This window comes from Triticum aestivum, chromosome 5B (genome assembly GCF_018294505.1).
Source record: "Triticum aestivum cultivar Chinese Spring chromosome 5B, IWGSC CS RefSeq v2.1, whole genome shotgun sequence".
NCBI classification, from domain to species: Eukaryota; Viridiplantae; Streptophyta; class Magnoliopsida; order Poales; family Poaceae; genus Triticum; species Triticum aestivum.
The window spans coordinates 120,271,669-120,343,757 of NC_057807.1; the positions used below are offsets into that span (position 1 = coordinate 120,271,669).

At 46.6% G+C, this 72,089-nt stretch overlaps 1 protein-coding gene across 1 annotated transcript; it reads left to right on the forward strand.

Annotated features, from left to right (window-relative positions):
- Nucleotides 1–43,092: 43,092 nt before the first annotated feature.
- Nucleotides 43,093–47,575, forward strand: LOC123110733 (protein NPG1). Its single transcript, XM_044531328.1, has 5 exons — nucleotides 43,093–43,484; nucleotides 44,747–45,002; nucleotides 45,075–46,285; nucleotides 46,536–46,683; nucleotides 47,031–47,575. The coding sequence occupies exons 1-5, from the start codon at nucleotides 43,266–43,268 to the stop codon at nucleotides 47,345–47,347; spliced, it is 2,151 nt and encodes a 716-aa protein (XP_044387263.1). The 5' UTR covers nucleotides 43,093–43,265; the 3' UTR covers nucleotides 47,348–47,575.
- The last annotated feature ends 24,514 nt before the right edge of the window (nucleotides 47,576–72,089 follow it).

Genomic DNA, 72,089 nt, shown 5'->3' on the forward strand with positions numbered 1-72,089 from the left:
TTTGTGTGCTACCAAACGTCACAACGTAACTGGGTGATTATAAAGGAGCTCTATAGGTGTCTCCAAAGGTACATGTTGGATTGGCGTATTTTGAGATTAGGATTTGTCACTCCGATTGTTGAAGAGGTATCTCTGGGCCCACTCAGTAATGCACATCACTATAAACCTCGCAAGCATTGCAACTAATGAGTTAGTTGTGGGATGATGCATTACGCAACGAGTAAAGATACTTGCCGGTAACGAGATTAAACTAGGTATTGAGATACCGACGATCGAATCTCGGGCAAGTAACATACCGATAACAAAGGGAACAACGTATGTTGTTATGCGGTTTGACCGATAAAGATCTTCGTAGAATACGTGGGAGCCAATATGAGGATCTAGGTTCCACTATTGGTTATTGACCGGAGACGTGTCTCGGTCATGTCTACATAGTTCTCGAACCCGTAGGGTCCGCACACTTAAGGTTTCGTTGACAGTTTTATTATGAGTTTATGAGTTTTGATGTACCAAAGGAGTTCGGAGTCCCGGATGAGATCGTGGACATGACGAGGAGTCTCGAAATGGTCGAGATGTAAAGATCGATATATTGGACGACTATATTCGGACTTCGAAAAGGTTCCGAGTGATTCGGGTATTTATCGGAGTACCAGAGAGTTACGGGAATTCGCCGGGGAGAAGTATTGGGCCTTATTGGGCCATACGGGAATGAGAGAGGGGATGACTAGGGCAGGCCACGCCCCCCCCCCAAGGCCTAGTCCGAATTGGACTAGGGGGAGGGGCTGCGCCCCCTCCTTCCTTCCCTTCTTTCTTCCCTTTCCTTGACTCCTACTACTACTACATGGAAGGGGGGAATCCTACTCCTGGTGGGAGTAGGACTCCCCAGGGCACGCCATAGTTGAGGGCCGGCCCTCCCCCTCCTCTCCTCCTTTATATACGGAGGAGGGGGCACCCCATAGACACAACAATTGATCTCTTGATCTCTTAGCCGTGTGCGGTGCCCCCCTCCACCATAGTCCTCCTCGATAATATTGTAGCGGTGCTTAGGCGAAGCCCTGCAACGGTAGAAGATCAAGATCATCACCACGCCGTCGTGCTGACGGAACTCTTCCTCGACACTCGGCTGGATCAGAGTCCGAGGGACGTCATCGAGCTGAACGTGTGCTAGAACTCGGAGGTGTCGTAGTTTCGGTGCTTGATCGGTCGGGTCGTGATGACGTACGACTACATCAACCGCGTTGTTCTAACGCTTCCGCTTTCGATCTATGAGGGTACGTGGACACACTCTCCCCTCTCGTTGTTATGCATCACCATGATCCTGTGTGTGCGTAGGAAATTTTTGAAATTACTACGTTCCCCAACAGTGGCATCCGAGCCTGGTTTTATGTGTAGATGTTATATGCACGAGTAGAACACAAGTGAGTTGTGGGTGATACAAGTCATACTGCTTACCAGCATGTCATACTTTGGTTCGGCGGTATTGTTGGATGAAGCGGCCCGGACCGACATTACGCGTACGCTTATGCGAGACCGGTTCTACCGACGTGCTTTGCACATAGGTGGCTGGCGGGTGTCAGTTTCTCCAATTTTAGTTGAACCGAGTGTGGCTACACCCGGTCCTTGAGAAGGTGAAAACATCACTAACTTGACAAACTATCGTTGTGGTTTTGATGCGTAGGTAAGAACAATTCTTGCTAAAGCCTGTAGCAGCCACGTAAAACTTGCAACAAAAAAGTAGAGGACATCTAACTTGTTTTTGCAGGGCATGTTGTGATGTGATATGGTCAAGACGTGATGCTATATTTTATTGTATGAGATGATCATGTTTTGTAACCGAGTTATCGGCAACTGGCAGGAGCCATATGGTTGTCGCTTTATTGTATGAAATGCAAGCGCCCTGTAATTGCTTTACTTTATCACTAAGCGGTAGCGATAGTCGTAGAAGCAATAGATGGCAAAACGATAACGATGCTACGATGGTGGTCACGACGGTGCTTCGGAGATGGAGATCACAAGCACAAGATGATGATGGCCATATCATATCACTTATATTGATTGCATGTGATGTTTATCCTTTATGCATCTTATCTTGCTTTGATTGACGGTAGCATTTTAAGATGATCTCTCACTAATTATCAAGTTGTGTTCTCCCTGAGTATGCACCGTTGCGAAAGTTCTTCGTGCTGAGACACCACGTGATGATCGGGTGTGATAGGCTCTACATTCAAATACAACGGGTGCAAAACAGTTGCGCATGCGGAATACTCAGGTTAAACTTGACGAGCCTAGCATATACAGATATGGCCTCGGAACACGGAGACCGAAAGGTCGAACGTGAATCATATAGTAGATATGATCAACATAGTGATGTTCACCATTGAAAACTACTCCATCTCACGTGATGATCGGACATGGTTTAGTTGATTTGGATCACGTGATCACTTAGATGACTAGAGAGATGTCTGTCTAAGTGGGAGTTCTTTAGTAATATGATTAATTGAATTTTAATTTGTCATGAACTTAGTCCTGGTAGTATTTTGCAAATTATGTTGTAGATCAATAGCTCGCGTTGTTACTTCCCTATGTTTTTTGCTTCCCTATGTTTTTATATATGTTCCTAGAGAAAACTAAGTTGAAAGATGTTAGTAGCAATGATGCGGACTTGGTCCGTGATATGAGGTTTATCCTCATTGCTGCATAGAAGAATTATGTCCTTGATGCACCGCTAGGTGACGGACCTATTGCAGGAGCAGATGCAGATGTTATGAAGGTTTGGCTATCTCAATATGATGACTACTTGATAGTTTGTGCACCATGCTTTATGGCTTAGAACCGGGACTACAAAAAAGTTTTTAAACGTCACAGAACATATGATATGTTTCATGAGATGAAATTGATATTTCAGACTCATGCCCGTGTCAAGAGGTATCGGACCTTTGACAAATACTTCGCCTAAAAGATGGAGGAGAATTGCTCAACTAGTGAGCAAGTACTTAGATTGTCTGAGTACTACAATCGCTTGAATCAAGTGGGAGTTAATCTTCCAGATAAGATAGTGATTGGCAGAGTTCTCTAGTCACCATCACCAAGTTACTAGAACTTCGTGATGAACTATAATGCAAGGGATGACGAAAGCGATTCCCGAGATCTTCGTGATGCTGAAATCGACGAAGGTAGAAATCAAGAAAGAGCATCAAGTGTTGATGATTGACAAGACCGCTAGTTTCAAGAAAAGGGCAAAGGGAAAGAAAGGGAACTTCAAGTAGAATTACAAGCAAGTTGTCACTCCCGCGAAGAAGCCCAAAGCTGGACCAAAGCCTGAAACTGAGTGCTTACACTGCAAAGGAAATGGTCACTGGAATCAGAAATACCCTGAATATTTGGTAGATAAGAAGGATGGCAAAGTGAACAAGGGTATATTTGATATACAGGTTATTGATGTGTACCTTACTAGTGTTTATAGTAGCCCCTGAGTATTTGATACTTGTTCGATTGCTAAAAAGTTAGTAACTCAAAACAGGAGTTACAGAATAAACAGAGACTAGTTGAGGGTGAAGTGACGATGAGTGTTGGAAGCAGTTCCAAGGTTGATATGATCATCATCGCACACTCCCTATACTTTTGGGATTAGTGTTAAACCTAAATAAATGTTATTTGGCATTTGCGTTGAGCATAAATATGATTTGATCATGTTTATTGCAATAAGGTTATTCATTTAAAGTCAGAGAATAATTGTTGTTCTGTTATATGAATAAAACCTTCGATGGTCATACACCCAATGAAAATAGTTTATTGGGTCTCGATCGTAGTGATACACATATTCATAATATTGATGCCAAAAGATGCAAAGTTTATAATGATAGTGCAACTTATTGGTGGCACTGCCGTTTGGGTCATATCGGTGTAAAGCGCATGAAAAAACTCCATAAAGATGGATTTTTGGAATCACTTGGTTATGAATCATTTGATGCTTGCGAACCGTGGCTTTTGGGCAAGATGACTAAAACTCTGTTCTCCAGAACAATGGAACGAGCTAGTGACTTATTTGTCAGGGATATACCCCGCGGTATGACCCGGCCGGGACTTGGTAAACCGGCGGATGGTAAACCGGCAGACAGTTAAGACATATGGCTAAGTCAGACGGTAAACCGACAAGTGTTAAACCGGCAGAGTTAAGACAGATGGCTAAGTCAGATGGTAGCACCGGCAGGTGTTGTTAAATCGGCAGACAATGTTAAACCGGCACACATTGTTAAACCGGCAGGTGTTGTTAAACCGGCAGACAATGTTAAACCGGCACACAATGTTAAACCGGCAGGTGTTGTTAAACCGGCAGACAATGTTAAACCGGCAGACGTTGAGAATCCCAGGAAAGGAAGTCAAAATAGTTTAAGTTAAATTCCGAGTTGGACTCCACATGTAACCCGCCCCTTCAACATATATAAGGAGGGGCAGGGCTCCCCAAAGAGGGACAAGCAAGAAACAATCTCTAGGGCTAGACACAACTAGAGGAGAGCCGGTTTACGGCGACTCCCTCGTGATGATAATGAGATCTAGCGTCAAACAACATGTAGGGTTTTTACCGGATGATGTTTCCCGGGGCCCGAAGCTGTCTAAATCCTTGTCTTGTGTTGCGTCTCTTGATTCCGCTCAACCCCTCTCAAGCTACCACATAGATGCGTTGGCCTCGCGACTAAGTCCTCACACTAAGGACATCTGACGTGTTAATTCCACGACAGTTAGCGCCCACCGTGGGGCGAACGCACGGTGGTGATGAGTTCTTGGAGGGATCTCTCCTAGGGTTCGAGAAGCTCGCGATTTCGTCGGATGAGGAAAAGCCCACAAGTTCGTTGTTTTATGATCCAAAACGTGATTGACTTTGGAGCCGGCGTGTAAAAAATTGAGATCAAAGAAATTAGGGTTGCGTTTGCACACCCGCCACCGCGGTTTGCAATACATCGAGACAAAGAGAAAATTGATCTTCACTGCTGCGCCGATCCATCAATTCGCTGGGTTACCAATGCCACAAACATGGACGCATAGTCATCCGGGCGTCCGTACGTATAGTCATACACACGTGCATCAAGTCCCGAGGCATATCAGTATATGTTGTTCCTGCTACTTCCACAAGCATGGAGTACTTCAAGGAGTAGTTCACGTGATCAAATCTCAAAGCAATCTCATCTGACTAGTAGTACTAATCCTAGTACGGTTTGGGTTCTTTATCCCATCCATGGACGGAAGCCAGCGGCCGGTTGCAAATTTGTTTAAACCGAGGGGAAAAAATCACAGAAGAGACCACGACCCAGAGAAGGATTCAGACTCCAGTCGGACCGCCTCCTCTGGTTTCCGCCGGGTCAATGGCCGCTTCACGCCGATCTGAGTTATGACTAGGGGCCATGTTTTCACTTTCCATCACGGCAACCCGCCTTCAGTTTCTGCCGCAAGTCACCGTACACCTCCGTCGCCCCTTGCCGGGTCAACCGCTCGCTGGCGTGCCTCTGTCCACCGGCCTAGAGCCACCCCGGTCTCGACTCTGACCTCAAGTCACCTCCCCCACAACCCGGACTCCTCCATGAAGGCTGGCTGTCTCGCGCCAGACTACTATAGCCACGGCCGCGCCGTATTAAACCGTCGTCTGTGACAACCATGGCGTCCAACCGGCCTGCTACCATCACCACATTATTAAACCGCCAGACCTGTTTTTTGCTTCTGAGCTGACTCCGATCCATCATCCCTGCTACTTGCTGAAGTTGCCGCTGCCCTGGCCGCTTCGCCGGCTTCAAGCCATCCACTTCTCCGGTCCACCTTGTCGGATTAAACACCACGCGGCTGGAGCGTGGTTCAACCCGCCGCCCGCCTCGTGCCCGGGTTAACACCATGCCACTGAAGATCGCCGACCCCGCGCCCGTGGACTCGCTGGCCTGCCATGCCGCCAGGTTACCATGCCTCGTCCCGGCAACCTGCCCTGGCCGCTTCACCGGCTGCGCCCGAGCCATGCCGCTGTGAATTGCTCCGCCTTGAGCCACTGCCGGATCGTCACTAACCTACGGCCGAGCTGCCGGATCAGCACTAACCTCGGGCCCGCTTGAACCGTCCCGTTGAGCCGCTGACTCGGCCGTGGCCGGACTCGCGCCCCGCGCCCGGCGTCAACCGGCCCTGCCCTTCAAGTGCCCTCGTGCGGCCATGCCTGCGACTCTCCGTCGACCCATCACGCCTACCGGAGCTGTCGCCAGCCAGTCAGCCGTCCACCTTGGCTTCTGCTGCATTCTGAGCAGCCAAGCCGCTCGCGGCCTTTGTCGCCTCATAAACCGCCATGGCCTTGCGTCGCACCTGCCGTCAACGCCACCTGGCCGAACCGCCGCGCCTCCAAACCGCAGCTCCGGGCTGCCGTCTCCACCTCGAACTACCGCAAGGCCGCAGCTTTGTCCTGGTCTTGAGCTGCCGATCTTGCAAGCTTGCCTGGACGATGCCTCTCCATCAGAGTAGGACTACCTCAACTCATCTCTGCCGTGCGTAGATTCAAAAACGCCAAGGCGTCTGTTTATGCTAACTGCTGGGCATACTTCTGCGGCTCACTTCAAGTTTCGAAAATTTTCCACCATTGCGCATCAAATATGCAAACCAGCAGATGTCAGTCATGGAGTGTTCATCTGGGATTAATTGAGCAAAGCGAATTCAGTTACAGAGCAGTACTAGAAGCATTGTTTACTTGGGTTGATTGCTTCAAGACTAGAGAAGATTCCTCCTGACGACCTGGTGCAATCAAAGCAAAGATGAGCATGCAATATTAAAATAATGATGGAGAGTTAAGGCTGAAACTTCTTTGGTTGAATAAGCAGGACACCCAAGTGCTGCTCCTGGTGGTCAACGAAAAGAGATAGTGCCAGATGATATACGTGACTTCTAAGGCAGTCGTTTCATCCAAAAAATATAGGAAAATGTTTCCAGCCGGTGCGCCGGTCGAACGTTGCGCCGGACTCGCGCAAGCCGTGGGATCGACCCAAATCGTATGACGCCTAACTAACCCCTTGCGATGCACACGCTTGTCAGGCCACCTCTTCTTTTTTCTGAGAATCAACCAGGCCACGTCAAGGACCCACCCACTCACCGGTCACCGCATCGCTCGCTTTCATTCCTGGATAACCACCGAATTATTGTAGATTCCCTGACCGACGACCAGAACATACTGGAACCAGCTGATTGATTTTTGCTGGAAGAACCATGGCCATGTTGTTGCATAGATGAACCACGCAGGCAAAATAAATGATGCAACCGACGAAACAGAACTTTTTGCTGGAACCAACTAAGTTTTTTTTCTGCAACCGTCGATGTTTTTGCTATGACTGGTATCGACGATTGCGACAACTATTGATGACGAAACGAGACCCATGGTGGCGGCGGCGGCCTTTTGCTGCAACCGGTGTCGTTTTTTGCTACTACCATGTTGAGGATTGCTACAACCGTTCACGAGGACACCGACGACGGTGACGACCATTTTTGCTGCAAAGGGTGTCGTATTTTTGCTACTACCATGTTGACGATTGCTACAACCATTCACAAGGGCACTGACGGTGGCGACGACCATTTTTTTCTGCAAACGGTGTCATGTTTTGCTACTTTTGGTGTTGACATTCGCTAGAACCGTTCACAAGGACACCAACGGCGGCGGCGGCGTCCTTTTTTGCTACTACCGGTGTTGACGTGTTGCATCCGGCATGACATCGAGCTACAACCGGCGAGTCGTTTTGCTGAAACCAGTGTAAAGTTTTGCTACGACCTGTGATGGTGGGGCATTTTTGCTACAACCAGCGAGTCGTTTTACTAGGACCGGCGTGAACTTTTGCTGTGACCTGTGATGGCGGTGCATTTTTGCTACAACCAGCGAGTCGTTTTACTCAGACCGGCGTGAATTTTTCCCTGGGACCGGTGCATTTTTGCTGCAACCAGCGAGTAGTTTTGCTGAAACCAGTGTAAAGTTTTGCTGCGACCTATGATGGCGGTGCATTTTTGCTACAACCAGCGAGTCGTTTTACTCGGACCGGCGTGAACTTTTGCTGCGACCTGTGATGGCGATGCATTTTTGCTACAACCAGCGAGTCGTTTTACTCGGACCGGCGTGAATTTTTTGCTGCGACCTATGATGGCGGTGCATTTTTGCTACAACCAGCGAGTCGTTTTACTCGGACCGGCGTGAACTTTTGTTGCGACCTGTGATGGCGGTGCATTTTTGCTACAACCAGCGAGTCATTTTACTCAGGCCGGCGTGAATTTTTTGCGCGACCGGTGCATTTTTGGTACAACCAGCGAGTTGTTTTTGCTGGGACCCTTGTGTATTTTTTATGCTCCTGGCGACAACAAACTTGTTTTTGCTACAACCGGCAAATTGTTTGTTGTGACCAGCGTGATTTTTTGCTACGACCGACGAAGGCGAACTTATTTTGCTACAAATGATGAGTTGTCTTGCTTGGACCGGTGAAATTTTTTGCTACATCGCTGGAATGAGCGATCATTTCTGCTGGAACCAGCGAGAATATTTATTGTGACCAGCGACAGGTGAGATTTTTTGCTGCGTCCCAAAGATGGTAAGCCATTTTTTGCTGGACGATCATTTTTGGTGGGACCGACGACATTTTTGCTGCAACTGGCGTGATTTTTTGTCAATGAGAATTTCTGGTGATTATTTGCTGGGATTGGGGACATGATTTATTGGGACTGGCGAGACGGCAAGCTGTGACTGGCAAGACAATTTGCGTGAGGCGATAACGGCGAGTTGCGATAGTGATGCATGGTGGTGACGGCAAGTTGCGACGGTGGACGGGGCATTCACGGGAGCTGGGGCATCGTGAGTCGACGAGCAAAGCATCGACGCCACGCATGGCGCCGGCAGCGCATTGCCGGATGATGGAGTGCTCGCGAGGCGATGACGACAAGTTTCCACGGGGATGCAAGGCAGCCACGACAAAACTGCGATGGTCGACAGGCATTCACGGAAGCTGGAGGTCGCAAGTCAAGGAGCAAAGCTATGACGCATGGCAATGACATCCCGTTCCATGCGGGCAGAGGACGTGGGTTCAGTTTTTGCACGCGTTCAGCGGGTTCAGTTTTGCATGACTGCGTGGGCCAAATACAATGTTTAGGGGGGGGCCGGCGGACTGACTCGGCCGGTCGACCGGCGCAGAGTAGCGCCCAAAAATATATCAGGTGCTATTGTTTCTATCTACTTTTAGTATATATTTTTTAATCAAAGAACAATTACTTTGGTATGTATATTTTTATGTGCAGGACAATATTTATTATAAAGGTGGTGTTATGCCGTGCCTATGAAATATGCGTTAGCATCATCATGCACGGGCATCCGCGCCCGCTTGCTGTTGAACGCGTGCGCGCAAGCTGCCACCCGTACAGTTTAATCTACATCAACCCGTCGGAACCACGTTGAGCCGCCCCTGCTGCTTAGAGCCGCCGGGTTTATATTAAGTCGCCGGTCTGCCTGAGCCGCCGAAACTATATTGAGTCGTTGGTCTGCCTGAGCCACCTCTGTCGCGATAAACGGATCATCCGTCGTCCGAACAAATCAGGTGATATCCATCCAAGTTTGTTTCATTAGCACATGTTGTTTTTGTCAAAGAATAAGTTTATCTTTGTCTTGGTCTGCAATATTGTTTATGCAGGGCAATTATTTATGACAAAAAGTGATATTACTCAACGGACTCCCGCACCGGCTTACAACGTCGTGGTCGTTTCTCGCAACCACGCCGGCTTATAACAAGGAGGATAACTTGCCGTCCGTACAGGCTTACAACGCCACTGCCGGTTCATCTGTTTATGCCGCCTCTGATGTTACGGTCGTCTTTACCGTTCGTCTCTCGCGGCCTGGTCTACATCGACACACCGGAACGCACTTGTCTGGATGAGCTGTTTATTGAGTATGAGCAAGTCACTACTTGGGAAGCCCGGTTTTTCTTCCAACAAACTGGAGGCAAATTATCATGTATTATCAGTCTTCGTTTGCACCGGACGGCTCAATGGGCAGTTGCACGAGTCGCCGCCACTACAGTTTGGTTAACTTCAAACAGCCAGTTGGAAGGAACCATTGGCCGAGTTGCTGACATGGCTCATACGGGATCATTTATACCCCGCCGCAGTCACCTCAATCTTCTGTGGATTCACATCATGTTATCAACACCGACGATATAAACCTTCTGCTATGGTCAAGTACGGAAGAATCTCAAGACAACTCCTTAAGTCATCTTAAGACTCGGGGGCTACGATGATATATACCTTCTGTTATGATCAAGTCTTGCCAGTTTCAGCAAATTCAAGTACCCCAGGATATTGAAGGGAAAAATAACCCGGTCCCGGAGGCTACTGCTATATTGATGAAAATTTAAAGGCCGTCAGAGAATTTCCGGCTCAAAAAAGTATATGACAAAATCCCGATTCAATGAAGTTCCGGATTATCAGAAAGGATTCCGGTTCAATATCCGGTTTAAGAGACATCTCTCTCTCATAAAGCGTTGAAGCTCTTCAAATATCCGGTTTACAATCCGGTTCACGGGGAAATCTATCTCCCACAAATCCACTAGTAGAAAAAGGGCCTATTGTCCCGGTTGGTAAGGGCCTTTAGTCCCGGTTGGTGAACCGGGACTAAAGGGTCGGTACTAATGCCTCCCCCCTTTAGTCCCGGTTCAATCCAGAACCGGGACTAAAGGCCGCGGCCACGTGGAGCCTTTAACAATCCACCTTTAGTCCCGGTTTGTAACACCAACCGGGACTAATGGAAATTTTATGATTTTTTTTTGAAATTTTTTTTGAATTTTTTTTTTCAAATTTCTGAATTATTTTAACCCCTCATTAGTGAATCTCTAATCAGCACCCCTCATCACTGCTCAATTTATCCTCTTCTCTAATCACCCTCATCATTCCAAATCACCTAACTTCCCGAACGGTCACCCATCCTCCCACTCACCCAGCCTGAGCACGCTTAACTTCCGGGTTCTATTCTCCCTCGTTTCCAAGTCTGCACTTGTTGTTTTCCTGACAATAGTAAGATGTTAATCCTATTAACCCTCAGGAATTTTGCTTGAGCATGAATTGACACATTTCACTGTTTGAGTTTCAAACTATTGTTTTCAAAAACAATAATTATTTAGAAAACAATAGTTATTTTGAATAATTAGTTTGACTAGGGTTTGACCACAGTTTGACTACAGTTTGACCAGATTTGACCAAAATTCAAAATAACTGAACAAATTAGTTATTAACACTAATATTCTAGAATAATTAGTTTGACCATGGTTTGACCACAGTTTGTCATTTTTCCGATTTTTTCCACTCTAGATATTAAAAGCCCCGTAACTTTTTTTCTGTTAGGTTTTTGAGGATTTTGAAAATGTTTAACGGGGTTCCCCCGGTTAAATTTGGATGTAACTTTTCGAGTAGATGATTTTTCATATAAAAAACTTTTTCATCCGAGTTAGTATGCAAAAGTTATGCCCATATTTACAAATTCCAGAGAGATTTTGCAAATAAAGTCGAAATTCACATTTGCAAATTTCCCCAACAACTAGACCACATATCACATGGGAAACTTATTTTCTTTTATTTTTTTGACATTTCCATCATTTTCTTTTATTTTTTTTAAAATTGAAAAGGCGATCCACGGGGGGGGGAGAGTTTGAAAATGGGACCTTTAGTACCGGTTCGTGGCACGAACCGGGACTAAAGGTCTCAACCCCATTAGTCCCGGTTCGTGCCTCAAACCGGGACTAAAGGTATACTCTTTAGTCCCGGTTTGAGGCATGAACCGGGACTAATGGGCATCGCACCCTTTAGCCCCGGTTTGAGGCACAAACCGGGACTAAAGGGCACAGATGAACCGGGACTAATGCCTTAGCCGCACGAACCGGGATAAATGCTCGCATTAGTCCCGGTTCTGGATTGAACCGGGACTAATGGGCTAAACAGGCCTGGACGAAAGCCCTGTTTTCTACTAGTGATCTCTGAAGCTGTCAATATCCGGTTCAAAATTCTAGTTCAAAAAAAGAATTCATCTCTCGCAAGTTCGAGTTCTCAGAAAAGCTAAAGGTTACCAAAGAGGACTTGTTGCCATGACGCGCGGTTCAAACATGGGTATCCTGCCTTATTGGCTTATCATATTATTGGTTACATGGGGGCTTCAACTTACAAAGCGGAGTTATGTCCATTATTCCGGCTATCACGCCACAACATAGCTTGGGAGCTTCACACCCAAAGGGCCAAAGAGAGTTTCGATGCTATGCACAACTCAAACATAGGCACCTAATGAGCACAGCTCATCACGTTACTTGGGGGCTCTTTGGTCAAATACCAAGGAGTTTGAATGGACCATTGTAGCTGGGTATCGACCCACGGCTTGGAAGCCTGGTATATTTACCTAAAACCCCGGGTTAACCTGCCTTCATCAAGTAAGACACTCCTATCCAGGTCATCCTGGCACGGCCCTCCGAACGTTTGACAGTTACTCTCCTTGAGACCCTGCACTTGTCAAAGTTAAAACAGTGATTGGTTAGTTGGAGGTCCATCTTAAAAGGCTTTGTTAAATGGTTCAACTCAGTGGCCTGGCAGCCCATGAAAAGCCTCGAATTTGGGCCTGGCAGCCTTCAAAAAGCCTCGACTACACGGTTTTATTTGCGTTTGTCACTTTTCTATTGATAAATTTTATGTTGAACCGGCATGACTATCAGTCATCAAATTAACCTGGTGTTCGTTAACCCGGCTCGACTTCCAACTACAAGTTGTCAGTACATAATCACTTATAATCCGATGTTTATTGACCCGGCCTGGCTTTGGACTATAAGTCGCTAGCATATATTTGGATTGCGCCATTGGAATTATGCGCTTATAAATCATTGGGTATATTATTCAAATAGCCAACATGGCTGGATTTCTATTATGGTTATCAATAACCAGTATTATGATTAAGGTTTTCAAAGTCGCTTTAGCGCAATGGATATCATATTATCAATGGATATGATTTTTATTCTACAATTGAAGGAATAGTCCCGAGTTGCTGCAAGCTTACAACCCGACACTTGGGGGCTACATTACTTAAGTTGAGATTACATCAAATATGCAAGTCTCATGTCGCTGCAAGCATGCACCATGACACTTGGGGGCTAATGCAAAGTCATTCTTTGTTCATCTTATTGAAGACCCGACTCATCACATTATAATGAGCCGGCCCTTGGGGGCTACCAATTGCTCCTGTCAAACAATTCAAGGTACAAAGCTTTTTATTCATTATATTGAAGGGTCCACTGCTCAGTTGGTAAAGCACAAGGCTCTTAACCTTGTGGACGTGAATTCAAGCCCCATGATGGGGGTTACATCATATGATGTTATTTTCATTGAAGTATATATCAAAGTCCCAGCTCAATATTATCTTACTGAGCCGGCCCTTGGGGGCTACACATCATTGCTCAAATCTACATGATTATATTTACAAAGTCCCTGCTCATTATTGCATAAATGACCCGGCACTTGGGGGCTACATATGTGGAATACTTAGTTCTGACTAGCGATTGAGATGAACAAAACTGGATTTCTTCAAGATTGTGATATTTATATTGAAGCAAGTCTTAAGCTGTTGCTATGCTACCTTCTTAAGACTTGGGGGCTACAAGTGATAGGCATATAAGAGGTATATTTTCAAAGCTGATGTTAACTACAAGTATGACCCGGTGCTATCAATATTTATAAACCGGCAAGTTCTACATTCTTAAAACTGGCTGAAGATCATATGAGGATTTCAAGGACCATTATTTTTGTTAAGTCATTGGGAGTTGAGTCAAAGAAGTTATTCTTCACAATATTTCTCTGTGACAAACTAATGTCAGTAAATTGATTATGAAGCTGGCCTGTTAAACCCGATTTTCTATAAGAAGGAAGGGACAAGGACATAAGGATGATCAGGATCAGTTTAACATGGATAAATCCAAATTAAACTGGGGGCTAATGTCGGGGATATACCCCGCGGTATGACCCAGCCGGGACTTGGTAAACTAGCGGATGGTAAACTGGCAGACAGTTAAGATAGATGGCTAAGTCAGACGGTAAACCGACAAGTGTTAAACCGGCAGAGTTAAGACAGATGGCTAAGTCAGATGGTAGCACCGGCAGGTGTTGTTAAACCGGCAGACAATGTTAAACCGGCACACATTGTTAAACCGGCAGGTGTTGTTAAACCGGCAGACAATGTTAAACTGGCACACAATGTTAAACCGGCAGGTGTTGTTAAACCGGCAGACAATGTTAAACCGGCAGACGTTGAGAAGCCCAGGAAAGGAAGTCAAAATAGTTTAAGTTAAATTCCGAGTTGGACTCCACATGTAACCCGCCCCTTCAACATATATAAGGAGGGGCAGGGCTCCCCAAAGAGGGACAAGCAAGAAACAATCTCTAGGGCTAGACACAACTAGAGGAGAGCCGGTTTACGATGACTCCCTCGTGATGATAATGAGATCTAGCCTCAAACAGCATGTAGGGTTTTTACCGGATGATGTTTCCCGGGGCCCGAAGCTGTCTAAATCCTTGTCTTGTGTTGCGTCTCTCGATTCCGCTCAACCCCTCTCAAGCTACCACATAGATGCGTTGGCCTCGCGACTAAGTCCTCACACTAAGGACATCTGACGTGTTAATTCCACGACATTATTGGAAATAATACATACTGTTGTATGCGGTCCAATGAGTATTGATGCTCGTGGCGGGTATCGTTATTTTCAGACCATCACAGGATGATTTGAGCAAGATATGAGTATATCTACTTAATAAAACACAAGTCTGAAACATTTAAACAGTTCAAAGAATTTCAGAGTGAAGTGGAGAATCATCGTAACAAGAAAATAAAGTTTCTACAATCTGATCGTGGAGGAGAATATTTGAGTTACGAGTTTGGCTTTCATATAAAAACAATGTGGAATAGTTTCACAATTCACGCCACCTGGAACACCACAGCGTAGTGGTGCGTTCGAACGTCGTAACCGCACTCTATTGGATATGGTGCGATCTATGATGTCTCTTACCGATTTACCAATATTGTTTTGGGGCTATGCATTAGAGACAGCTGCATTCACGTTAAAATAGGGCACCATCTAAATCCGTTGAGACGACACTATACGAACTATGGTTTAGCAATAAACCTAAGCTGTCGTTTCTTAAAGTTTGGGGTTGCGATGCTTATGAGAAAAAGTTTCAACCTGATGAGCTCGAACCCAAATCGGAGAAGTGCGTCTTCATAGAATACCCAAAGGAAATTGTTGGGTACACCTTCCATCACAGATCCGAAGGCAAAATATTCGGTGCTAAGATGGATCCTTTCTAGAGAAGGAGTTTCTCTCGAAAGAAGTGAGTGGGAGGAAAGTAGAGCTTGATAAGGTAATTGTACCTTCTCCTGAATTGGAAAGTAGTTCATCACAGAAATCATTTCCAGTGATTCCTACACTAGTTAGTGAGGAAGCTAATGATGATGATCATGAAACTTCAGATTAAGTTACTACAGAACCTCGTAGGTCTGTGTTGGGGAATCGATGATCATGAACCTTCAGAGTAAGATCCGCACCAGAGTGGTCCGGTAATCCTATTATGTATTGGGGAACGTTGCAGAAAATAAAAAAATTATGCTTCACCAAGATGAATCTATGGAGTCATCTAGCAACAAGAGAGAGGAGTGCATCTACATACCCTTGTAGATCGCGAGCGGAAGCATTCAAGAGAACGGGGTTGATGGAGTCGTACTCATCGTGATCCAAATCACCGAAGATCCTAGTGCCGAACGGATGACACCTCCGCGTTCAACACATGTACGGTTGGGAGAGACGTCTTCTCCTTCTTGATCCAGCAAGGGGGAAGGAGAGGTTGATGGAGATCCAGCAGCACGACGGCGTGGTGGTGGAAGTAGCGGGGATCTCGGCAGGGCTTCGCCAAGCTCAGCGAGAGGGGGAGGTGTTATGGGGGGAGAGGGAGGCGCCAGGGGCTTGGGTGTGCAGCCCTCCGTCCCCCCTCTTTATATAGGGGCCCTGGGGGGTGCAGGCCCCCTAGAGATCCAATCTCAAGGGGGGGCGGCCAAAGGGGGGAACTTTCCCCCCAAGTCAGGTGGGGCGCCCCCCACCCCAAGGTTTCCAACCCTAAGCGTAGGGGAGGCCCAAGGGGGGCGCACCAGCCCACCATGGGCTGGTTCCCTTCCCACTTCAGCCCATGGGGCCCTCCGGAATAGGTGGCCCCACCCGGTGGACCCCCGGGACCCTTCCGGTGGTCCCGGTACAATACCGGTGACCCCCGAAACTTTCCCGGTGGCCGAAACTGGACTTCCTATATACAAATCTTTACCACCGGACCATTCCGGAACTCCTAGTGACATTCGGGATCTCATCCGGGACTCTGAACAACTTTCGGGTTACCGCATACTAATATCTCTACAACCCTAGCGTCACCGAACCTTAAGTGTGTAGACCCTACGGGTTCGGGAATCACGCAGACATGACCGAGACAGCTCTCCGGCCAATAACCAACAGCCGGATCTGGATACCCATGTTGGCTCCCACATGTTCCATGATGATATCATCGAATGAACCACGATGTCGAGGATTCAAGTAATCCTGTATACAATTCCCTTTGTCAATCGGTACGTTACTTGCCCGAAATTCGATCATCGGTATCCCAATACCTCGCTCAATCTCGTTACCGGCAAGTCACTTTACTCGTACCATAATGCATGATCCTGTGACCAACCACTTGGTCACATTGAGCTCATTTATGATGATGCATTACCGAGTGGGCCCAGAGACACCTCTCCGTCATACGGAGTGACAAATCCAAGTCTCGATCCGTGTCAACCCAACATACACTTTTGGAGATACCTGTAGTATACCTTTATAGCCACCCAGTTACGTTGTGACGTTTGGTACACCCAAAGCACTCCTACGGTATCCGGGAGTTACACGATCTCATGGTCTAAGGAAATGATACTTGACATTAGAAAAGCTCTAGCAAACGAACTACACGATCTTGTGCTATGCTTAGGATTGGGTCTTGTCCATCACATCATTCACCTAATGATGTGATCCCGTTATCAATGACATCCAATGTCCATAGTCAGGAAACCATGACTATCTGTTGATCAATGAGCTAGTCAACTAGAGGCTCACTAGGGACATGTTGTGGTCTATGTATTCACACATGTATTACGATTTACAGATAACACAATTAAAGCATGAATAATAGACAATTATCATGAACAAGGAAATATAATAATAATCATTTTATTATTGCCTCTAAGGCATATTTCCAACAGTCTCCCACTTGCACTAGAGTCAATAATCTAGTTACATTGTGATGAATCGAACATCCATAGAGTTCTGGTGTTGATCATATTTTGCTCGCGGAAGAGGTTTAGTCAACGGATGTGTGACATTCAGATCTGTATGCACTTTGCAAATATCTATGTCTCCATCTTGAACATTTTCTCAAATGGAGTTGAAGCGACGCTTGATGTGCCTGGTCTTCTTGTGAAACCTGGGCAACTTGGCAAGGGCAATAGCTCCAATGTTGTCACAGAAGAGAGTGATCGGCCCCGACGCATTGGGTATGACTCCTAGGTCGGTGATGAACTCCTTCATCCAGATTGCTTCATGCGCTGCCTCCGAGGCTGCCATGTACTCCGCTTCACATGTAGATCCCGCCACGACGCTTTGCTTGCAACTGCACCAGCTTACTGCCCCACCATTCAAAATATACATGTATCCGGTTTGTGACTTAGAGTCATCCAGATCTGTGTCGAAGCTAGCATCGACGTAACCCTTTACGACGAGCTCTTCGTCACCTCCATAAACGAGAAACATATCCTTAGTCCTTTTCAGGTACTTCAGGATATTCTTGACCGTTGTCCAGTGTTCCATGCCGGGATTACTTTGGTACCTTCCTACCAAACTTACGGCAAGGTTTACATCAGGTCTGGTACACAGCATGGCATACATAATAGACCCTATAGCCAAGGCATAGGGGATGACACTCATCTTTTCTCTATCTTCTGTCGTGGTCGGGCATTGAGCCGAGCTCAATTTCACACCTTGCAACACAGGCAAGAACCCCTTCTTGGACTGATCCATATTGAACTTCTTCAATATCTTATCAAGTTATGTGCTTTGTGAAAGACCTATGAGGCGTCTCGATCTATCTCTATAGATCTTGATGCCTAATATGTAAGCAGCTTCTCCAAGGTCCTTCATTGAAAAACACTTATTCAAGTAGGCCTTAACACTGTCCAAAAGTTCTATATCATTTCCCATCAAAAGTATGTCATCTACATATAATATGAGAAATGCTACAGAGCTCCCACTCACTTTCTTGTAAACGCAGGCTTCTCCATAAGTCTGCATAAACCCAAACGCTTTGATCATCTCATCAAAGCTAATGTTCCAACTCCGAGATGCTTGCACCAGCCCATAAATGGATCGCTGGAGCTTGCATACCTTGTTAGCATTCTTAGGATCGACAAAACCTTCCGACTGCATCTTATACAATTCTTGCTTAAGATAGCCGTTAAGGAATGCCGTTTTGACGTCCATTTGCCATATCTCATAATCATAGTATGCGGTAATTGCTAACATAATTCGGACGGACTTCAGCTTCACTACGGGAGACAAAGTCTCATCATAGTCAACTCCTTGAACTTGCCGATAACCCTTAGCAACAAGTCGAGCTTTATAGATGGTAACATTACCATCCGCGTCCGTCTTCTTCTTAAAGATCCATTTGTTTACTATCGCTCGCCGATCATCGGGCAAGTCTGTCAAAGTCCATACTTTGTTTTCATACATGGATCCTATCTCGGATTGCATGGCTTCTAGCCATTTGTTGGAATCTGGGCCCACCATCGCTTCTTCATAGTTCGAAGGTTCACCGTTGTCTAACAACATGATTTCTAGGACAGGGTTGCCATACCATTCTGGTGTGGAATGTGTTCTTGTGGACCTTCAAAGTTCAGTAGCAACTTGATCCGAAGTACCTTGATCACCATCATTAACTTCCTCTCTAGTCGGTGCAGGCACCACAGGAACATCTTCCTGAGCTGCGCTACTTTCGGTTCAAGAGGTAGTACTTCATCGAGTTCTACTTTCCTCCCACTTATTTCTTTCGAAAGAAACTCTTTCTCCAGAAAGGACCTGTTCTTGGCAACAAAGATCTTGCCTTCGGATCTAAGGTAGAAGGTATACCCAATGATTTCCTTAGGGTATCCTATGAAGACGCATTTTTCCGACTTGGGTTCAAGCTTTTCAGGTTGAAGTTTCTTGACATAAGCATCGCATCCCCAAACTTTTAGAAATGACAGCTTAGGTTTCTTTCCAAACCATAATTCATACGGTGTCGTCTCAACGGATTTAGATGGTGCCCTATTTAAAGTGAATGTAGTTGTCTCTAGAGCATATCCCCAAAATGATAGCGGTAAATCGGTGAGTGACATCATAGATCGCACCATATCCAATAGAGTGCGATTACGACGTTCGGACACACTGTTACGCTGAGGTGTTCCAGGCGGCATGAGTTGTGAAACGATTCCACATTTCCTTAAGTGCGTACCAAATTCGTGACTTAAATATTCTCCTCCACGATCTGATCATAAGAACTTTATTTTTCGGTCACGTTGATTATCTACCTCATTCTGAAATTCCTTGAACTTTTCAAAGGTCTCAGACTTGTGTTTCATCAAGTAAACATACCCATATCTACTCAAGTCATCAGTGAGGGTGAGAACATAGCGATAGCCTCCGCGAGCCTCAACGCTCATTGGACCGCACACATCAGTATGTATAATTTCCAATAAGCTGGTTGCTTGCTCCATTGTTCCGGAGAACGGAGTCTTGGTCATTTTACCCATGAGGCATGGTTCGCACATGTCAAATGATTCGAAATCAAGAGACTCCAAAAGTCCATCTGTATGGAGCTTCTTCATGCGTTTGACACCAATGTGACCAAGGCGGCAGTGCCACAGATATGTGGGACTACCATTATCTATCTTACATCTTTTGGTATTCACACTATGAATATGTGTAACATCACGCTTGAGATTCATTAAGAATAAACCATTGACCAGCAGGGCATGACCATAAAACATATCTCTCATATAAATAGAACAACCATTATTCTCGGATTTAAATGAGTAGCCATCTCGTATTAAACGAGATCCAGATACAATGTTCATGCTCAAAGCTGGCACTAAATAACAATCATTGAGGTTTAAAACTAATGCCGTAGGTAAATGTAGAGGTAGCGTGCCGACGGCGATCACATCGACCTTGGAACCATTCCCGACGCGCATCGTCACCTCATCCTTCGCCAGTCTCCGCTTATTCCGCAACTCCTGTTTTGAGTTACAAATATGAGCAACCGCACCGGTATCAAATACCCAGGAGCTACTACGAGTACTGGTAAGGTACACATCAATTACATGTATATCACATATACCTTTGGTGTTGCCGGCCTTCTTGTCCGCTAAGTACTTGGGGCAGTTTCGCTTCCAGTGTCTGCTTCCCTTGCAATAAAAGCACTCAGTCTCAAGTTGGGTCCATGCTTTGGCTTCTTCCCGGCAACTGGCTTACCGGGCGCGGCAACTCCCTTGCCGTCCTTCTTGAAGTTCTTCTTACCCTTGCCTTTCTTGAAACTAGTGGTTTTATTGACCATCAACACTTGATGTTCCTTTTTGATTTCTACTTCCGCTGATTTCAGCATTGAAAATACCTCAGGAATAGTTTTCACCATCCCCTGCATATTGTAGTTCATCACAAAGCTCTTGTAGCTAGGTGGGAGCGACTGAAGGATTCTGTCAATGACCGCCTCATCCAGGAGGTTAATGTCCAGCTGGGACAAGCGGTTGTGCAACCCAGACATTTTGAGTATGTGCTCACTGACAGAACTATTTTCCTCCATTTTACAACTGTAGAACTTGTCGGAGACTTCATATCTCTCAACCCGGGCATGAGCTTGGAAAACCATTTTCAGCTCTTCGAACATCTCATATGCTCCGTGTTGCTCAAAACGCTTTTGGAGCCCCGGTTCTAAGCTGTAAAGCATGCCGCACTGAACGAGGGAGTAGTCATCAACACGCGACTGCCAGGCGTTCATAACGTCTTGAGTTGCCGGGAAAACGGGTGCTTCACCTAGCGGTGCATCTAAGACATATGCTCTTTTGGCAGCTATGAGGATGATACTCAAGTTCCGGACCCAGTCCGTATAGTTGCTGCCATCGTCTTTCAGCTTGGTTTTCTCTAGGAACGCGTTGAAGTTGAGGGCAACATTAGCGTGGGCCAATTGATCTACAAGACATATTGCAAAGGTTTTAGACTAAGTTCATGATAATTAAGTTCATCTAATCAAATTATTTAATGAACTCCCACTCAGATAGACATCCCTCTAGTCATCTAAGTGGTCCATGATCCGAGTCAACTAGGTCGTGTCCAATCATCACGTGAGACGGACTAGTCATCATTGGTGAACATCTTCATGTTGATCGTATCTTCTATACAACTCATGTTCGACCTTTCGGTCTCTTGTGTTCCGAGGCCGTGTCTGTACATGCTAGGCTCGTCAAGTCAACCTAAGTGTTTTTGCATGTGTAAATCTATCTTACACCCGTTGTATGTGAACGTTAGAATCTATCACACCCGATCATCACGTGGTGCTTCGAAACAACGAACTTTCGCAACAATGCACAGTTAGGGGGAACACTTTCTTGAAATTATTATGAGGGATAATCTTATTTACTACCGTCGTTCTAAGCAAATAAGATGCAAAAACATGATAAACATCACATGCAATCAAATAGTGACATGATATGGCCAATATCATTTTGCTCCTTTTGATCTTCATCTTCGGGGCGCCATGATCATCATCATCACCGGCATGACACCATGATCTCCATCATCATGATCTCCATCATCGTGTCTTCATGAAGTTGTCACGCCAACGATTACTTCTTCTACTATGGCTAACGGTTTAGCAATAAAGTAAAGTAATTACATGGCGTTATTCAATGACACGTAGGTCATACAATAATTAAGACAACTCCTATGGCTCCTGCCGGTTGTCATACTCATCGACATGCAAGTCGTGATTCCTATTACAAGAACATGATCAATCTCATACATCACATATATATATATATCATTCATCACATCCTTTTGGCCATATCACATCACAAGGCATATGCTGCAAAAACAAGTTAGATGTCCTCTAATTGTTGTTGCATGTTTTTACTGGCTGCAATAGGGTTCTAGCAAGAACGTTTCTTACCTACATCAAAACAACAACGTGATATGCCAATTTCTATTTACCCTTCATAAGGACCCTTTTCATCGAATCCGATCCGACTAAAGTGGGAGAGACAGACACCTGCTAGCCACCTTATGCAACTAGTGCATGTCAGTCGGTGGAACCTGTCTCACGTAAGCGTACGTGTAAGGTTGGTCCGGTCCACTTCATCCCACGATGCCGCCGAAACAAGATAAGACTAGTAGTGGCAAGTAAATTGACAACATCTACGCCCACAACAAAATTGTGTTCTACTCGTGCATAGAAACTACGCATAGACCTAGCTCATGATGCCACTGTTGGGGAACGTTGCAGAAAATAGTTTTTTTATGCTTCACCAAGATCAATGTATGGAGTCATCTAGCAACGAGAGAGAGGAGTGCATCTACATACCCTTGTAGATCGCGAGCGGAAGCGTTCAAGAGAACGGGGTTGATGGAGCCGTACTCGTCGTGATCCAAATCACCGAAGATCCTAGTGCTGAACGGACGGCACCTCCGCGTTCAACACACGTACGGTTGGGAGAGACATCTCCTCCTTCTTAATCCAGCAAGGGGAAAGGAGAGGTTGATGGAGATCCAGCAGCACGACGGCGTGGTGGTGGAAGTAGCGGGGATCTCGGCAGGGCTTCGCCAAGCTCAGCGAGAGGGAGAGGTGTTACGGGGGGAGGGGGAGGCGCCAGGGGCTTGGGTATGCAGCCCTCCCTCCCCCCTCTTTATATAGGGGCCCTGGGGGCACCGGCCCCCTAGAGATCCAATCTCTAGGGGGGCCGTGGCCAAAGGGGGGGAACTTGCCCCCCAAGTTAGGTGGGGCGCCCCCCACCCCCAGGGTTTCCAACCCTAGGCGCAGGGGAGGCCCAAGGGGGGCGCACCAGCCCACCAGGGGCTGGTTCCCTTCCCACTTCAGCCCATGGGGCCCTCCGGAATAGGTGGCCCCACCCGATGGACCCCCGGGACCCTTCCGATGGTCCCGGTACAATACCGGCGACCCCCGAAACTTTCTCGGTGGCCAAAACTGGACTTCCTATATACATATCTTTACCTCCGGACCATTCCGGAACTCCTCGTGACGTCCGGGATCTCATCCGGGACTCCGAACAACTTTCGGGTTACCGCATACTAATATCTCTACAACCCTAGCGTCACCGAACCTTAAGTGTGTAGACCCTACGGGTTCGGGAATCACGCAGACATGACCGAAACAGCTCTCCGGCCAATAACCAACAGCGAGATCTGGATACCCATGTTGGATCCCACATGTTCCACGATGATCTCATCGAATGAACCACGATGTCGAGGATTCAAGTAGTCCCGTATACAATTCCCTTTGTCAATCGGTATGTTACTTGTCCGAGATTCGATCGTCGGTATCCCAATACCTCGTTCAATCTTGTTATTGGCAAGTCACTTTACTCGTACCAGAATGCATGATCCCGTGACCAACCACTTGGCCACATTGAGCTCATTATGATGATGCATTACCGAGTGGGCCCAGAGATACCTCTCCATCATACGGAGTGACAAATCCCAGTCTCGATCCGTGTCAACCCAACAGACACTTTCGGAGATACCTGTAGTATACCTTTATAGCCACCCAGTTACGTTGTGACGTTTGGTACACCCAAAGCACTCCTACGGTATCTGGGAGTTACACGATCTCATGGTCTAAGGAAATGATACTTGACATTAGAAAAGCTCTAGCAAACAAACTACGTGATCTTGTGCTATGCTTAGGATTGGGTCTTGTCCATCACATCATTCTCCTAATGATGTGATCCCGTTATCAATGACATCCAATGTCCATAGTCAGGAAACCATGACTATCTGTTGATCAACGAGCTAGTCAACTAGAGGCTCACTAGGGACATGTTGTGGTCTATGTATTCACACATGTATTATGATTTCCAGATAACATAATTAAAGCATGAATAATAGACAATTATCATGAACAAGGAAATATAATAATAATCATTTTATTATTGCCTCTAGGGCATATTTCCAACATTCTGGAGGTCATGTTACTAGACCATGATGAACCTATGAACTATGAGGAAGCGATGATGAGCCCAGATTCCGTGAAATGGCTTGAGACCATAAAATCTAAGATGGAATCCATGTATGAGAACAAAGTGTGGACTTTGGTGGACTTGCCCGATGAGCAGCAAGCCATAGAAAATAAATGGATCTTCAAGAGGAAGATAGACGCTGATAGTTGTGTTACTATCTACAAAGCTCGACTTGTCGCAAAAGGTTTTTTGACAAGTTCAAGGTGTTGAATACGATGAGATTTTCTCACTCGTAATGATGCTTAAGTATGTCAGAATCATGTTAGCAATTGCCACATTTTTTGAAATCTGGCAAATGGATGACAAAACTGCATTCCTTAAATGGATATTTCTTAAAGAAGTGTTGTATATGATACAACCAGAAGGTTTTGTCAATCCTAAAGGTGCTAACAAAATGTGCAAGCTCCAGCGATCCATCAATGGACTGGTGCAAGCATCTCGGAATTGGAATATATGCATTGATGAGTTGATCAAAGCATATGGTTTTATACAGACTTTTGGAAAGGCGTGCATTTACAAGAAAGTGAGTGGGAGCACTACAGCCTTTCTGATAAGTATATGTGAATGACATATTATTGATCGGAAATGATGTAGAATTTTCTGGAAAGCATAAAGGAGTGCTTGAAAGGAGTTTTTCAAAGAAAGACCTCAGTGAAGCTGCTTACACATTGAGCATCAAGATCTGTAGAGATAGATCAAGACGCTTGATAAGATTTTTCAATGAGTACATACCTTGATAAGATTTTGAAGTAATTCAAAATGGAATAGTCAAATAAGGAGTTCTTGCCTGTGTTGCAAGGTGTGAAGTTGAGTAAGACTCAAAACTCGACCATGGCAGAAAATAGAAAGAGAATGAAAAGTCATTCCCTATGCCTCGGTCATAGGTTCTATAGAGTATGCTATGTTGTGTACCAGATCTATTGTATACCTTGCTCTGAGTTAGGCAAAGGAATACAATTTTGATCTAATAGTAGATCACTGACAGTGGTCAAGAATATCCTTAGTGAGGACTAAGGAGATGTTTCTCGATTATGGAGGTGATAAAAGAGTTCATCGTAAAAGTTACATCGGTGCAAACTTTTACACTGATCCAGATGACTCTAAGTCTCAATCTGGATACATATGGAAAGTGGGAGCAATTAGCTAGAGTATCTCCGCGCAGAGCATTGAAGACATAGAATATTTGCAAAATACATACGGCTTTGTATGTGACAGACCCGTTGACTAAACTTCTCTCCCGAGCAAAACATGATCATACCTTAGTACTCTTTGGGTGTGGATCACATAGCGATGTGAACTAGATATTGACTCTAGTAAACCCTTCGGGTGTTGGTCACATGACAATGTGAGCTATGGGTGTTCATCACATACAGATGTGAATATTTGTGTTAAATCACATGGTGATGTGAACTAGATTATTGACTCTAGTGCAAGTGGGAGACTCAAGGAAATATGCCCTAGAGGCAATAATAAAGTTATTATTTATTTCCTTATTTCATGATAAATGTTTATTATTCATGCTAGAATTTTATTAACTAGAAACATAATACATGTGTGAATACATAGACAAACATAATGTCACTAGTATGCCTCTACTTGACTAGCTCGTTAATCAAAGATGGTTAAGTTTCCTAACCATAGACATGAGTTGTTATTTGATTAACGGGATCACATCATTAGGAGAATGATGTGATTGACTTGACCCATTCCGTTAGCTTAGCACTTGATCGTTTAGTATGTTGCTACTGCTTTCTTCATGACTTATACATGTTCCTATGACTATGAGATTATGCAACTCCCGTTTACCGGAGGAACACTTTGTGTGCTACCAAACGTCACAACGTAACTGGGTGATTATAAAGGAGCTCTACAGGTGTCTCCGAAGGTACATGTTGGGTTGGCGTATTTCGAGATTAGGATTTGTCACTCTGATTATCGAAGAGGTATCTCTAGGCCCACTCGGTAATGCACATCACTATAAGCCTTGCAAGCATTGAAACTAATGAGTTAGTTGCGGGGTGATGCATTACGTAACGAGTAAAGAGACTTGCCAGTAACGAGATTGAACTAGGTATTGAGATACCGACGATCGAATCTCGGGCAAGTAACATACCGATGACAAAGGGAACAACGTATGTTGTTATGCGGTTTGACCGATAAAGATCTTCGTAGAATATGTGGGAGCCAATATGAGCATCCAGGTTCCGCTATTGGTTATTGACCAGAGACATGTCTCGGTCATGTCTACATAGTTCTCGAACCCGTAGGGTCCGCACGCTTAAGGTTTCGTTGACAGTTTTATTATGAGTTTCTGAGTTTTGATGTACCGAAGGAGTTCGGAGTCCCGGATGAGATTGGGGACATGACTAGGAGTCTTGAAATGGTCGAGACATAAAGATCGATATATTGGACGACTATATTCGTACTTCGAAAAGGTTCCGAGTGATTCGGGTATTTATCGGAGTACCAGAGAGTTACGGGAATTCGCCGGGGAGAAGTATTGGGCCTTATTGGGCCATACGGAAAAGAGAGAGGGGCTGCCTAGGGCAGCCCCCCCCCCCCAAGGCCTAGTCCGAATTGGACTAGGGGGAGGGGCTGCGCCCCCTCCTTCCTTCCCTTCTTTCTTCCCTTTCCTTGACTCCTACTCCTACCACATGGAAGGGGGGAATCCTACTCCCGGTGGGAGTAGGACTCCCCAGGGCGCGCCATAGTTGAGGGCCGGCCCTCCCCCTCCTCTCCTCCTTTATATACGGAGGAGGGGGGCACCCCATAGACACAACAATTGATCTCTTGATCTCTTAGCTGTGTGCGGTGCCCCCCTCCACCATAGTCCTACTCGATAATATTGTAGCGGTGCTTAGGTGAAGCCCTGTGACGGTAGAACATCAGGATCATCACCACGCCGTCGTGCTGACGGAACTCTCCCTCGACACTCGGCTGGATCGGAGTCCGAGGGACGTCATCGACTGAATGTGTGCTAGAACTCGGAGGTGACGTAGTTTTGGTGCTTGATCGGTCGGGCCGTGAAGACGTACGACTACATCAACCGCGTTGTTCTAACGCTTCCGCTTTTGGTCTACGAGGGTACGTGGACACACTCTCCCCTCTTGTTGCTATGCATCACCATGATCCTGTGTGTGCGTAGGAAATTTTTGAAATTACTACGTTCCCCAACAAGGGGATGGTCGGCTACGATGACTACTTCGAGTGCAAACAGGATGTCATTGGAAAGATTGGTTTCTCCTCTTATCAGAAATGCACTGCCGCCATCTGAATGCTTGCATACGGAGTGCCCGGTGATCTCATTGATGAGTACGTCCGTATGAGCGAGTCTACATGCCAGAGTCCCTATATAAGTTCTGCAAGGCTGTTATTGCTGTGTTTGGCCCTGAATACTTGAGAGAGCCGACTGCTGAAGATACAACCCGTTTGTTGGCGATGAATGCCAGCAGGGGCTTCCCAGGGATGCTTGGCAGCATAGATTGTATGCATTGGGAGCAGAAGAACTGCCCTTCTGCTTGGCACGGGCAGTATAAGGGCCATGTCGGGGCTTGCACTGTCATACTTGAGGCCGTGGCGTCTCAAGATCTCTGGATCTGGCACTCTTTCTTTGGCATGGCCGGATCACGCAATGATATCAACGTGCTTCAACGCTCGCCGGTGTTTGCTAGGCTTGCCAAAGGCAACAACCCACCGGTGAACTTTACTGTCAATGAGCACAACTACGACAAAGGATACTATCTGGGTGACGATATCTATCCTCAGTGGACCACTATTGTCAAAACAATCCTCAACCCTGTCGGAGAGAAGAGGAAAAGATTTGTCCAAGAGCAAGAGAGTGCTAAGAAGGATGTCGAGCGTGCCTTTGGTGTTTTGCAATCTCGATGGGGCATCGTTCGGTATCCTGCTAATACCCGGAGCACGCAGAAACTATGGGAGGTGATGACTGCTTGTGTGATCATGCACAATATGATCGTAGAAGATGAGCGTCCGGAACGTCTGTACGATCAAGGGTTTCTGTTTTAGGGTGAGAATGTTGTGCCTGAGCATGAAGGAGCGGCAACGTTTGAACACTTCACCCAATTCCATCATGACATGCGTGTCTGGAAAGCTCGCGTGCAACTGCAAAATGATTTGGTTGAGCATATGTGGGATCATGTTGGCACCCAACAGATGTATCTTCTTTATTCGGCTTGCAAAACTATGTGAGACATTTTTACTTGTATTTGGCTTGTAAAACTATGCTATTTTATTCGGTTGAAACTATGTTTATTTGACTATATGTTTGAATGCAAAAATGAACTATTTGTTAAAATAGGCCGGTCAGCCGGTCACGCCGGCAGATATGGGTCGGCGCGTTGGGCGCATTGCCGATCCAAATCTTAAACAGGGCAAACATCGGGCGGACGGTCGGCCCAAACAGACAAAATACCGATAAAATCGCCGTCTGTTTGGATCGGCCCGTTGGAATTGCTCTAATGTATGGTTGCAACTTTCCCCTAGCGGCGGCTAGGGTTTATTTCTCCTCGGAGTCGATTGTGTCTCCGAGTCTACCCCGACGTCGCCTCCACCGTGATATACCCCACCCCGAGTCGATCTCTCTCGCAGCTCTGTCGTAGTCGTCCATATAGTGTGCAACGGCGTGTGCTCGAGGCGGTCGAGATCGGAAACTGCGTCTGGGAGTCCGTCTTCCAGAGTTCTAGAAGCCTAATCCATGGCGTTCCTCTCCGATGCCCAATCTGAGACTAATGGCGGCCGTGGTGCTGCTGCAAGATCGAATCTTCATGAGTTCTTTGATCAGCTTGACCTAAACGAAGAGGAGTTTCATGACGTTCAGATTGATGAAGATGACCCGGTGATCAATGGAAGCGTTCGCTGGCTAGCCCTGGCGAGAGTTCATACGGAGAAATCCTTCAGCCAGAGTGTGTTCTACAAGGACATGAGGGCAGCCTGGAATCCCGCTCAGCAGGTTCGCTTCAAGCTGGTAGGTTCCAATCGATTTGTGGTTCAGGCATCGTGCCTGGGAGATTGGGAGCGTATTCTGCATCAAGGCCCATGGTTGTTTCGTAATATGGCAGTGTTGTTGTGCCCCTACGATGGGTTTACTAGGGTTGAGGATATTGCAAATAACCTTATGCCAATTTGGCTGCAGATCCACAAGTTGCCTGATGGCTTCAACAAACCGGGAATAGTTGAGAAATTGCTTAAGGGTGCTGGGATGATCCTTGATATGCGCCTTAATGGTAATACCCGTGGAGATAATGTCAGGGTCATGGTTCAGCATGACATCAATAAACCTCTTACAAGGTTTGTTAGCATTGTTCGGGCCAAAGAAAGAGTGATCTTCATGGTCCGCTATGAAAAACTTGCAAAGTTCTGTAAGGTATGCGGACTCATTGGCCATGCTCTTAGGGAGTGTGGCACGGGGATACATGATGAGAAGAGCCACAAGTATGGTGACTGGTTGTATGCAGAACCTTTGAAACGTCTGGAAGGGGAACTGGAGCAACAACCCGTTAAAAATTCCCAGGCCAGTCCTCCGAAAGCCAAAGATAAGGAGGCTGCTATTCAGGATCCGGAGCTGACTGGTACAGCGACAAGCCCGGTTAAGTGTGGTACAGTTTTGATGGAATGTGACAAAGGTGTCCGCAAGAGGCTCTTGCTGGTGGGAGAGGAGAAAACTGATGATCAAACCCCACTCCCAGCGACAACTTCCATGTTGGCTATTACAGATGGTAGTGGGAAGGATACGGAGCAAGGTTTTCCGACTAGCAGCACTAACAGTAAACGTGCAAAGGTTGATGATGTGTCACAAAATGAGATATCAGCGGCCTCCCTGGAGGAGGACCGCCGGACGTAATGAATGTTTTAGCTTGGAACTGCCGGGGTGGGGGGAACCGCCGGACAATTCGTGAGGTGTTGGCCCTCTCAAAAGCCAATTCCCCCAAATTTGTCTTCCTGTCGGAGACAAGATAAGATGTATCAAAGATGGAGAAGCTACATTGGCGGTTGGGCTTAAAAGGTTTCGCTGGTGTTAGCTGTGATGGTTTGAGTGGAGGCTTAGCGTTGTACTGGGATGATTCCCTTTCGGTGGTAGTGTTGGATTCTTGTAAGCGATACATTGATGTTCAGGTGAAGGACATGAGTAACGATACATGCTGGCGGGGTACTTTTGTTTACGGCGAACCAAGAGTTGAGAATAGGCATGTCATGTGGGATAATCTTACAACTCTACGTGCAACTTCAGCAGATCCATGGTTGGTTTGTGGTGACTTCAATGAGGCTATGTGGCAGCATGAACACATCTCACGTACTGCTCGATCTGAAGTACAAATGCAAGCCTTTCGGGACTGTCTAAACATGTATGATATTGTCGATCTGGGGTTCTAGGGTGTGCCGTTCACTTATGATAACGGCCACACAAATGATAGCAATGTCAAAGTCCGGCTAGACAGGGCATGTGCGGACCAGGCTTGGCGGGATCTTTTCCCAGCCTCCCGTGTCCATCATGTGGTTTCATCTTGTTCAGACCACTGTGCTCTAGTAATTGAGTTGATCGCTTTACCGGATAATCCGAGACAGAGTGTGCCAAGATATGAGATCATGTGGGAGAGGGAGCGGCTCTACCAGAGATAATCCGAAATACGTGGGCTGCTCATAAACCGAAGGCTAACCTGGGTGCGGTATCCAGTTCGCTTAAGGAGATGATGAAGCAGCTTCGCGCGTGGAGTAAGGAAAAGTTCGGCAACATTAATAAGAAACTCGAGAAGCTGAGGTTAGAATTGGCGAATCTGCACCTCACTAATGCTGATAGAGTTTTGTTACGTACCAAGATGAATGAGTTGGACGAACTCCTATACAGGGAGGAAATGATGCGGTTGCAGCGGTCACGTATCAGCTGGCTTAAGGAAGGTGAACGTAATACTAAATACCTGCATAGAAGAGCAGTTTGGCGAGCGCGGTGGAATTTTATTCAGCGCTTGCGCAAGGAGGATGGTACCTGGATCACCGCCCCATCTGATATGGAGTTAATGGCGCGGTCTTATTTCCAGGAGGTATTTACCAAAGATCCAACACTTTCACCAGAGGCAGTGCTAGAGTGCATACAACCCAAAGTGACGTTGGATATGAATGAGGCTCTCTGTGCTCCATACTCAGAGAAGGAAGTGTCAGACGCTCTATTCCAAATTGGTCCACTCAAAGCACCAGGAGTAGACGGCTTCCCAGCAAGGTTTTATCAGCGGAATTGGGGCTCCATGAAGTCTGAAATAGTGCCTGCTGTTCTTGAGTTCTTCTCTTCTGGAGTCATGCCCACGGATGTGAATGATACTACTATTGTTTTGATTCCTAAGATTCCCCATCCAAAAGAATTGAAGGATTTCCGGCCGATTAGTTTGTGCAACGTCATATATAAAATTGTGTCCAAGTGCATCGTCAACAGGTTACGTCCGATCCTGCAGGAATTAATCTCCGAGAATCAGAGTGCCTTCATACCCGGAAGACTTATTTCTGATAATTCTATAATTGCATTTGAGTGCATTGATTATATCCAAGCAAAACGGTCTTTGGACTCTCCTTGTTGTGCCTACAAGTTAGATCTCTCCAAGGCCTATGATAGAGTTGATTGGGATTTTTTGGAACAAGCACTGTCCAAGTGGGGGTTTTCGGAGGTTTGGATCAAAAGGGTGATGGCATGTGTGTCCCCAGTGAAGTATTCGGTGAAACTCAATGGGAAGTTGTTGGAGGCTTTTACCCCTACGCGGGGTCTTAGACAAGGTGATCCGTTGTCCCCCTTTTTGTTCCTTTTCGTTGCTGATGCTCTTTTCGCTCTTTTGCATAAATCAGTTAATGATGGTCAGCTAGAGGGTCTAAAAATTTGTAGCAGGGCACCAGTTATATCTCACTTGCTCTTTGCGGATGACTCTTTGCTTTTCTTCCGAGCTTCGATGAACCAGGCAGAGGTGGTGAAAGATTTGTTGAGCACTTACGCACAGTCTACGGGTCAGCTCTTGAACCCTTCCAAGTGTTCCATTCTTTTCTCCACAAACTGTCCGGGGGCTGTTTCAGAGTCTATAAAGCATACTTTGGGTATCTCGCGGGAGGTTTTCGAGCCTAAGTACTTGGGGCTGCCAGTGCCGCAAGGAAGAATGCATAAAGGCAGATTTGAGAGTACCCAAGAAAGGTTGAGTAAGAGGCTCGTGGATTGGAGCAAGCAATATACTTCCATTGGTACTAAGGAGATTCTTATAAAATCGGTGGCGCAGGCGATCCCCACCTACGTCATGAGTGTGTTCAAGCTTCCGGCTTCCGTTTGTGATGACTTAACTCGTCTTATGAGGCAATACTGGTGGGGCGTGGAAACAAGAAGAGGAAGATGGCTTGGTTGAGTTGGGAGAAGATGATCTTACCCAAAGCTAAAGGGGGGATGGGCTTTCGTGATATGCGTGCGTTTAATCAAGCCTTGTTGGCCAAGCAAGCTTGGAGGCTTATTGACACACCGGAAGGCTTATGCGCTCGTCTGCTACGTGCAAAGTATTATCCCAACGGGAATATTCTTGATACGGTGTTCTCTGGACGAGCTTCGGAGGTCTGGAAAGGAATCAACCATGGGTTGGAACTTGTGAAGAGAGGTATAATCTGGCGAGTTGGAGACGGGTCTAAAATCCGAACATGGCGGGACCCTTGGATCCCACGGGGACACGATTGTAGACCAATCACTCCTAAGAGGAATTGTCGTTTTAATCGTGTGTCAGACTTCTTGGAAGAAACTGGAGCATGGAACTTACAATGGCTCAGGGATCATTTCTGGGAGATGGACATCAATGAAATTCTAAAGAACAAAGCTTCACTAAGAAGAAGGGAGGACTTCATTGCTTGGCACCCTGGAAAACATGGCTCTTTCTCTGTGAAGAGTGCCTACCACCTGGCGACCTCGGCTCGGGAGGAGAGCGTTGCATGTGGGGCGTCCAGCTCATCCCCAGATGGTGAGCGAAAGTTGTGGAAACTACTCTGGCAGTCTAAGGTCCCTCTTAAGATGCGTATCTCAGCGTGGAAGGCTTGCTCGAGAGCTTTGGCGACAAACGAGTGCAAGGTTTATAGACATATCAGCAGGCGGGGCACTTGTCCTATGTGTGGTATTGAAAGAGAAGATTCATTCCATGCTCTTATCTCCTTTGCACATGCAATATCATTATGGGAGGCGATGCGGAGCGTGTGGAATCTGCCACCTCGTGAGTGCCTTGTCAATTCGGGTCCTGATTGGCTTCTTCACGTACTTGCTGCGTGCTCAGCACAAGTACGGGATATGGTTATCCTTCTTTGCTAGCGTATATGGAATGTGCGCTCAGATGTCACTCATGGCAAACAATATTCACCAGTGGAGGCGTCGGTCGCTTTTTTGGACAGCTATCTGAGGTCGCCCAGATTATCGAAACAGTTCACTACTGAGCAAATGATCAAGGGGAAGATGAACGTGGTCCAAGAACCGGATGTCCGGCCTGAATCTGCTCCAGTGGAAGTGGAACCCTGGCCCCCACCGTCGGCTGGTTATGTTGCACTGTCTGTTGATGGCACCTTTTAGCCAATGGACGGTTCGGCAGCTACGGGTTTGCTGTTGCATCGACATGATGGCTCTATCATCTTCTCAGCCTACCGGGTTCTTTTCCACTGTAAGGATGCCTTGGAGGCGGAAATTCATGCAATTATGCAATGTATGGCGCTGGCACTCCAGCATTCCGCTCTACCGGTATGGGTACAATTAGACTCTTCAGTAGCGTTATCTTCTCTCGTTGATGCAAGTTTGTCCAGATCCGTCTATGGCCATCTTGTTGCTGAAATCAAGTCTCTTATGGAGGAAAGGGAGTTCATTCCGAAGAAAATTACTAGAAGTCAAAATAAGGTTGCAGATTGTTTGGCCTCTTATAGCCGCACCGGGTCTTGTAGTGCAGTGTGGTTGTTAGGAGTTCCGCCATGTATAACGGAACTTGTGCCACGTGATTGTATCCCTATGTTCATGGAATAAAACTCACTTTTTTCCCGCAAAAATAAAATAAAATGTATGATGGCACATAATTCACCCGTTTTGGTGTTGATGGAGAGGAGGGGGGGGGGGGCTGTTGCCTTTTTCTCCCGCTCCGTTGCTCTAACATCGATCAAAACAAAGCCGGAGCGACCGCCAGACCTTTTCTTTTGAACAGCAGCAAAGCCAGGCCTTTACATACGTGGGTCCAGCTGCCAGTGTCCCGTTATCGAATAAAGCGTGGCGACCGTTCAGCGGTAGGGCGCACCTCCCAGAAAGCTCCAGCTGAGTTGCCATTCCACGCCACAGGCAGACAAAGAAATTTTGGCTAGGGGTACACAACAAAGTACCATACCCAGGCATTTTATTTGTTGGCTACAGATACGTGCGTCCTTCACCTGTAGCATCATTGCAAGAAAACCACACGTAAAAGTTGGAGCAAAATAACCCGCATAAAAGAAAAGTTGAAGCAGAATGATCTATGAAGCGACCATACTACTATTTGTATACTCCCTTCGTCCGGATGTCCATTTCTGTGACAAGTAATTGAAGACATATGGAGTACAATATAAGATGTTAAACATTTTTGTAAATTAGATGCATATATACATGTTTTGCCGTGTTTGTTTACAAATTTTTATTTCTTTAAAAAAACTTTTGATATTTTCATCAATTGTCATGGTACTAGAAAGAACACTTGAAGTACCAGAAATCACACCTACTGCTCTATTAGGTCCTTAGATCATCTAGAAACGACCACAATCATTGAAGCGAGCCGATGACACGACACCGTCATTATTTCTTCTTTACGGGAGTCAGACAAACCTTGTTGAAGTAAAAAAAAATGAAAAGTCGTCATTCTAAGGCCCGCATGGGACCAACGCCCAGAACAACACCCTTCACTAATGAAGAGAAGTGTAGATTGGAAGGATCGAAAGGGTAGACACACGAGTCGCAGATCAACAAGACCGGATCGAAGTAGATCCATTGAAGACAAACACCAATCGAATCTTGCGAGATTCCACCTCCACGCGCCCTCCAACAACATTAGATGCACCACCGGGATGGAGATGGGCCCAGGAGAACCTTATCCCATCTTTAGAGAGCCGCCTCACCTTCTTGAGCAGGGCGCAAACCGAAACCAAATTAGAAAAACGCCTAAAACAGAACATGAGCCCTTTCGTCGGCAAGAGTCAGGGTCCATCGCACCTTCATGGTCCTAAGGCCACAAGAGACGAGGTCAGATGGCGGTGGCGCCGACGAGAGGCAAGAAACCCTCGTCACCTGGAAGTCGCCTTTCGTGGAGAGCATAAAAATATTTTAGTTAGCACATATTTACCATAATACTATTTTTTTCCATTTATAGAAATAATGCAATATCTCAAAAATCCAAATTACGACATGACACACCAGCGTTATTTGAGAAGATTTTTCATGGTTAATTCAGATCCTCACAAATCATGTTATATTAACTCTTTATTATCAACATATTCGAGATTAGAAAGGAGAATATGTCGGTCACCGAATAGTCTCGCCATTTCAAAATTATCTTCTTATCAACTTTACATGCCTCCCCTCTACCTGCCGCTCCGGTGGCTGACGGTGGGAGAGAAATCCTGGCGCCTTCGCTCTGGTTAGTAGTTCAGGTTAAGACTTTTAGTCCTTGCAGGTGCGGTGCTCAAGAGGATGGCAGCGCTTCTTCTTCGAGTTTGTCCTCCGGGCTGTGATCCTCGTCGAGTTCGTCTGTCTAGGGCACTGGTCTTTAGGGGCACGTGCATGAATGCTTCCCGCCTGTCATCGACAAGGTCAAGCCGGCTCCGATAGGGAAGCGGTAACAGTGGCACGTTGACGGCTGGTTCTAGTGACAATAGTGGTCCTTCGGTGCTATCGAGATCTCGATATAATTTTTATTATGTTTGAGATTCTTTTACAAAATATATCTGTTCTTTTTACAAAAAAACTTTGCAAGTGTATTATATACTTCCTTTCTAAATATAAGCGGAAATTCACCGGCGCGGACGAGCTCGCGCGCTATCGGTATCCAGAGGCGTTTGTTTCCATCGAGATGCGTAATTTCCGATGTGGGACCGATGGGTGGTTAGGGGAGTTAATGTGTGTGCGTGACGGGCACTGACGCCGTGGGAGACGGTGTTTGTGGCCGATCGCAGATGGGTTTGATGACGATCTAGCGACGGGTCGTTACTTTCCTATTATCACTGGAACGGGACGCGATGGCCGGCCCGCCAGATGTCTTTAACCCAGCCCACGGGTACGTTGTTCTGTTCCCCATTCGATCCCCAAATCGAGAGAAGAAACCCTAGCGGTGCAGCAGTGTTTCCTTTAGCTTGTCACAAAATTGGAGCAGAGAGATCAGTTAGGTCGAAGAGATGGCAGATCCAGGTGCTGATCCAGATCCAGGAGCAGGTGGGAGGAGAAGGTGCAGGTGCTGGTTTCGATCCATGGTCCGCCTTGCAGGAGGCGGCGGCTTGATCCGGTGGAGCCCCAACTCTGGTGCGCGACGCCCAAACCCTAGCGCTGGCACCTCCACCTATCTCCTCCTCCTCATATCCTTGCGCGCAGGTATCTTCCTCCCTCCCCCGCCACTGCCACTCCATGTGCCTGCTCGTTGCTGATCCGTGCGTGCTCTGCGAATCCTTTCGTCTGCAGAAGGGTGGTTGGGGTTTCTGTAGGGGCAAGGAGAGATCTGCGATGCGCACATCGCCGGCCAGCGATGGCTTCGTGGACTGGCTGCCGGAGATTGCCGAGGCCACCTGTGGGAAGGAAAGCCTCATCCTCCAGTACAGCCTCAGCCAGGTGAGGTCTCATCCTTACTTCCTCCTTCAAAAGTCATCTCATGTACTACCTTCTTGATTCCTCCAACGTCATTTGCTAAGCCAAATAACATAGTAGTATACTAGAAAAAAGGTACTTTTCGTGGATCTAGAATTTTTTTCACCGGATTATGACTTGAGACTAGACCTCTGAATTTATCTCTGTAAGTACGCTTCAGTATGAAAGAAAAGGGTATACAAACATTTCCATGTACCAAAAGAATAATATGTAGTAGATAGTTTATCAAAAAGGTTGCTATGATGTGTAAAATATATACCAGGTCTTAGTCAACCGGCTAGCAACTGCAGCAACAGGGGTCGCTCATCTAAATATAAATTAAATCATTAGTTTTTATGCGTGATGATTTTTTGTATGACCAGATTATCTTTACTGACGATTACCTTAGGTTGTAAAAATCATATGCAATTTTTAATCTTAATCCACACTTTCAACTTCCAAATATGATGTCTGCCAAACACTGGCCCAATATTTGAGATATCGCAACAGTGTTTAGCTGTAGAGATATCACGGTTGCATGTCTGTAGCTTCTATGGTCTCCATCAGGATTTTTAGAACTTTTTGGGGAAAGTGGCAGTTCCATCCAAATCGATTAGGTCAGAATCGGGGGTGAATTGATATTTTTATTCAATTCGATGGGAATAGCTATGCACATGTAAAGTTCTAAATCTTCAACTTACTATGTCTTTGTTTTCTGAGATTTTTATACTTCCACCTTTAATTGGTTCTCCTACTCGGGTTTGCCCTTAGTTTTTCGATCTACACAATCTCAATCTTCAGAGAGATTCGGAAATCTTCATCAGCAAGTGACCCTTGCTGAAACAATGATATAGGAGTTAGTGAACATAAGGAGGTAACTCATGTTTCTCTGAAACTTCCAAGAAACCGCAAAACAAAATGTTAGCTTTAGCTACCAAGAAACCGAGCCTAATCGAGTCACATCACTGCAGTCCGAGAGATTAGTATCTTCTTTCTCCAAATATACAGTTTATGTCCACTGAATTTTGCATGCTATTGCAGCTAGTCAGTCACACTAGCCCTGTTTTAGCTCGATTTGGTTCACAAGGCATACACCAATCTTGCTGCCACTGCCAGGAATTCAACTTAATTTCTGACATACTAAGTATTCAGTTAATGTATACGTCACTCTTCGCTATTTGTACTTGGATTGTTTCTAGGTCGAAGAAGAAACTGGTATAAACTATAAAGTTAAATCTAGAGGGCATGGTTGATCTTACTGCTTCGCCGGACCTTGCTACTGGGTGCAGAATGCTACCATCACCGGTAAGTGGCCTGCATTCCCTTCAGTTCACAATTAAGGCATAACTTTTGTTTCAAAAAAGAATAACATAACTTGACTCAGATTGGCTTCCGTGCACTGGGCAGACCTGATGATAACATTTGATATACGTAGTTTGGGTTCCTTGCCTCATTATACCCATATGTTTTTGTTGAGAATCACATGCAACACAAAAAAGCAGAAGACAGACAGATGAATTCAGTTCGTAATAACCTTGCAGATCTGTAATAATCCTGCTTGGAAACATAGCAAAGTGTACTGCATAGCAATTTTGTCATGTGATTCAGCAAAACTTCTATAAATGGGATGTTCATTTGGCATCATATACCTGGAATGGAAAAGTTCTCTTGATCCATGCTGACGTAATTTCAACACCTATTCTAAGAACTTACACTTGCTTCTGGTTGTGCAATACCTCGACTAAACATCTTCCTCTTTTTACCAGGGTGGCTGTGACGAAGAGATTGGCATGTTCCTTTATAGAGGGCACGTGGACGAGGAGACTATTAGGCTCTCCAAGGGAAGGAAACGGGCCTGCGGGACCATGCCGAGCTGATCAAGCTGCGTGTGGTCCCCTATGACCAGCTCTGGCGCACCACGTCAGATGCAAAGGCGCTCTCGGCAATAGCTCTATACGAGATGGGTGCCAATAGTCTGCATAAAGCTTCATCAGTTATACTCATCCTTCGTCTAGGGAACTTGCATGTTCAGCAAGCATGTCCTAAAGACAAAGGATATTCTCCTCTCACTTGGATGACACGGATGCTCTAGAACACCCTAAGTCCCAGATTTCCAGCTCTATATCCCAAGGAGATTTTCTGCATCCATGCACATCCAGGGACATGTTCTAGCAGGCTTCTCCAAGAGAATCAAATTTTGTCCCTGTAGTAGGAACTACGACAGTGTCAGGTTTTTTCTCTGCGTGGCTTCTTAGTGTTGCTTCCAAAGCACTCATCCTGTCAGCGCATGGGTGGCGCTCGCTAGATGAACTTCCGACTCGCATTCTGCATCAATTGGATTGAATTTCTTAGGCCTCATCGTTGAATGCAGTGTTTAATTACATGTGATAAACGGCTGAATTTGAATATCCGACAGTTCGTCTTAAGATAACGCAAGAACAGGTCATCTGCACATATAATGCTAACTGAAGATTTGGAAAACTGTTGTACCTCTTCCTCCAGCCTGGGGCTTCAGGGGTATATTTGCCCATAGAATGCTCAGATGCTGCTGCAGACAAGGCAATCACATCACAATTACTGTTGACCGGAGTGTCTCCCACATCACCAATGCTGGACACAGCATGCTCACACTCCATGGATTTGTACGTCTCGTAAGCAACCAAGGGCTGTGCGGCAGCGAGATCTAGCAGTGGAAATCTTTTTCGAGAAGGATCGACGGGAAGAGAAACTGGTAGCAGAAAAGTGTACATGTCGACGGTATCTGACAAAAACTCGACTTCAACACCTCCGGCGGCCGACATTTGCATCGCCATGGGCTCCTGCTCTGTAGGCGGCTATGGGAGAAGGAAAATATATTTCTTTTACTGGTCAGCGACGCCGAGACGACCATGGGCCCAAACATGGGTACCCATTTACTTGTCAGAGTTGGGCACCCCAGTACCCTTTCGGAGGACGCCGTCTCAGTAGCGGAAGTTGACGGCGGCATTCGGTTATGGGCCGCTCCGACATTTTTTTCGAAACGGAGGCAAAATTTTTGCCTCATCGATTAATTAAGAAGAAGAGAATTGCCCAATTAATTATGAAAAATCGGGCGAAAACCATTACAAACATACCACAGACGAACTACTCACATGACATGAAACCCCACAACGACACATACGCCCCTCCAAACTAACAACAACCAACCTCGACATTGTTACCACACCAAGTGACCCAAGAAGAACAGATCGACACAAGACATCATGCTCCTCCCAAACAACAAAGGCAACCCAGTCCAAGAGGACGAGCCGAGAGATCGGAGATCATCCATCAAGCAAGCACATTCGTCTTGCCTATGGCACCACTCTTGCCTTTACCGACCTTCTTTGATTTGCCCCTTATTGGTGTCCCAGTTAGGAGGCAAGCAATTGACCTACCCAAACCAGGTCTAGCAACCTCCACACTGGCAAGCAAGTCACAAAGCTCCTTTGCGAAGAGAGCATTAGAATTTGGAGCAGGTGCCGACACACTTGACTCGATGGTCATGCCACTCATAGGCACCACTTGCTCGATGGTCACAGGCGAGGGAAGGGTAGCAATATCTGAAACTCCATGCTCCACGACACTGAGTGCTAGGCCGCCTAACACTTGACAAGGCTCCACGGGGGGTGGTGAGGGCACCAAGGCCACCTCTGAAGCCTGGAGAGATCCCAACTTGAGCTGCTCCGTCGGCAGAGGCGAAGCAGGTTTCCCACACAATATTTGTAGCTCGGGCATGATCTGTAGCACCGGAGACACAACCTCAGCACATGCCTCACCCTCAAAGCCCGTCAACACAGAGGGCGTCGAACTGGACCCAGCACGAGGCGAGAAGCTACCGAAGAGCTCTGCATCTGCCTCATCCACGAAGCCAACAACAGACTCAACCATGGGAGCCGGTGCAACAGGGAACCTTTGCAGAGCAGCCTCCGCACGCTCTAAAAAGCTCCTAACACGCACTAGCCAGCCCTGCAAAGAGTCAGCGACCTCACGAAGCGGCTTAATTGCCTCCTCCACATCCTTCCAGGTGGAACTCGAAGCAATCAACGAGGAAGGCAATGAATCCTGACAAATAGTCTTCATGTTGCATAGTGCCTCATGGATCCCTGATGTTGGTGGAGACGCAACAACTGAAGCCCAAGAATGGGTCGGCGGCCGAGCAGAACATGAAGCATGCGGCGACGGTGCCGGCTTGCAGCCATCCCGTGCATGGTGTCCCGAGCAGAAGCATTGCTTACACCGGATCGGACTTGTGCATCCGGCTGCCCGATGGCCTTTTGCGAAGCAACGAAAACATCTGTTTCTGAGCCACGCAGGTGGCCGGGGACGTTGCTGAGGCATGAAAGCCAAAGGTGGCGGAGGCTCCAAGCGCACACGGCGGGACTGGACGAGCTTCCAGCCTGCAGCCTCCTCCACGCAAGTTGAATCTGGCCTAGCGAGCAAGTCAGCATCGGCAGCGGGGACATGGGTGCTGGAGCTCAACACGGCAGCAGGTGGGCGGTTGCCGTCTTGGCAGGGCAGCGCTGCCGGCGGCCCAGGAGTTGTCACCGGCACCTCAATAGCGACGTCCTCAGGGCCCAAGCTTGGCTGCGGCGGCGGGGAGACATGTCCTGTTGGGTCCGCCATGCAGGCGAACACAGGAGGTGCACGGGGCAGTTGGGTGCTTGGCGACGAGCAGAGGAGGCCGGAAGGTGTCGTCGTCCAGCCGGAAGTGCCACCGGCAACGAGGACGGGGACGGTTGGCGGCGGGGGTTGACTTGCCGGCACCATGGGCGTGCAGGGGAGCTTGCGCGAGGCGACGCGTCCTTGAACGGACGGATCCGCCTTGCGGGCGGCGAGGGAGGCCGCAGCGAGTGCAATGGCCGGAGCCGGAGATGGCGCGGCCGTCGCAAGCATTGGGCATCACGAACACGGGAGCAGCCAGCGACGCAGCTTACGCGGGGGGCGGACCTTCGAGGGGTGGAAGAGAGAGGACGCCGTGCTGATTGCAGATCTGGTCCCGGCGGCAGTAGGGGAGGCCGGGGGAAGGAGATCGGGCGGCGCCGCCAGGGACGCTCACCCGACGGAGGAGTCCATGAGCGGAAAAGCGGAAAAAGTGTTGACTGTATGGAGCCTCAGCGTTCCTGAGAGTGGATCCTACGAAAGAGAAAGGGACTACCAACCCGCCGCTCCGACATTCATGTTCCAACGAAACAACACGAAGCTGAGCCGCTACTTTCGGGTTAGTTTGGACGGTGGAGCACCTGTACTCGACGCCAATGCACACCATAGCAGTAAATACGCTGTGCTACGCGTCATGGAGTCGTTCGTCCAGCTAGCGGGAGCGCACGAGCTCGTCCACACCGTCGCCGTTCTCAAATATAAGTCCTTATAAAGATCCAATACGAACTACATATAGATGTATATAGACACATTTTAAAATGTAGATTCACTCATTTTGTTTTGTATGTAGACTATATTTAGGGAAGGAGTACGACCTTAGCTGTTACTTTTGGGTGAGTATTTATGGTATTTATGATAAGTATATCTCTGTCATTGTATCAAACCAACCTAAATAGATTATACCACTCCTATGCCATGGATTAAGAAGTTTAACGGCTAACTTTCTAGACCAAACATCTATTTCAAATTGAGTGAACGTTTATATATCTATTTTTTTTTTGCCATCGTTTATATATCTATCTAAAATGGTAAGGCACGCTCACTGCCAGACTGAAGTAATTATGAACTCCCCAATGAAAATGCAACAAAAAAAATATGCTACAACAGCCACAAGCCTACAAGTAGAAGAACGTGCCGGCGAGCTCGAAGGGAAAAATAAATAAATAAATGATGAGCTCCCCACTCCGAGTAGAAAGGCCAAGAAGTCCAATGCCATGGATCTCGCCTCCTCCGTCTACTAGCCAAGAACAACTACCCACGCATACGCATTGACGTAGCACATGCTCGCCGGAGGGATCGCGCGGTGGCTCTGAGGCAGCGGCGGCAGCAATGGCAGCGGCAGCAGAGTCGGACAACGGGAGCGAGGTGGGCCCGACCGGGGACTCGGGGGCGTTCGCTTCGCCGGTGAAGGCGAGGGAGAGGGCGCCGGAGTCGGAGGCCGGCGCCTCGGCGGCGACGGCGTCCGAGTCCTCGGAGACGAGGGTCGACGACGGCAACATCCAGGAGGCCGAGTCCTCGCTCCGCGAGGGCCTCTCCCTCAACTACGAGGTACGGGAATCGTCGCCTCTAAGCTTCTGTTTTTCTTTTCCTTTCTGCCTAATCTAATCTGGGCGGTTGCGCGAGTTGCTCGAGGTCTGTTTGGGTGAGATGGAATGAAAATATTAGATAATTTTGGGGTCTAATTGTGCCTATATGCTGTCTGTCCTTCGATGCGTTTTGGGGGAAGATCGGGATCTTCGCGCGGAGGTCGTAGTGCCTGATTTCCTTGCTCATTCCAAGGACTGGTGGTTCTTCATGTGGGAGATAGCATTGTTTTCACAAGGTTGCGGGGCCATTCTGATTTGGTCAGCTGAGCAAGTATTTAGATTAGAATGATACATTCTGCTTGGAAGAAAAGATAGCATTAGGGGAGATGTAGGATACTAAGATGTTATCTTGTGCAAATGATTCTCCATGTTTGGAGGATTCAGCATTCGTGCTTTTTCCTTGGGGGCAATTCTTAAAATTCAGAAGAGAATGTAGAACTCAAAGAAAGTGAAATAACTCATGGATAGATGTCGATCTTGCTTTTAGATGTTGTATAACCGTTTGACCATGGTTTGGTCAGTGGGTGATATGTTATCTAGTGAATTTGGGACCTAGCCAGCCATTCTAACACTCAGTAAGAGGTTTGTGCAATTTGTAATGGATGGAGTGGTACAAGTGTGGTCGAATTCAGAAGCAATTTGCATGAGTAACACAATGGGAATTGGATGTGAAAAAAAGAGACCGTTTTCTTTGTTTAGTTCAGTTGGGCAGCTCTTTGTTCTTGTTTAGTCTTTGTTGCGGCAAAACGGTTTCATTTTCCTTATTTCTCTATATTTTGCGACAAATGATAATACGACGGTTTTGTGTTTATCTCACATGTTCTAATGTTTACACGATTTCCTTTTCTGGTGAGTTTGAAAACATCAGAAATCTTGGAGTTTCGTACTTAACTATCAACAAGAGATTAAGTTAGAGTAGAGATGCTTGTCTGTATCTTTGATAAAAATATATGATCTTCAGGTATCATTTTTAGGACAACGGGACATAGTTTATGCCCAGAGTTCAGAACCCTAATTAAGTTTAAACAAGTAGTATAAGCTAAATTGTTTGGTTGTGATTACTGATACTGAGTACCAATATGTGCTAAAAAGTTTATTTGTGCTTGACTAGCTGAATGCTCCTAAACCATGATTGCTGATAGGCCAGTAGCCAAAGAATACTCAGCACCTCTTATATTTTGTTGCTGCTAACTTTGCCTTTTATGTATTTGCTTTGAAAATTAGGAAGCAAGAGCTCTCCTCGGGAGACTAGAATATCAGAGAGGAAATGTAGAGGCTGCACTTCGAGTATTTGATGGAATAGACCTTCAAGCTGCTATTCAGCGTTTCCAACCGCCGCTTTCAGAAAAACCATCTTCCAAGCGGAATAACAAACTATGGTCAGATTCATCGAATTCAGGATCACAGCATGCTGCCAGCCTTGTTCTTGAAGCCATTTACTTGAAGGCAATGTCTCTTCAAAAGTTGGGGAAAGCAATAGGTACGAATGCAAACTTTCACTCTGACCATTTTGTTATGCTTGCTGTGACACCATGAATCCATTGACTTGCAGAGGCCGCTCAACAGTGTAAAAGCGTCCTTGATGCTGTTGAAAGTATCTTCCAACGTGGCATACCTGATGTCATGGTTGAACAAAAGCTGCAGGAAACTGTCAGTAAATCAGTTGAGCTACTCCCAGAACTTTGGAAGCAAGCTGGGGCTTATCAAGAAGCACTTGCTTCTTACCGGCGTGCTCTTCTTAGTCAATGGAATCTCGACGATGAATGCTGCGCGAGAATTCAGAAGAGGTTTTCTGTTTTTCTGTTGTATGGTGGTGTTGAGGCAAGTCCGCCGAGCTTGGCTTCACAAACCGAAGGTTCATTTGTCCCTAAGAATAATTTGGAAGAGGCAATCCTGCTGCTCATGATACTTTTGAAGAAGTGGTACCTTGGAAAGACTCACTGGGACCCCTCAGTGATGGAGCATCTAACCTTTGCATTGTCACTCTGTGGCCAGACATCTGTGCTTGCCAAGCATTTCGAAGAAGTTTTGCCTGGAATATACCCTCGAACTGAGAGATGGTATAGTCTAGCCCTTTGTTATTCTGCAGCTTCGGATGATGAAGCGGCATTAAATTTGCTAAAGAAGTCTTTGAATAAGAATGAGAGTCCCAATGACATAAATGCCCTGCTTTTAGCTGCTAAGATATGTAGTTCGGACTATTATCTTGCTTCCGAGGGTGTAGAGTATGCAAAGAGAGCAATCGGTGACGACGAATTATTAGATGGGCATTTAAGGAGTGTTGGGCTCCATCTCTTGGGGAGTTGTCTGGCTAATGAGTCTAAAATTGCTTCGTCCGATCATCAAAGATCTCTCTTGCAGGCTGAGGCTTTGAAATCACTTGGTGAAGCATTTTCCCTTGACCGCCACAACCCAGATTTAATATTTGACATGGGGGTTGAGTATGCTGAGCAACGAAACATGCAGGCTGCACTGAAATGTGCAAAGCAGTTCATTGACACAACTGGCGGATCTGTTTCTAAAGGCTGGAGATTGCTATCTTTGGTTCTCTCTGCGCAGCAGAGGTATTCGGAAGCAGAGGTGGTGACTGATGCTGCATTAGAAGAAACTACAAAATGGGAACAAGGGCCATTACTTAGAATAAGGGCTAAACTGAAAGCAGCTCAATCATTGCCCATGGAAGCAGTTGAAGCATACCGTGCCCTTCTTGCTCTTGTTCAGGCACAACGGAAGGCTTATGGATCTTTAAAAAATGGCACAGAGGTTTGTCTTCTCAATTAAACAAATGTCTCATTGAAGTTCATGCTTGTTTGCAAATGTTATTACGCCCATACCTTTTCTAGTTAGTTTGGAGTGGGATTGGATCCTCACACTGAATAATGTTGCTCAAATAGCAATATCCTTTGAACTACTTTTCTTGTTTGTATTTGCTGCTGAAACTAAATGCCACTATAATTTTCACCAACGCACACTGTTCTTTTTGTTATCTCATACTTTGTGAAATTTGTTTCAGGAAAGGGATAATAAAGTGAGTGAGTTTGAAGTTTGGCAAGGTCTTGCCAACTTGTATGCTAGTCTTTCGTACTGCAGAGATGCCGAAATATGTTTGCAGAAGGCTAAAGCTCTGAAAACTTATTCTGCCACAACACTTCATGCAGAAGGTGAGGAAACCTTGGTCACCGATTCATGACCCGTGAGCCATACGTGCATCTCTGGTTATTGGTAAAAGTATGTATTCATCCTTGCACATAAAAAGAGTATGAAACCCGTTATGCGGTATGTGCCTTGAGGATTTGTTGGTTTACTGTCATGCCTGCAAAGTATAATACAAGTGATTGTCGTGCGAATAAGAAACAAGTAGAAATGGGTAAAGTGTTGAATTTTTTCTTCACTTTTTTTTCTCATTCATCTAGGCTAGGCATTTATTGAATTTAAAATTTGGAAGACATCCCTAGCTTTCTTCTGTCAAATATCCTGTGACCATCATGATCCGTTCATTTCTTTCCAGGTGACATGCATGGGGTCCGTGAGCAAACGCAGCATGCGCTGGCTGCATACTTGAATGCACTCTCAACAGAGGTAGATCATGTACCATCCAAGGTGTCCATCGGTGCTCTCCTGTCGGAACAAGGGCCCAAGTATCTCCCGGTGGCGAGGAGCTTCCTGTCGGACGCCCTAAGGCTCGAGCCTACGAACAGGATGGCCTGGTTCTACCTAGGACAGGTCCACAAGCATGACGGGAGGCTAGCTGAGGCCGCCGATTGCTTTCAGGCGGCCTCGATGCTCGAGGAATCAGACCCGGTAGAAAGTCTCCGACCGCTCTGATCGGTCATTTGGAACAACTTGAGGTTTCTTTTTTTGTCGGCCAATTTTCCTTCTCTTCCTCCTTTTTTTCGGGTACATAGCTGGGCAGAAATTTGAGGCTGGCTACCTGTATCTTGTATTCCTAGGAGCCACTGTGCTGCTGTTGTCGAGAAATGCTGTAACTGGTTGCTAAGTAAGTTGCTTGCCTGGAGTGGCAGTATAAAGCATATGTATCAATATCACCCGCTACTACATTAGTAAAAGTTTATAATGAGTCGTCGGCTAAGATAAAACGAGTTACTGTTGGTGCTCTACATGCTCCCTCCGTTTCCAATTATAATATGTTTTGAATATTTCAATATGGACTACATATGAATTGAAACGAGCCAACAAACACATTAAAATACATCCAATTCAAAAAAAAAAAGGTTAGGAACATCTTATAGTCCTTTGTAAAGAAAAGTAGTGATCTAAATGCTCTTATATTTCTTTACAGAGGGAGTAATTTAGAATGGACGGAGTAACATTATGTGAAGATATGATTTCAGCCGCTGTTCCGGCACCTGGAGTTACCGCGTGAGCTGAGCCTAATTAATACCGCAAGTCAATTGAACACCCAACCAGAGATGTGCAGCCTAATACAGATCCATTGACACTCTTTTTGCCAATCTTCCCTTGAAACAACCCAGTCGAAATAAATCGCAAAAATGGCAATCCTTTTCGACAACATGATGTTCACTTGTTTAGGAACAAATGAGAGGAGTCAGTCGGGCTATTCACCTGTTACAGATCTGAAGCGAACTATTCATCCTTATAGGGCGCAAATAGGAGAATTGGTGCCTCATCGCCAAATGGGCGTGGAAGATAATCTATCGGAGATGCTCTTACAATGTTTTGGTATGATTTTTGGTCTGAGGGTGGCCTGCTTCGGACCAAGTAGCCATGCTTACTTGTCATTGCAGCCAAACCAAACGCCAGGGTGGCGGATATATGGGTTAATGGACGTTGGGCCGCAGGATTTCGTCGAGCTCTTGGCCCGATCGAAAGAGAGGACTGGGATCAAATGAGGATGTATCTTCCTTTCCGACAGATTTCAAATGGCGACGGTGTGTTTTCGACAGTCTCATTCTACAAGAAAATTTTTAAGTCCTGTCCTAAGTGGGAGGTGATGGATATCTGGAAGGCAAAAGTCCCGGCCAAAATTAGGATCTTTTTACCCGTTGGCTGGGCAGCTGAGGTTGTTGCCAGCTCACCTGAGTTTAAGTCCTGGCTTGGACGCGTGGTGCTCGTGGAGTTTTTCCTATAAATAAATGCCAACGAGAGTTAGCCTTTGGGTTGGTCTCATTTTTTTAAATTAGAATCTTTTTGTGGCAAGTAGCCTGCAACCATATCCCTAGTGGAGATCAAGTCCTTAAGAGGCATGGACCGGAAGATGGCAAATGTGTATGGTGTGGTGAGGATGAGACCTGTGATCACATCCTTTTAGATGCATTATTGCACGGTTCGCCTGGAGTGTTATTCGAGCAGCGATAAATTGTAATTGGAACCTGACGGCTTTTTTCGACTTGCAACGTTTCTTTGCAGGATCGACAGGAATAGACAGGAGATTAGTGTCGATGGGCTTTGCCGCATTAGCTTTGGTTCTTTGGGCTACCCGTAATAAAGCATTGGTGGAATGAAATATTTTCAATCAGTCGGCTGACTTGATCTATAAAATGGTCGTTTTCTTACAGCTATGGAGGCAGTTGGCGAGATTGGGGGACCGGCAGCGCATTGACATCTTCATTAGCAAACTTCGCAACCAATGCCACGAGCTCCACCAAGCGACACGACAACAACACGACAACAACCTAGCTTAATTCGGGGCCAAAGTTGTCAACTTGCCATTATCACTTCCGTTCATGAGATTGGATAGGAGAGCGTTGAATGAGCGTTCCCAGGGCGACCGTTGCGGCTGGGGCCGGCATTCCGGCGGATCTATCAGCCCGGGCGCCGACCAGCCGGCCGCGGACTAGGGGCCGTTTCTGGGCGCTTGAGACGGAAGGCGAGGACGGCGAGGAAGATAACGAGGAGCTGGCCGAAGATGACGAGGAGCTCTCCGGCAAATTCAAAGGTGGTCAGATCACATCGTTTGAAATTTTTGATGGGCTTGGTTGGGCCGAATTCTTCGTTGGACTCAGGGCATGCGGCCCAAAATGAGCTAACGCAAGGGCAGGAGGAGGACTGCGCACCGGCAAGGGGTATTTTCTATTTGGCGCTGCAGGCGCCCGTTAATGTGTATTTTGCAAACGGGCCTGCAGCGCCTCGCACTGGGCCGGCCCAACTAGTTTTCAGTTCTCTGTGTTAAAGACAAAAAATCATGACTTATTTGCGTTGAATGAGCGTTCATGAGATTGGATACGAGAGCGTTGAATGAGCGTTCCCAGGGCGACCGTTACGGCTGGGGCCGGCATTCCGGTGGATCTATCAGCCCGGGCGCCGACCAGCCGGCCGCGGACCAGGGGCCGTTTCTGGGCGCTTGAGACGGAAGGCGAGGAAGATGACGAGGAGCTAGCCGAAGATGACAAGGAGCTCTCCGGCAAATTCAAAGGTGGTCAGATCACATCGTTTGAAATTTTTGATGGGCTTGGTTGGGCCGAATTCTTCGTTGGACTCAGGGCATGCAGCCCAAAATGAGCTAACGCAAGGGCAGGAGGAGGACTGCGCACCGGCAAGGGGTATTTCCTATTTGGCGCTGCAGGCGCCTGTTAATGTGTATTTTGCAAACGGGCTTGCAGCGCCTCGCACTGGGCCGGCCCAACTAGTTTTCAGTTCTCTGTGTTAAAGACAAAAAATCATGACTTATTTGCGTTGAATGAGCGTTCATGAGATTGGATAGGAGAGCGTTGAATGAGCGTTCCCAGGGCGACCGTTGCGGCTGGGGCGGGCATTCCGGTGGATCTATCAGCCCGGGCGCCGACCAGCCGGCCGCGGACCAGGGGCCGTTTCTGGGCGCTTGAGACGGAAGGCGAGGACGGCGAGGAAGATGACGAGGAGCTGGCCGAAGATGACGAGGAGCTCTCCGGCAAATTCAAAGGCGGTCAGATCACATCGTTTGAAATTTTTGATGGGCTTGGTTGGGCCGAATTCTTCGTTGGACTCAGGGCATGCGGCCCAAAATGAGCTAACACAAGGGCAGGAGGAGGACTGCGCACCGGCGAGGAGTATTTCCTATTTGGCGCTACAGGCACCCGTTAATGTGTATTTTGCAAACGGGCGCCTGCAGCGCCTCGCACTGGGCCGGCCCAACTAGTTTTCAGTTCTATGTGTTAAAGACAAAAAATCATGACTTATTTGCATGCTGTAGGATTCGAACCAGCGAACCTGTGGTTCCATCGAACACGCAACAACCACCGATCATCTTCACCTCTGTGAAATTATTGACATTCTTCCTTTTTTGTTGTTTCGTCTTCCTTTTCTTTTCCTTTTTCAGTTATTTTCCTGTCATTTTTCTTTTTATTTTTCCTTTTTATTTTCTAAAATTATGTGAGAAATATTCACCAGATTTATATGAACGTTTTCTTTCAATTCGATGAACTTTTTTCAAAACCATTGAAATTATTTTCAAATTTGATGAACTCCTTTCTAATTCGATGAACTTTTATCAAAATCAATGAACTCTTTTCAAAATCCGATTAACTTTTTATCTAAATCAATGATTTTTTTCAAAATTCATGAACTTTTATGAAAATCGATGAACTTTTCTCAATTTTCTTGAACTATATTGAATTTCATGAACTTTTTTGATCCGTGAACTTTTTCAAACTCGTGAACTTTTATGAAAATTGATGAACGTTTTTCAATTTTCTTGAACTATATTGAATTTCATGAACTTTTTCGATCTGTGAACTTTTTTCAAACTCGTGAACTTTCCTAAATTCGTTAACTTTTCTGAAATTAGTGGACCTTTTCAAATTTATGAACTTTTTCTTGAACTAGTCAACTTTTTTCAATTTTTGTGAGCATTTTTTTTAATATCTGAACCATTAATTTTTAAACAATTTCGTGAACTTTATTTTAATCTTGGAACTTCTAAATTTTAAACCAGCGCGGCTGTAGTTGTACTTAAATAACATGCAGTACCAGTTGTTAGTGTTATGAGGTGGCTGTAGTGGTTAGCGTAGTGCGTACAGGCTGTAGCGGCGCGAGTTTGAATCCCCAACAAAACTAACATTTATTCTAGGATTTTTTTGCTGCTGCTGCTTGTTCGTGGGCCGGCCCAGCGCGGGGCGCTGCAGGCGCCAGGAGCGCGAACGGGCGCCTGCAGCGTCGTAGGAGGGAAAACCCTATTTGACGCTCTCTGCGTCAAACAGTCGACCGATCGCACAGGGGATCGACCGATCGCACAGAGGACGCGATAAAGTGGGCCGACCCATCTCCCGCTGTAGGAAGTCCCGGTTTTGGGAACTTTCTAGAAGTTTCCCAGCCGGTTTTTATCAGTTTCTAGAGGGTTCCTTAAATGGACTTTTTTTCTTTTATTTTCTGTTTCTCTTTCCTTTTTCAGTTTTTTTTCCTGTGCTTTCAAGAATGTTCTTATAAAAAATTTGTTCACAATTTCGAAAAATGTTCTCGTTTTGAAAATTTGTTCGGGGAGTTTCAAATAATGTTCGGGCTTTCAAAATTTCTTTAGAAATTCAAAAATGTTCTCATAAAAAATTTGTTCACAATTTCGAGTTAATTTCTCTTTGCAACAAATTTTCTTTCTTTGTTTTTTTTATTTCCATTTCGGGTCTTCTCATTTTTAAAAAAATATTTTTCGTGTTTCCAAACTATTTTCTGTTTTCAAAAAATGTTCTCAAACTTCAAAAATTGTTATTGTTACACAAAAAAGTTCGAAACTTTCAAAATTCAGAAAATGTACCCGATTTCAATTTGTTGTTCACGTATTCAACCAAAATTCATGCTACCAAATTTGTTCGGGATTTTTCAAAATTGTTCTCCGTGTCAAAATTTGTTCTCAAGATTCAAAAAATGTTCGTGCTGTGAAATTTGTTCTTCGTTTCGAAATTTGTTCTCAAGATTGTAAAAATGTCATGCTTAAAAAATTGTTCGTGCTTTGGAGTTTGTTCTTCGTTTCAAAATTAGTTCTCAAGATTCAAAAAAATGTTCGTGCTTAAAAAATTGTTGGCGCTTTGGAATTTGTTCTCCGTTTCGAAATTTGTTCTCAACATTAAAAAAATGTTCGTGCTTAAAAAATTGTTCGCGCTTTGGAATTTGTTCTCCGTTTTGAAATTTGTTCTCAACATTCAAAAAATGTTCGTGCTTAAAAAATTGTTCGCGCTTTGGAATTTGTTCTCTGTTTCGAAATTTGTTCTCAACATTCAAAAAATGTTCGTGCTTTAATGTTTTTTTTGCAAATTCCGAAACGTTCATGTTCTCAAAAAATCTTTGGGAAATTCAAAATTTGTTTGTTTCCATAATTTTGTTTGCATTTTTGAAAAAATTGTACGTTCAAAAAGTTACTCAAAATTTGTGTTCTAGACATCTTAAAAAAAATACTCAACATTTGTGTTTTTGAAAAACTGTTCATAATTTGGAAAATGTTCCGGTTATAATTTTTTGTTCCCGTTTTTCAGAAAATGTTTGGATTTCCAAAAAATTGTTCATAATTTAAAATTTTGTTCTCCCATTAAAATTTGTTCCTTTTTTCAAAAAAATTGTGTTTTAAATTTTTTGACTTTTAAAAAATATTGTTCAAAATTAGAAAATGTTTGCATTTCAAAAATATTTACTGTTTTCAGAAAGAAAATCACGTTCAATATTTAGAAATAAGTTTATCTCATTGTGGCTTATAGTTGACACACACTGGCTGCTATTTTAGACATCTAATCTTAGTAGTTATGGTGGCTTGTGACGTTGTTAACGAGCAAGAGCTCCTTGGTTCGATCCCTTAAACAGAGTTGTGTTTTTTGTTTTGCCGCAGATGTCTAGTTCTTGAAGTTCCGCGAATCGTATTTAACACAAGGACTTGTCTGGCGCAGCGGTTAGCTCAGTGCCACTCATTCCGTGGTCGTGTGTTCGAATCCTAGCTTAAGCCTACTTCTTTTTGGCGTTTTTCACGTCGATCAGGCGCGGTGGCACTGCACCTGCCAATGGGCCGGCCCACGCCCAGCCGCCCTGTGCGAAACGTCGACCTCTTGCCGCAGTTAGCGGCATATAGGAGGTCCCTCGTAGGAGCTCCCCCGGCGAGGCGAGATGGCTCGAGCGTGCCGGCGGTGTCGGGCCTGGGAGGTTCCCGACCCAACATGGCTAGCCCTGCTGCATGATGTGGGCCAGAGGTGCGCTCGGCCCAAAATGGCGTCTACTAGGGTACGACCTCTGCGTCCATCGCCCGGGTTTCGTTCGATTGGAGAAGGAAAGGCGCCGCGAGTTTGGCTGTCAACGGCGGCGGGGGATTCGCGATCTTTCGCGTCCATGGTGATGAGCTCGGGAGGTGGCGGCGACTGGCCTCCCCAGCGGGCCGCCGGCGGCAATAACATGCAGGGGCATCCCGACGCCAGGGGCAATCGCAGCGGAGCTACGGGGGGTCATGGCGCTGTTTGTGGCGCGCCGAACGGCGGGGCGGCACATGCGGCAGCCACTGGCCGGCAAGTTGGCGGGCTGACGCGACCTGAGCAACACCGTGGAGGCTATGGTGGTTTTGGTAATTACGGTGGCGGTGGCGGCTATAATGGCGGACGCTCGAACTGGAATCGCCAATGGGGTGATGATGGTTATGGGGCATATGGTGACGGGCAGTTTGCTGGTTCTTCATCAGGTGGACAGAGAGTGTTGAAATGTGAGATGGGCCTAGAGCCCATATGACAATTTCAGATTTGATCTCTAAGGGCCCATGTAGGTGGCATGACAAGGTGGTGGGAAGTTTAGTCCCACCATGCTAGTGGAAGGAAAGTTGGAGTGATTTATAAGGGTGGCCCTTCTACATGCTATTGGAGCTTGAGAAGAGAAGAGGCCCTCACGCACTCCTCCTCCTCCGCTCGCCTCGCCTCGGCTCGCCTTGTCTCGCCTCGGGTTGCGGGATTGAGCCGAGCTCGCTCCTATGCGCTTCTTTTTGCCGATCAGGAACGGAGAGTGTTTGACAGGTAGGGCCACGATCTGAGACGTCGGATCTTGGGCTACCGACTTGGACGTGGGTTCAGCCCACGTCTCTCCCCGCGCGGCCGCACATATATATGTGGGGCGCTGCCAACCCTAGCCGCCGCAAAAAAACAGAACGCATCTCCGCCTCCACGCCCACGTTGTTCCTCTGCTGCTGCTGCCGCCGGCGACTCCATCCCGTTCACCGCGTACACGGTCGACGGGAGAGCAGGTCTCCGAAACCACGCCCTTCTGGTTCCTGTACGGGGTGAGGGGCGAATAGGTTTTTGGACAGCGATTACGCGACTGCTCGCTTCCGATCGTCTACTTCCTCTACATCCGCGTCGTCTTCATCATCACCATGTCCACCGACCCCGACCGTGCCGCCGCCGAGAAAGCTAAAGCCGACAAGAAGGCCGCCGAGGACGCCGCTGCTGCCACCAAAGCCGCGGCCTCTGCATGGCCTACTGGAGGGTATAACTCGTTTATCCCGCTCCTGATTAATTTCATATTAGCAGTACTAGCTGTATGTGTAGATTTGTCTACCGTTTGCTTAGTACGTGCATGTTTAGATCAAAGTCAATACGTCATCAACTTAGTCAATGCCATGCTAGTGATTTACTCGTGGATTAATTTAACCGAGAAAATGCCTATTTATTCAACAATCCAAAAACCTATTCTATGTAGGAATTTTTCTGCAAGTGGCTTTGCCGCAGCACTGAAACCGGATAAGTTTACCGGTACGTATTTTAAGCGTTGGCAGACAAAGACCACTTTATGGCTCACGGCTATGAACGTGTTCTGGGTCACCGGTGTGTCCACGGGAACGATTGCTCCTGAACAGGAGAAGGCGTTCAGGGAGGCAACCACTGTGTTTCTCGGAGCAGTTCTTAGCGTGATCGGAGATAAACTGGTCGACGCATATTTACATGTGCATGTCGCCAAGGACTTGTGGGAGGCGCTCGAATCTAAGTTCGGGGCCGCCGATGCAGGGAGCGAGATGTATATTATAGAGCGGTTCCACGACTACAAGATGGTTGAGAACCGTCCTGTACTGGAGCAGGCTCATGAGATAATATGCGTTGTTAAGGAACTTGAGCTTCTGAAGTGCGAGTTACCGGGCAAGTTTGTCGCGGGCTGCATAATCGCTAAGCTCCCCAATTCCTGGAGGAACTTTGCCACCACTCTGAAACATCAGAGGCGTGACTTCTCTGTGGAGGATGTCATTGGCCATCTGAGTGTTGAGCAGAATTCGAGGGCAAAGGACTCGCACGGAAAAGGGGCCGAAGGGACTTCTGTTGCCAACATGGTCAACCAGAGGAACTTCAACTCCCACAAGTTCAAGGGAAAGAACGGTGTCCAACAGAATACCGACTTCAAGAAGAAGGGTAAGAAGACCTTCAAGAAGAACAAGAAGGATGAGGGCTGCTTTACTTGTGGTTCGACTGAACATTGGGCCAACAGGTGCCCAAACAAGTTTAAGAAGTCAGGACAGGACTCCAAGTCTGTCAACATGATTGTGGGCAACAATGAGAATGGTGCATCTGGGTACGGCAATTTATTTACTGTTTTTTCAGTGTTTCAGCCTACCGATTGGTGGGTGGATACAGGTGCAGGTGTTCATGTGTGTGCTGACATTTCATTGTTCTCTTCTTACCAGGTCACAGGCCACGGGTCCGTATTGATGGGGAATGGCGCGAGTGCTTCTATTCATGGTGTTGGCACGATCGATCTGAAGTTTACTTCGGGAAGGATCGTGCAGCTGAAGAACGTGCAGCATGTCCCCGCCATCAAGAAGAACCTCGTTAGTGGCTCCCTTCTATGTAGAGAAGGGTTTAAGTTGGTATTCAAGTCTAATAAATTAGTTGTTACTAAGTATGGACTATTTGTTGGAAAAGGTTATGAGAGCGGAGGGATGTTCCGCCTTTCCCTCGCAGATTTCTGTAATAAAGTCGTGAACCATATTCATTCGAGTGTTAATGAATCTGAGGTTGGCATTCACGTCTTTGTCACATAAGTTTCGGTGTTATGACGCGGCTAGCTAAGTTGGATTTAATCCCGAGTTTCACTTTAGCCAAAGGTTCTAAGTGCCTGTCATGTGTGCAAGCTAAGCAACCTCGCCAGCCTCACAAAGCTGCGGAGGAGAGACACTTGGCACCATTAGAACTCATACATTCTGATCTTTGTGAGATGAACGGTGAATTGACTAAAGGCGGAAAGAAATACTTCATGACATTGATAGATGATTCCACTAGATATTGCTATGTGTATCTGTTAAATACTAAAGATGAGGCTCTACACTACTTTAAAATCTATAAGGCAGAAGTTGAGAATCAACTTGAAAAGAAAATTAAACAATTCCGTTCAGATCGTGGTGGAGAGTACTTCTCGAGTGAGTTTGATTCCTTCTGTGCGGAACACGACATTATTCATGAGAGGACGCCTCCCTATTCACCCCAGTCAAACGGGGTTGCCGAGCGGAAAACCATACTCTAACGGATCTGGTTAACGCCATGTTAGATACGTCGGGTTTATCCAAGGCATGGTGGGGGGAGGCTATATTGACGACATGTCATGTCCTGAATAAAGTTCCGATAAAGGATAATGAGATCACTCCCTATGAGAGATGGGCAAAGAGAAGGACAACACTCTCGTACTTGCGTACTTGGGACTGTTTGGCGAAAGTCAACGTGCCGATCCCCAAAAAGCGTAAGCTTGGACCCAAGACTGTGGACTGCATTAATTTGGGCTACGCTAAGAACAGCGTTGGCTATAGATTTCTAGTAGTGAAAATCTGAGTAACCTGACCAGAAGGTCGGTACAATCATAGAGTCTAAGGATGCTACATTCTTTGAGGATATTTTTCCTATGAGAGATATGCAAAGCACTTCTAGACAGGAATCTGAGGAGACTCCTGAGCCTGCCATTCCTATGGAATATTATGAACGAACACATGATGAAAATCCTGAGGAGGATGACGAGGAAACCCTTGGTAGGGGCAAGAGACAAAGGACTGCAAAGACCTTTGGTGATGATTTCTTCGTGTACCTCGTGGATGATACTCCCACTTCTATCTCAGAAGCGTATGCCTCTCCAGAAGCTGACTACTGGAAGGATGCGGTCCGTAGCGAGATGGATTCCATCATGGCTAACGGGACATGGGAGATCACTGAGCGTCCCTATGGTTGCAAACCATTGGGATGTAAGTGGGTGTTCAAGAAAAAGCTTAGGCCCGATGGTACGATTGAAAAGTACAAGGCCAGGCTTGTGGCCAAGGGCTATGACCAGAAAGAAGAGGAATATTTCTTCGATACTTATTCACCTGTGGCTAGACTGACCACCATTCGAGTATTACTCTCGTTGGCGGCCTCACATGGTCTTCTCGTTCATCAAATGGATGTTAAGACGGCTTTTCTGAATGGAGAGCTAAATGAGGAAATCTACATGCAACAGCCAGATGGTTTTGTGATAGATGGTCAGGAAAGGAAGGTGTGTAAGTTGCTGAAATCTTTATATGGCCTGAAGCAAGCACCTAAGCAATGGCATGATAAGTTCAATACAACTCTGACATCTGTTGGTTTCGTTGTTAATGAGGCTGACAAATGTGTATACTATCGCCATGGTGGGGGCGAAGGAGTTATACTGTGCTTGTATGTTGATGACATACTGATATTCGGAACAAACCTCAAAGTCATTGAGGAGGTTAAGTCGTTTCTGTCTCAGAACTTTGAGATGAAGGACCTTGGTGTGGCTGATGTTATCTTGAACATCAAGCTACTGAGAGATAATGAGGGTGGGATCACACTTCTGCAATCCCATTATGTTGAGAAGGTGTTGAGCTGTTTTGGATATTCGGACTGCACACCATCTCAAACACCATATGATCCTAGCGTGTTGATTCGAAAGTCAAAAGGCATGGCTAAAGATCAATTGAGATACTCTCAAATCATTGGTTCACTGATGTACCTAGCGAGTGCAACGAGGCCTTACATCGCGTTTGCTGTGAGCAAACTGAGCCGGTTTGTTTCCAAACCGGGTGATGTACATTGGCATGCTGTTGAAAGAGTTATGCGCTATCTGAAAGGTACTATGAACTATGGACTTCACTATACCGGAGACCCGTCGGTACTAGAAGGGTATAGTGATGCGAATTGGATCTCTGATGCTGATGAGATGAAGGCCACAACTGGGTATATGTTTACTCTTGGAGGTGGCACTGTTTCCTGGAAGTCTTGCAAGCAAACGATCTTAACGAGATCGACAATGGAAGCAGAATTAACAGCATTAGACACTTCTGGTGTTGAAGCAGGATGGCTTCAAGATCTTTTGATGGACTTGCCACTGGTTGATAAACCGGTTCCAGCTATCCTTATGAACTGTGACAATCAGTCTGTCATCACCAAGCTGAAGAGTTCAAAGGACAACATGAAGTCCAACAAACACATAAGAATGAGATTAAAAGCTGTCGGAAAATTAAGAAACTCCGGAGTGATAGCGCTGGACTATGTCCATACGGCTAAGAATCTGGAAGATCCCTTTACGAAAGGGCTATCACGTGCAGTGATAGATAGTGCATCGAGGGAGATGGGTATGAGACCCACATGAGTTGCCATGGTGGTAACCCAACCTATGTGATCGGAGATCCTGTGAAGTAGGACCTGGGAAACAAGCCAGTGGTGAACTGAGGAGAGTAACTTTACTAACCCACTCCGTTGGAGATGCAATACTCTCGGAAACTGTATGGAAGGATGACTACTGTCTTAATGTGTTCCAAGGCTTATATGTATAAGCAAGATGCTATCCTACAGAGCGATCTTTGGAGGAACACACCTATGTGAGCCCGACTGCTAGTCACAGTCTATGAGATTGGGGTGATCTCTAGTAAGCTCATGAATAGGCCAGGAGTGTGACTTATATGCTCCACCCGAGGGGTCAGCCTTCGGCAGCCCAGTACTAGTAAGACATGTGGTGAAACTTCTTTACGCCAAACTGACAATTCAAGGCATAGTCCATTGTTCAGTTGTGAAGGAGTGTAGCTACTTGCTCTAGGTGAAGCTCAATCTTAACAGGTCTTCACTGAAACACTAGTATATCAAAACAGCTGTGGAACAAAGGACAAAGTGGGCCCCTGAGATCTGGTGGGGGATTGTTGAAATGTGAGATGGGCCTAGAGCCCATATGACAATTTCAGATTTGATCTCTAAGGGCCCATGTAGGTGGCATGACAAGGTGATGGGAAGTTTAGTCCCACCATGCTAGTGGAAGGAAAGTTGGAGTGGTTTATAAGGGTGGCCCTTCTACATGCTATTGGAGCTTGAGAAGAGAAGAGGCCCTCGCGCACTCCTCCTCCTCCGCTCGCCTCGCCACGCCACGCCTCGTCACGACGCGCCGCGGGTTGCAGGATTGAGCCGAGCCGAGCTCGCTCCTATGCGCTTCTTTTTGCCGGTGAGGAATGGAGAGTCTTTGACAGGTAGGGCCATGATCTGAGACGTCGGATCGTGGGCTACCGACTTGGACGTGGGTTCAGCCCACGTCTCTCCACGCGCGGCCGCACATATATATGTGGGGCGCTGCCAACCCTAGCCACCGCAAAAAAAACAGAATGCATCTCCGCCTCCACGCCCACGTCGTTCCTCTGCTTCTGCTGCCGTCGGCGACTCCATCCCGTTCACCGCGTACACGATCGACGGGAGAGCAGGTCTCCGAAACCACGCCCTTCTGGTTCCTGTACGGGGTGAGGGGCGAATAGGTTTTTGGGCAGCGATTACGCGACTGCTCGCTTCCGATCGTCTACTTCCTCTACGTCCGCGTCGCCTTCATCATCACCATGTCCACCGACCCCGACCGTGCCGCCGCCGAGAAAGCTGAAGCCGACAAGAAGGCCGCCGAGGACGCTGCTGCTGCCACCAAAGCCGCGGCCTCTGCATGGCCTACTGGAGGGTATAACTCGTTTATCCCGCTCCTGATTAATTTCATATTAACAGTACTAGCAGTATGTGTAGATTTGTCTACCATTTGCTTAGTACGTGCATGTTTAGATCAAAGTCAGTACGTCAACAACTTAGTCAATGCCATGCTAGTGATTTACTCGTGGATTAATTTAATCGAGAAATTGCCTATTTATTCAACAATCCAAAAACCTATTCTATGTAGGAATTTTTCTGCAAGTGGCTTTGCCGCAGCACTGAAACCGGATAAGTTTACCGGTACGTATTTTAAGCGTTGGCAGACAAAGACCACTTTATGGCTCACGGCTATGAACGTGTTCTGGGTCACCGGTGTGTCCACGGGAATGATTGCTCCTGAACAGGAGAAGGCATTCAGGGAGGCAACCACTGTGTTTCTCGGAGCAGTTCTTAGCGTGATCGGAGATAAACTGGTCGACGCATATTTACATGTGCATGTCGCCAAGGACTTGTGGGAGGTGCTCGAATCTAAGTTCGGGGCCGCCGATGCAGGGAGCGAGATGTATATTATGGAGCAGTACCACGACTATAAGATGGTTGAGAACCGTCCTGTACTGGAGCAGGCTCATGAGATAATATGCATTGTTAAGGAGCTTGAGCTTCTGAAGTGCGAGTTACCGGGCAAGTTTGTCGCGGGCTGCATAATCGCTAAGCTCCCCAATTCCTGGAGGAACTTTGCCACCACTCTGAAACATTAGAGGCATGAATTCTCTGTGGAGGATGTCATTGGCCATCTGAATGTTGAGCAGAATTCGAGGGCAAAGGACTCGCACGGAAAAGGGGCCGAAGGGACTTCTGTTGCCAACATGGTCAACCAGAGGAACTTCAACTCCCACAAGTTCAAGGGAAAGAACGGTGTCCAATAGAATACCGACTTCAAGAAGAAGGGTAAGAACACCTTCAAGAAGAACAAGAAGGATGAGGGCTGCTTTACTTGTGGTTCGACTGAACATTGGGCCAACAGGTGCCCAAACAAGTTTAAGAAGTCAGGGCAGGACTCCAAGTCTGTCAACATGATTGTGGGCAACAATGAGAATGGTGCATCTGGGTACGGTAATTTATTTACTGTTTTTTCAGTGTTTCAGCCTACCGATTGGTGGGTGGATACAGGTGCAGGTGTTCATGTGTGTGCTGACATTTCATTGTTCTCTTCTTACCAGGTCACAGGCCACGGGTCCGTATTGATGGGGAATGGTGCGAGTGCTTCTATTCATGGTGTTGGCACGGTCGATCTGAAGTTTACTTCGGGAAGGATCGTGCAGCTGAAGAACGTGCAGCATGTCCCCGCCATCAAGAAGAACCTCGTTAGTGGCTCGCTTCTATGTAGAGAAGGGTTTAAGTTGGTATTCGAGTCTAATAAATTAGTTGTTACTAAGTATGGACTATTTGTTGGAAAAGGTTATGAGAGCGGAGGGATGTTCCGCCTTTCCCTCGTAGATTTCTGTAATAAAGTCGTGAACCATATTCATTCGAGTGTTAATGAATCTGAGGTTTGGAATTCACGTCTTTGTCACATAAGTTTCGGTGTTATGACGCGGCTAGCTAAGTTGGATTTAATCCCGAGTTTCACTTTAGCCAAAGGTTCTAAGTGCCTATCATGTGTGCAAGCTAAGCAACCTCGCCAGCCTCACAAGGCTGCGGAGGAGAGACACTTGGCACCATTAGAACTCATACATTCTGATCTTTGTGAGACGAACGGTGAATTGACTAAAGGCGGAAAGAAATACTTCATGACATTGATAGATGATTCCACTAGATATTGCTATGTGTATCTGTTAAATACTAAAGATGAGGCTCTACACTACTTTAAAATCTATAAGGCAGAAGTTGAGAATCAACTTGAAAAGAAAATTAAACGATTCCGTTCAGATCGTGGTGGAGAGTACTTCTCGAGTGAGTTTGATTCCTTCTGTGCGGAACACGGCATTATGCATGAGAGGACGCCTCCCTATTCACCCCAGTCAAACGGGGTTGCCAAGTGGAAAAACCGTACTCTAACGGATCTGGTTAACGCCATGTTAGATACGCCGGGTTTATCCAAGGCATGGTGGGGGGAGGCTATATTGACGGCATGTCATGTCCTGAATAAAGTTCCGATAAAGGATAATGAGATCACTCCCTATGAGAGATGGGCAAAGAGAAGGACAACACTCTCGTACTTGCGTACTTGGGGCTGTTTGGCGAAAGTCAACGTGCTGATCCCCAAAAAGCGTAAGATTGGACCCAAGACTGTGGACTGCGTTAATTTGGGCTACGCTAAGAACAGCGTTGGCTATAGATTTCTAGTAGTGAAATCTGAGTTACCTGACCAGAAGGTCGGTACAATCATAGAGTCTAAGGATGCTACATTCTTTGAGGATATTTTTCCTATGAGAGATATGCAAAGCACTTCTAGACAGGAATCTGAGGAGACTCTGAGCCTGCCATTCCTATGGAATATTATGAACGAACACATGATGAAAATCCTGAGGAGGATGACGAGGAAACCCTTGGTAGGGGCAAGAGACAAAGGACTGCAAAGACCTTTGGTGATGATTTCTTCGTGTACCTCGTGGATGATACTCCCACTTCTATCTCAGAAGCGTATGCCTCTCCAGAAGCTGACTACTGGAAGGATGCGGTCCGTAGCGAGATGGATTCCATCATGGCTAACGGGACATGGGAGATCACTGAGCGTCCCTATGGTTGCAAACCATTGGGATGTAAGTGGGTGTTCAAGAAAAAGCTTAGGCCCGATGGTACGATTGAAAAGTACAAGGCCAGGCTTGTGGCCAAGGGCTATGACCAGAAAGAAGAGGAAGATTTCTTTGATACTTATTCACCTGTGCCTAGACTGACCACCATTCAAGTATTACTCTCGTTGGCGGCCTCACATGGTCTTCTCGTCCATCAAATGGATGTTAAGACGGCTTTTCTGAATGGAGAGCTAAATGAGGAAATCTACATGCAATAGCCAGATGGTTTTGTGATAGATGGTCAGGAAAGGAAGGTGTGTAAGTTGCTGAAATCTTTATATGGCCTGAAGCAAGCACCTAAGCAATGGCATGATAAGTTCAATACAACTCTGACATCTGTTGGTTTCGTTGTTAATGAGGCTGACAAATGTGTATACTATCGCCATGGTGGGGGCGAAGGAGTTATACTGTGCTTGTATGTTGATGACATACTGATATTCGGAACAAACCTCAAAGTCATTGAGGAGGTTAAGTCGTTTCTGTCTCAGAACTTTGAGATGAAGGACCTTGGTGTGGCTGATGTTATCTTGAACATCAAGCTACTGAGAGATAATGAGGGTGGGATCACACTTCTGCAATCCCATTATGTTGAGAAGGTGTTGAGCCGTTTTGGATATTCGGACTGCACACCATCTCAAACACCATATGATCCTAGCGTGTTGATTCGAAAGTCAAAAGGCATGGCTAAAGATCAATTGAGATACTCTCAAATCATTGGTTCACTGATGTACCTAGGGAGCGCAACGAGTCCTGACATCGCGTTTGCTGTGAGAAAACTGAGCCGGTTTGTTTCCAAACTGGGTGATGTACATTGGAATGCTGTTGAAAGAGTTATGCGCTATCTGAAAGGTACTATGAACTATGGACTTCACTATACCGGAGACCCGTCGGTACTAGAAGGGTATAGTGATGCGAATTGGATCTCTGATGCTGATGAGATGAAGGCCACAACTGGGTATATGTTTACTCTTGGAGGTGGCGCTGTTTCCTGGAAGTCTTGCAAGCAAACGATCTTAACGAGATCGACAATGGAAGCAGAATTAACAGCATTAGACACTTCTGGTGTTGAAGCAGGATGGCTTCAAGATCTTTTGATGGACTTGCCACCGGTTGATAAACCGGTTCCGGCTATCCTTATGAACTGTGACAATCAGACTGTCATCACCAAGGTGAAGAGTTCAAAGGACAACATGAAGTCCAACAAACACATTAGAATGAGATTAAAAGCTGTCAGAAAATTAAGAAACTCCGGAGTGATAGCGCTGGACTATGTCCATACGGCTAAGAATCTGGAAGATCCCTTTACGAAAGGGCTATCACGTGCAGTGATAGATAGTGCATCGAGGGAGATGGGTATGAGACCCACATGAGTTGCCATGGTGGTAACCCAACCTATGTGATCGGAGATCCCGTGAAGTAGGACCTGGGAAACAAGCCAGTGGTGAACTGAGGAGAGTAACTTTACTAACCCACTCCGTTGGAGATGCAATACTCTCGGAAACTGTATGGAAGGATGACTACTGTCTTAATGTGTTCCAAGGCTTATATGTATAAGCAAGATGCTATCCTACAGAGCGATCTTTGGAGGAACACACCTATGTGAGCCCGACTGCTAGTCACAGTCTATGAGATTGGGGTGATCTCTAGTAAGCTCATGAATAGGCCAGGAGTGTGACTTATATGCTCCACCCAAGGGGTCAGCCTTCGGCAGCCCAGTACTAGTAAGACATGTGGTGAAACTTCTTTACGCCAAACTGATAATTCAAGGCATAGTCCATTGTTCAGTTGTGAAGGAGTGTAGCTACTTGCTCTAGGTGAAGCTCAACCTTAACAGGTCTTCACTGAAACACTAGTATATCAAAACAGCTTTGGAACAAAGGACAAAGTGGGCCCCTGAGATCTGGTGGGGGATTGTTGAAATGTGAGATGGGCCTAGAGCCCATATGACAATTTCAGATTTGATCTCTAAGGGCCCATGTAGGTGGCATGCCAAGGTGGTGGGAAGTTTAGTCCCACCATGCTAGTGGAAGGAAAGTTGGAGTGGTTTATAAGGGTGGCCCTTCTACATGCTATTGGAGCTTGAGAAGAGAAGAGGCCCTCGCGCACTCCTCCTCCTCCGCTCGCCTCGCCACGCCACGCCTCGTCACGACGCGCCGCGGGTTGCAGGATTGAGCCGAGCCGAGCTCGCTCCTATGCGCTTCTTTTTGCCGGTGAGGAACGGAGAGTCTTTGACAGGTAGGGCCATGATCTGAGACGTCGGATCATGGGCTACCGACTTGGACGTGGGTTCAGCCCACGTCTCTTCACGCGCGGCCGCACATATATATGTGGGGCGCTGCCAACCCTAGTCGCCGCAAAAAAACAGAACGCATCTCCGCCTCCACGCCCACGTCGTTCCTCTGCTTCTGCTGCCGCCGGTGACTCCATCCCGTTCACCGCGTACACGATCGACGGGAGAGCAGGTCTCCGAAACCACGCCCTTCTGGTTCCTGTACGGGGTGAGGGGCGAATAGGTTTTTGGGTAGCGATTACGCGACTGCTCGCTTCCGATCGTCTACTTCCTCTACGTCCGCGTCGCCTTCATCATCACCATGTCCACCGACCCCGACCGTGCCGCCGCCGAGAAAGCTGAAGCCGACAAGAAGGCCGCCGAGGACGCCGCTACTGCCACCAAAGCCGCGGCCTCTGCATGGCCTACTGGAGGGTATAACTCGTTTATCCCGCTCCTGATTAATTTCATATTAGCAGTACTAGCAGTATGTGTAGATTTGTCTACCGTTTGCTTAGTACGTGCATGTTTAGATCAAAGTCAGTACGTCATCAACTTAGTCAATGCCATGCTAGTGATTTACTCGTGGATTAATTTAATCGAGAAATTGCCTATTTATTCAACAGAGAGCGGCACCTGATGGCTATGGTGGCTTCCAGGGTCCTGTCGAAGGTTTCGTGAAGGGAACTGCTGGCCCGCGGCAGTACCAGCCACGTCGGGGTGGTCCGGCAGGCAAGGGCGACCGATTCGGGAGGACTGGGGGCCGGAACACACGCCCACCGAGGAGGGATCCTCCATCGTGGTGTGTTCCGGCGTTGGTGACTCCGTCAGCAGTGGTGGATCCAAGTTTGCAGCCATCGGTGGTCGCGGCATCAACAGGGCCTCAGCCGGCAGTGGTGGTGCCCGCGGTTGGTGCAACTGCTGCGGGTTCGACAACTGCTACAAGCTCGACGGCAGTGACGGTGACGTCTGTTGATGGCGCGGCAAGGCTGCCGGGGGAGGCCATTGTTGCGGTGGCTGCCCTTGCTGCCGTTCCAGTCAAAAAGGTGAAGAACGCTGCGGAAAAGGGTGATAAAACAAATCAGCGCAAGAAAGAGAAATTATACTGCTACCGATGAGGCGAGCCCTGGCTACTTCTCAGTTGGATGTACCACAGAGTTGTGCAACATATGTCAGAAGCCAAAACATGACACGGAGTGTCCGCTTTTGTCTGTACCGGTGCCGACGGTATCTATTTATGGAGTGTGTGATGCTGCACTCATGTTCTTCGAGACGCCTGTGATGCATTCTTGCAGGCCTCATCTGGAGAATGCTAGGACGGGCTTGATTAGAGTCACACATGGTACATTGGCTGAGGATCAGATTATTGCTCAACTTAGACGGCTGGTATCGAGTTCTTTTCAGTGGGCTCTAGAGAGGATTGGAGATCAAGTGTACAAGGTTGATTACCCGACTAAGGTTGATCTAGATAGGATCAACAACTTTGGCATTTGCAAGGTTCCTGGCAGCTCATGTCGCCTTGAGTTTGATGAGTGGATACAAAACGAGCCGGCTGGGGTTCCTCTTACGAAAATCTGGGTGAGACTCTCGGGAGTTCCTCCTAAACCACTTAATGAGTATCTTGTGGTGGTGAGTCTGGGCTCTCTGATTAGTAAAACTCAGGAGGTGGACATGGATTTCACACGTAAGCATGGGATTGCACGGCTGCGAGTTGGGGTGATTGATGTGGATTTGGTGCCTGCTATGTTACCGTGGTTTTATGATGGTTTGGGATATGATCTGAAACTAGAGATTGAGGGTCAGCCTATGGCTTTGGATGAGGACAGAGCTAGCTTTGGATGAGGACAGAGCTAGGGGACCAGGGGACGGCGCGAATGATTCTGATGAGCGTCGGGATGATGATGGACCAGGATAAGAGAGGAGATCCACCTCCCTCATCTGGGGGAACTGGACAGTCAGATTCTACGCCAGGAATGGCGGCTCCAGTTTCCGTGTCGACGCCCATGACTAGGCTTTGTTTCGGTTCTTTCGGGGCGGTTTCGGCGCCTGCTCGCCTATGGGCTGATAGGATGGACAGTACAGACCCGGCGGAGGGTGAGTTACCTCCATTGTCACATGTTCGCTTCTCTTATGCGGTGGGAGGCACCAGTTTGTGTTCGCCCCCGAGGTCGCCGCGGGAGGGGAGCCCCAGATGGGTGGTTACCCCTGATGTGACTAAGGATGCTATTTTCTCTCCAGACTCTACTAAGGATATGTCTCCTATACTAACACGGGAGGTGGAGATGGTGGGAGAGTTATCTTCGGTGGGCGAGCGCCCGACACCGGTTGTGGTTCGGATCCCTTCTCCATCGCCTATGCAGGTGTCACAGGCGGTGACACCCGCACAGGAGGATGCTGCTTCGTGGATTCAGATGGCATCACTCCCACCGCAGGAGGCGGCACGAGTGTTGCCTTTGGAGACTTGTGTCCAGCCACACACTGCTGACCGATAGGAGGCTTCGGTCGAGGAGGTGGTGGCATTTGGTGGCATCCCTGATCCGACATCTGGGGGGAGACGGACTAGCAGGCACATCCAGGAGCAGCCGGACGCGGATGACTTTCAGATGGAGCGAGCCATGCGGGCTGCCAAGATTCGAGATGTCGAGGTTGTTTTAGGTTTGTCAGTTAAGACTGAGTTTTCAGTTTTGCATTTTTCCGAGAATGATATTATGCATAGGGCTGATAGTTTAGGTATTTCTTTGGGTAGTAGCAAAAGTGAGGTTGCAACTTCCATTAACAATTTACTTGATCTAGAGGCTGATCGCGCACTTAATATGCTTAAAACCATAGCAACTGTCAAACCAATGAAAGAAAGCGAAATTAATGAACTAGGAGTTAATGAGTTGGAGGTGTTATGTGAGGATTTAGTCCCGAGTAATTTATTAGAAGGGGAGACCGTGGATGTGGATGGTGAAGGAAATATGCCCTAGAGGCAATAATAAAGTTGTTATTTATATTTCCTTGTATCATGATAAATGTTTATTATTCATGCTAAAATTGTATTAACCGGAAACTTAGTACATGTGTGAATATATAGACAAACAGAGTGTCACTAATGTGCCTCTACTTGACTAGCTCGTTGAATCAAAGATGGTTAAGTTTCCTAGCCATAAACATGATTTATCATTTGATTAACGGGATCACATCATTAGAGAATGATGTGATTGACTTGACCCATTCCGTTAGCTTAGCACTTGATCGTTTAGTATGTTTCTATTTCTTTCTTCATGACTTATACATGTTCCTATGACTATGAGATTATGCAACTCCCGAATACCGGAGGAACACTTTGTGTGCTACCAAACTTCACAACGTAACTGGGTGATTATAAAGGTGCTCTATAGATGTCTCCGATGGTACTTGTTGAGTTGGCATAGATCAAGATTAGGATTTGTCACTCCGATAGTCGGAGAGGTATCTCTGGGCCCTCTCGGTAATGCACATTGAGGGAGTCCTGGATTAGGGGGTATCCGGACAGCCGGACTATATACTTTGGCCGGACTGTTGGACTATGAAGATACAAGATTGAAGACTTCGTCCCGTGTCCGAATGGGACTCTCCTTTGCGTGGAAGGCAAGCTTGGCGATTCGGATATTAGATCTCCTTCTCTGTAACCGACTCTGTGTAACCCTAGCCCCCTCCGGTGTCTATATAAACCGGAGGGTTTAGTCCGTAGGACGACAACAATCATAATCATAGGCTAGCTTCTAGGGTTCAGCCTCTACGATCTCGTGGTAGATCAACTCTTGTAATACTCATATCATCAAGATCAATCAAGCAGGAAGTAGGGTATTACCTCCATCGAGAGGGCCCAAACCTGGGTAAACATTGTGTCCCCAGCCTCCTAATACCATTAGCCTTAGATGCATAGTTCGGGACCCCCTAACCGAGATCCGTCGGTTTTGACACCAACACACATCACTATAAGCCTTGCAAGCAATGTGACTAATGAGTTAGTTGCGGGATGATGCATTAAGGAACGAGTAAAGAGACTTGCCAGTAATGAGATTGAACTAGGTATTGAGATACCAATGATCGAATCTCGGGCAAGTAACATACTGATGACAAAGGGAACAACATATGTTGTTATGTGGTTTGACCGATAAAGATCTTCGTAGAATATGTAGGAGCCAATATGAGCATCCAAGTTCCGCTATTGGTTATTGACCGGAGACGTGTCTTGGTCATGTGTACATAGTTCTCGAACCTGTAGGGTCCGCACGCTTAACGTTCGGGGACGATCGGTATTATGAGTTTATGTGTTTTGATGTACCGAAGGTAGTTCAGAGTCCCATATATGATCACAGACATGACGAGGAGTCTCGAAATGGTCGAGACTTAAAGATTGATATATTGGATGACTATGTTTGCACTTCAGAAGAGTTCCGAGTGAGTTTGGACAAATACCGGAGTACCGGGGGATTACCGGACCCCCCCGGGGAGTGTAATGGGCCTCATGGGACTTGGTGGAGAGAGGAAGGGGAGGCTAGGGCAGGTCGCGCGCCCCCTCCCCCTCTAGTCTGAATTGGACAAGGAAGGGGGGCGGCGCCCCCCTTTTTTCCTTTCCCCTCTCTCCTCCTTCCTTTCCTCCTACTCCTACTCTTGGAAGGGGTGGAATCCTACTCCCGGTGGGAGTAGGACTCCCCTTGGGGCGCGCCTAGGAGGCCGGCCTCCTCCCCCTCCTCCACTCCTTTATATACGGGGGAGTGGGGCACCCCATAGACACACAAGTTGATCATTGATCTCTTAGCCGTGTGCAGTGCCCCCCTCCACCATAATCCACCTTGGTCATATCGTCGTAGTGCTTAGGCGAAGCCCTGTGCCGGTAGCTTCATCATCACCGTCATCATGCCGTTGTGCTGACGAAACTCTCCCTCGAAGCTCTACAGGATCGTGAGTTCGTGGGCCGCCGCCGAGCTGAACGTGTGCAGATCGTGGAGGTGCCGTACGTTTGGTACTAGGATCGGTCGATCATGAAGACGTACGACTACATCAACCGCGTAGTCATAATGCTTCCGCTTATGGTCTACGAGGGTACGTGGACGACACTCTCCCCTCTCGTTGCTTTGCATCACCATGATCTTGCGTGTGCGTAGGATTTTTTTTTGAAATTACTACGTTCCCCAACAATGGCATCCGAGCCAGGTTTATGCGTAGATGTTATATGCACGAGTAGAACACAAGTGAGTTCTGGGCGATACTAGTCATACTGCTTACCAGCATGTCATACTTTGATTCGACGGTATTGTTGGATGAAGCGGCCCAGACCGACATTATGCGTACACTTACGCGAGACTGCTTCTACCAACGTGCTTCGCACACAGGTGGCTGGCGGGTGGCAGTTTCTCCAACTTTTGTTGAATCGAGTGTGGCTACGCCCGGTACTTTTGAAGGTTAAAACATCACAAACTTGACAAAATATCGTTGTGGTTTTGATGCATAGGTAAGAACGGTTCTTACTCAGCCCGTAGCAGCCACGTAAAACTTGCAACAACAAAGTAGAGGACATCTAACTTGTTTTTGCAGGGCATGCTGTGATGTGATATGGTGAAGACATGATGCTAAATTTTATTGTATGAGATGATCATGTTTTGTAACAAAGTTATCGGCAACTGGCAGGAGCCATATGGTTGTCGCTTTATTGTATGAAATGCAATCACCATGTAATTGCTTTACTTTATCACTAAGCGGTAGCGATAGTCGTAGAAGCAATAGTTAGCGAGACGACAACGATGCTATGATGGAGATCAAGGTGTCGCGCCGGTGACGATGGTGATCATGACGGTGCCTTGGAGATGGAGATCAAAGGCACAAGATGATGATGGCCATATCATATCACTTATATTGATTGCACGTGATGTTTCTCTTTTATGCATCTTATTTTGCTTAGATCGATGATAGCATTATAATATGATCTCTCACTAAATTTCAAGGTATAAGTGTTATCCCTAAGTATGCACCATTGCGAAAGTTTGTCGTGCCGAGACACCACGTGATGATCGGGTGTGATAAGCTCTACTTTCACATACAACGGGTGCAAGCCAGTTTTGCACACACAGAATACTCGGGTTAAACTTGACGAGCCTAGCATATGCAGATATGGCCTCGGAACACTAAGATCGAAAGGTCGAGCGTGAATCATATAGTAGATATGATCAACATAGTGATGTTCACCATTGAAAACTACTCCATCTCACGTTATTATCGGACATGGTTTAGTTGATATGGATCACGTGATCACTTAGATGATTAGAAGGATGTCTATCTAAGTGGAAGTCCTTAAATTTGATTAATTGAACTTTAATTTATCATGAACTTAGTACCTGATAGTATTTTGCATGTCTATGTTGTTGTAGATAGATGGCCCGTGCTGTTGTGCCGCGGAATTTTAATGCGTTCCAAGAGAGAGCTAAGTTGAAAGATAATGGTATCAATTACACGGACTGGGTCCATAACTTGAGGATTATCCTCATTGCTGCACAGAAGAATTACGTCCTGGAAGCATGATGTCTACTACACAACCTTCTTCTTGTAGACGATTTTAGGCTTCCAAGTGCAGAGGTTTGTAGGGCAGTAGCAAAATTCCCTCAAGTGGATGACCTAAGGTTTATCAATCTGTGGGAGGCGTAGGATGAAGA

Coding starts and splice junctions, on each gene's coding strand:
- LOC123110733 (XM_044531328.1), top strand. CDS start 43,266: ATGGCAGCGGCAGCAGAGTCGGACAACGGGAGCGAGGTGGGCCCGACC. Junction 45,003..45,074: donor AAAGTTGGGGAAAGCAATAG/GTACGAATGCAA, acceptor ATTGACTTGCAG/AGGCCGCTCAACAGTGTAAA. Junction 46,286..46,535: donor CTTTAAAAAATGGCACAGAG/GTTTGTCTTCTC, acceptor AATTTGTTTCAG/GAAAGGGATAATAAAGTGAG.